The sequence below is a fragment of the Rhipicephalus microplus genome, chromosome X, assembly GCF_043290135.1.
Source record: "Rhipicephalus microplus isolate Deutch F79 chromosome X, USDA_Rmic, whole genome shotgun sequence".
Lineage (NCBI taxonomy): Eukaryota > Metazoa > Arthropoda > Arachnida > Ixodida > Ixodidae > Rhipicephalus > Rhipicephalus microplus.
In genome coordinates, this window is record NC_134710.1 from 337271079 (window position 1) to 337343167 (window position 72089).

Here is a 72089-nt window from a genome sequence, read left to right on the forward strand (position 1 = left end):
CAAGTTATTACTCTCTCAAAGACGTTTCGTTTGATATACATGAAGGCAGGTTACAGAGTGCTTGCGTGGGTGTCAGGCGTGATGGCGTCACGCGAGTCACTAGTGATCACGTAACTAGGCCAAGTGACAGCGTTCGAGTTATTACACTCTCAAAGACGTTTCGTTTGATATTTATGAAGACAGGTTAGGACACCGCGTGCGTGTGTGGTAGGCATGATGACGTCACTTGAGTCCCTAGTGATGACATCACAAGGCCAAGTGACGGCGTTTGAGTTATTACACTCTCAAAGACGTTTTGTTTGATATTTATGAAGACAGGTTAGGACACCGCGTGCGTGTGTGATAGGCATGATGACGTCATTTGAGTCACTAGTGATCACGTCACTAGGCCAAGTGACAGTGTTCGAGTTATTACACTCTCACAGACGTTTCGTTTGCTATTTATGAAGACAGGTTAGGACACCGCGTGCGTGTGTGATAGGCATGATGACGTCACTTGAGTCACTAGTGATGACGTCACCAGGCCTAGTGACAGCGTTCAAGTTATTACTCTCTCACAGACGTTTCGTTTTATATGCATGAAGACAAGTTTGGACACCGCGTGCGTGTGTGATAGGCATGATGACGTCATTTGAGTCACTAGTGATGACGTCACCAGGCCAAGTGACAGCGTTCAAGTTATTACTCTCTCAAAGACGTTACGTTTGATATGCACGAAGACAGGTTAGGACACCATTTGCGTGTGTGATAGGCGTGATGACGTCACGTGAGTCCCTGTTGATGACGTCACTAGGCCTAGTAACATCGATCAAGTTAGTACTCTTTCAAAGACGTTTTGTTTGATATGCATGAAGGCACATTAAAGAGTGCTTGCATGATTTTTAGGGAAGATGACGCCACGCTAGTCACTAGTGATGACGTCACTGGACCTAGTGACAGCGTTCAAGTTATTACCCTCTTAAGGACGTTTTGTTTGATATGCATGAAGGCACATTAGAGAGTGCTTGCATGATTTTTAGGTGAGATGACGCCACGCGAGTCACTAGTGATGACATCACTGGGCCTAGTGACAGCATTCAAGTTATTACTTTCTCAAAGACGTTTCGTTTGATATGTATGAAGACAGGTTTGGACATTGCGTGTGCGTGTGATAGGCGTGATGACGTCACGTGAGTCACTAGTGATGACGTCACTCGGCCGATTGCCAGCATTCAAGTTATTACCCTTTCAAAGACGTTTTGTTTGATGTGCGTGAAGGTACATTAGAGAGTGCTTGCGTGAGTCTTAGGCGAGATGACGTCACGCCAGTCACTAGTGATGACGTCACTGGGCCTTGTGACTGCGTTCAAGTTATTACTCTCTCAAAGATGTTTCGTTTGATATATATGAACTCAGGTTAGACACTGCGTGCGCGGGTGTCAGACGCGATGACGTCACACGAGTCACTAGTGATCACGTCACTAGGCCGATTGACAGCGTTCAATTTATGAGCCTCTCGAAGACGTTTCGTTTGGTATACATGATGGCAGGTTAGACATTGCGTGCGTGGGTGATAGGCGTGATGACGTCACCTAAATCACAAGTGTTCAAGTCAGTTGGCCGAGCCATAGGTACCACTTTATTGCTCTCTCAAAAACGTTTCGTTTGGCATGCATGCCGGCAAGCGAGTAAATAACGTGCGCGGGTGATATTTGTGATGACGTCCCCTGAGTCACTGGTGATATGGTGACTTAGCCGAGTTTTAGCTATCAAGATCCCGCCCTTTCAAAGACGTTTCATTTGATATGCATGACGAAAGGTTAAGACAGTGTGTGCGTGGGTGATATGCGCGAGGACGTCACCTAAGTCACTCGTGATGAGATCATTGGCCTAGTTAATAAGTATCAAGTTATTACTGTGTGGACGGCGTTTCCTTTGATATGCATATCGAAGGTGTGAATAGTGCTTACGCGGGTGATAGGCGTGATAAAATCGCGCGAGTCACATTGTGTCAATAGTGACTCATTCATGGTTCATGGTTTTTCCCTGTCAAATTAACTCCAAAGCTATTCACTCCACGCATTCTCGAAAATTCTGGGTCGTTTTGAAGTCACAATGTCATCGGGATTAAATTCACTGGCGTCCAGAATAAATCGGCTGGCGGTTGGATTAATTTCAGTGGCACTTGGATTAAAATGAATGGCACCTGGATTAATTTCAGTGGCGGCTGGATTAAATTGACTGGCGCCTAGAATAATTTGGCTGGCGCTTGGAATAAATTGAGCGGGAAAACCTGTATATCCTTTTAAATATACTGCCCATGTTTTCCTTTATTTCGTCTGACGTACATCAGTGGGTGCTCTAAATGTGTTGTTAAAGGAGCACGCTTCGCCACAACATTAACGTAAGGGCTGTAGATGTTTGCCGCTGTCTTGTCGTTCGCACGCCTTCTTCTCCGTTCGGTCATTGCTCGGGCGCCACACGCCACGTTTTCCTGGAATATGCATTCCGACGGTGATTCGAATTTTAGTCACTTCCGTGGCCTTGATAGTTATGGACTTAGGTCAATCCTGCGCGCTTTATCTATATGAACATAAAAATACGAGCCCCCACTTTTTGTTAATAAAAAATGTTTATACAATCGGCGGTGATAACCAACGTTTTTTTTTCTGTATAAACTGACCACTGAACAGGCACCTGACTGTCACATAGTATACTTTCATTAGGAAATATAAATTGTGGGGAACGTATGTCACGTATCTATTTTGATTACCAGTGCGGGCAATCATCTCGTATCTCAATGTCACGAGATGGCATAGTTTCAGCATTTCGAAACTATAGTGGGCCTTGACCAGTCCGAGTTGTCTTTCTCCTGCCAAGAACACAGCATATGGACTGCCATTCCACAGCTTCTTTTTCTTATCTATATTATTTGAAAGAACTGCAGAATATTCTGCGAGGATTCCATGACTCCGATCATTTTTTCTAAAGTCGCTGCAGTGCAATGAAGCCGCCATTTTGTTTGTCTTTTTCACTTACTGCTTCTAGATGGAAATTTTAGATTAGAATGGTGGACCTGTGAGTTTCTAACCCTGCGCCACTTCAATCTGATCCAAGATTTTCATATAAAAATTACAGTTCTTTGTTTTGCTGTAATATGGCTCGAGTCTACTCACGGGTGCTTCTCGGGGACCCTAGATCACTGGGATCAAGGAAGGTGCTGAACGTCTCCTAACTTCTTGTGCTCTTCACCGCGGTTGGTATGTTTTTTTCGGAATCCTAAAGTGTTTTTTTTTTCACTATTGAGGTCAGCATGTACAGAGAGTTTCACCAATTGTGCGAGACGTGAAATAAATTTGACATTCACCTTTGTATATAGGTTTTCTCTAGCGGCAGCACTTATGAATTAGTGAAAATCTCTAATGAGACATTAGGTAAAAAACAACTGTCTCAAGTCGCGCATGTAAGAGGTAGGCTCAATAGAGAGAATCGTAGCCATTTCTTCGAAGAACTGCCTTGATCATTTTCAAATTTGGCCTCTGAGAATTTTAGCAATCTGGCCAATATCACTGTCAAAACATAAAACAAAGAGCGCAGCCGCGAAAGGTCACCATCTTCCTCGCCATCAAAATAGCCATAAGTACTCTACTCTTGCAACGGTCAAGGGATTGAAGCATGAAAGTGACATCTTATGCTGCTACATCGAGGAAAGTACAAAGCACCACATGAACTTCTCATACGCCAAGTTAGGCGTTTGGCGGTGCACACTAAATTCATTGATAGCGGCGAGCCTGGAAGCTTTGGTGCAGTGCCCAGGATGAGGTAAGAGTACTGTTGAAGTAAAGTGCCCATCAACACTGGTCACTCAAGGGCTTCAGGTAGTATACACTAAAGCGTACTTTTGCCTTGAATATGCCAATGAGAATCTGCAGTTAAAACAGACTCACAGCTATTGTTACCAAATCCAAACGCAAATATCTGTAATTGGAGCTGAATACTGCAATTGTGTTGTTCGGTCGCCTCCATTTTCGCACATCGAGAGAATACCTCGAGACATCGGCCTTTTTGAAGGTGTGCTGCCACAGGCTAAGACGTTTTTAGCCATGTGATCTTTCCAGAGCTTTTCGTAGAGCGTTTTTTCAAGAAAGGAAACTGTGGACACTTCAAACAGAACTGATGCAGAAGCCTTCTGCTGCTGTGGAGACCCTGAAGCATGCATGATGCTAGGATGTGATGGGGGCAAATACAGATATAAAAGGTTTCACTACAGCTCCCTAGGAATCAAGCGTGCTCCAAAGCTGAACACCTGGTTGTGTTCTGATTGTGCTACTCAGAAGAGTCGCAGAGAATGTTTCCAGCAGATGTCCAAAGTACCAGTTGTTTGAAAGAAATAACGTTATGCATTTCGCTTAACAAATAAATAACCTTTGAGAAGCCTACCAACATATTGATGGTGACTTGTACCCACAGATGTCTTCCTCTTTATTTATGCATCAGTATAGCACGAGGCAGAGCCTTCCTGCGTATCACTCAGATATGGTAATTGTAATACATTCCGCAACATTTCGGTGCGAACAAGTACAAAATTAGTCGCACAGGAAGGAAAATGCATAGCCTCAACAACATGCAATGTATCTGCCATAGGTTTCTGCTGAGAAGCAATCACCTACGTTTACTTGACAGGCTTACATTTACTTGGCACCAACAAAAACATGATATAATAGAATGTCTAATGAAAACTTTTGCATGCAGCAAGTATTTTTAAAAGAACATTGGGGTGAGTTAGTGATTGCATTTGCAGCTACTAAAGATCATCGCTTTGGTTCATTGGCACTACAGATAGGCAGAAATTTGCAAGCGCGCAGCACACATTAAAAATCTTGTCCAATGCAGTATATTTGTCACCTGAATTGCTTGTGACAAAATCTATTGGCTGAACAGCTTTCACGATATTGAACTTGTTTCGAACTACACCGAAGACCCTATCCACGTGTATACGCACGGTGACAAGCTTGTGGGTGCTGGCAAATTCAAGTGCCGAGAGTTCAATTTTGCCTTTTGTGAAAGCCGGGATGCGAGAGTGGAACCATACAGGCCCACAGTGTCTGTGATCTCAAAGCCCCTGTCTGGGAGCACGACGTCCCCATGTGCAAGTTTTCAAGTAGGCCACATTGCTGCGGGATGTTTTTGTCACTCGATTTTCCACCCACCCTTCTGGAAGGAATGTTATTGCGTTTTGGGCACTAATAAAAATTAGAAATTTATTAATGTTACTGGCTTCATATTGGGACGACGTCTCGCTCCTTGTCAGCAAAGATGATGGCCGTTCAGTCGTAATATCAAAACAGTCTATCACGACAGCCAGCTTAGTTCCAAAAGAGTCTACAAATGCCTGTGGCATTGTCCTCTGAAGTTTGCTTCTCTCTGGCCATACTATTATAAACTTAAGTCTCCAAACTTCCCCATGCAGCAATCTTTCCAGGATTCTGCTTGCTGTGGAGTGTGAGATCCCAAACAACAATGTCAGACAAAACTTGTTGCTGCCTTGGGGAAGCCAAAAAACTACAGGCCTGCGCGGAAGGCACAGCACAGTTACAGCGAAAGGTAGAAGAGCGGTCTTTCAGGGCCTTTTCAAAACACTCATTGGGTAACTGCTCCAAGAATGCACACTTGCTGGGTACCAACTACGGCATTAATGATAATTTCTGGGTAGTAGGCCGGCATTCGCTATGCTATTTTTCGTCATTCTTCTGAAAAGCGTGGTATCCGCTAAACACTTGCAAAGAATTTTGTGCCATTTGTTCATGCAGTGGCTGACGACGAGGAATAATGGTTGAAGTGGATATGTGCCACAGTTAATAGGGGAACGAAAACAAGCTTTTGTAATGGGTTGGAGCAGTGAACGACCCACTCCTTCAATATTGGCATTGTGTGACAAGTGGTTGTTCTTTTTCTCTTCTAAAACACTTTATTACTCATATCCATGCGATTCTTTTCCTGACATCAAAGCTGCCTAAGGCAAGTTTGCGAACAAGTCCCAAGCACTGGCATGGCTCAGTGGCAGAATACTGGGCTGGCGCGCAGTGGACCAAGGTTCGAGCCCTACTGTGTCCTTAAGAGCAGGTTTTTTTTACTTCATGCTATAGTGGTTACGGACACAGGCGACGGCAGTAGTGGACAACTATACGGCACCACACATGACCCCAGTTGTGATCTTATGAAAACAGCTTTCGCTGTAAAATGCAAGGCAGCAACTATTAGCTTCCTTACGGAAGGCAACGCTACTAGGTGAAACATTGGCTCCAACAACATTCGCTCCCTGTTCAAGGATTGTACATTTCCGTGTGCTCAGATTTGTGTGCTTGTTAAGAAGCCCAGGTGGTCGAAATTTTCGAAGTTCTCCACTACGATGTCTCTCATAATCATAAGGGGGTTTTCGGACGTGGAACGCCATATATCAATCAATCGAGGATTGTACATCTCTTCAAGCCTCAATTTTCCACTGAACTTGTGCGTTTTCGAGGGGGGTTAGCAAATATAGTAACGTTCATTCAAGTATGCGAAGGGATAGAATATTTGTAGGGCCTAATTTGCACCAGTCTCACATAGGCTATGGAGTGTAAAATGACACGCATGCAATGGCACAGCCAGAAATATTTTTTTTGCAAGGGAAACCACTTGACTCCTATGATAACGACGTGGGCTAAGTGAGCGCATTCACCCATCGCATTGCATCAAGCATCCCTGTTATAGACAAATTCCATAACACTGATCTCAACACATCTCAACACTGATCCCAGGTTCAAATGCGTGGTCGCTCTCTACTGGCACTCAGTCAGCCTCACTGGTAGCCCGAAACGGTTTCAACTGGACCTTGTTGGTGAATCATCTGATGGGTTGTGATGCGCACAAAAGACGGGACACAGAAGAAACACAGGTAGACAGACAAAGCGCCACTAACAACAGTTTATTGAGGCGAAATGTGACCTTTTTTATAGCAACCGCTAACACTCATTTCACATTAAGAAGCCAAGCAAATATGAAACTAACATATATGTGTCTTATTAGTGAGATATGCAATTTATTGGGCTGATAAAGAGACGGATGGCACAGTTAGGCATTTATCTTTGAGAGATGAGACATTGCGAGCTTCAATATTTAGGCGTCTAATTTCACTTTTGTTCTTTGCAATTACAGTAAAAAGTGTGGTTGCAAACTTGAATTTCAACGTTCCACTCTATGTTAAAAATCCCCCCCCCCCGCTCTTAGCGCCGCCGTGAGAACGGATTCGTAACTAGTTACTTAGCTCATAGTGGAGCAAGCTATCGACATGCTTCGAGTAATCTTGTATATCTATAATACATGCATCAGTGGCGGGCCTGCGTGACATTTCGATAAAAGCGATAATTCAAATAAAGCGACTTCGTTGTAACGAGGATTTACTGTGTCATACAACTCGCATGGTACTCCGAAACATTAAAAACAACAGACATGAAACACAACACGAGCTTTAATGCAATCTCATGCATTAACTATCCAAGCACACTTATGGACTAGAATGTTCGTCAAATGAATTCAGTCCAGAATTCTTGGAACAAAGCTTGAATGCTTCTCTTCCAGGAAACACTTGCTCAAAGTCGAGCACCGGTAGTGCTCCTGCTGTGTCCAAGGTATCTCTTCCTGAAAACTCTCGCGTCGTCAACTGACCGCACTTCAATAACAAAACTTGCTCACCGGCATCCCATCGGCCACTCACGTGTTTCCACTGCAGGACAGGCTTCGACCACTGTCGGAATCATACACTTCATCTCCTTTTGCAACTCCCTCCGCTGCTTGCTTATATTCACGAGCCGTTGGGTTCCTGAAACTTCTAGGCACACTGCACAGCCAAGGCTGTGGAAAGAGTGGGACCTTACTCGTAATTTCTCCGCCCCGTGACGCAACTTGAGAGTGACTCACTCACTCCTTCTTTTTCGATATTTGAGTTTGCTCGGCATTCCATCCGTGACTTGGTCGGCGTGGCAGCGGCTCTTTCAATGAAGGGAGGGAGGTGCTCGCAAGGTGTCTTTTTACGCTTGTTTGTTCATTGCGCCGGCTTCTGTCGTGTCTGACTAGCGCCTGCTTATTCCCGTAGGCGATGAAAATCAGAGGCGGGGGCTTTCTTGAACACTGATTTGTGGCAATCACATGATTAAAATACTAAATCATTTGATAGCGATGCTTCGACCTAAGCTAAAATTATTTGCAGCCACCAGTCTAAGCAAACCACAAATAAAAATATTTGATATGTGGGTTTAACGTCCCAAAACTGATTGTGAGAGACGCCGTAGTGGAGGGCTCTGAAGATTTCGGCCACCTTGGGTTGTTCAACGTGCACCCAAATCTGAGCACATGGGCCTACAGCATTTTCACCTCCATCGAAAACGCAGCCGCCGCAGCCGGGATTCGATCTCGCGACCTGCAGGTCAGCACCATAGCCACTAGACCACCGTGGCGAGGTACAAATGAAAAAAATATAAGTGCCCTAAATGTTTTCGAGAGCCCGTTAACTTTTTTCACGAAATGCGACCCCCTGGATCAATTTTTTGTGTGTGCGCTAATTTAAATTTTTCAGGCAAATATACTGCAGAACGAAATTGTGTAAATTTTGGGGGGGTGACCACAAAGAGACAAAAAATTATTTCTGTTGTTATATACTCAGTGGCCCAGCCAGTTTGTCATTTGGAGCACATTTTGGAGCAGGAAAAAGTGCTTTGCAGCGGAATAAGATTGAAGCATGAGGAGCTGTTTTTTGGAGCATACTTGGAGCAGACAACACAATCATTTGGAGCAGAATATGTCTAAATTTCCAATTAACACCCTTCATGCACATGCTGGAAATGCTGCTGCAATGTAAACAAGGAGACAAAGCCGACGTCCACATCTTAATCAAGGTCTTAGCACAAAAGAGTTTCGCACTCTGGCTCCACTGCACTGCACGAGATGTGAACTGAAGTGAAGCATTCGTAACAAAGCAAACATGCAACAATGGTTTCTGTGAATGACAGGAGTCATAATGTCCTTTTAAAAAAAGTCCTGACTGAAAAACAAGCTGTCAGCAATTAAAGCAGACTAAGAAAGCTCGTTGCAACCTAAAATACACTGTCTGAAGTTACCTGCAAACATAGTGCATCAGTAATCGTCACAACTCACTATGAATGATGCTCCATCATGTTAAATAATTTTTTGAGGCATCAGCACCAAGAAACATGTTCCTTTAACTTTTAAGGAATTCGAATGGAGCACTTACTATTCTTGGTCTTCCAAATAATTAGCAATAGTCCTAAAGAAATAAGACTGGTACAAAGTAAACCACCATGAAAATGACGGGGTCAGTGGTAAATCTAAGAATGAAGAAGAGAAAGCCTCTTCTTCAAGGCAGCCTTGAAGAAGAAAAGTCTGCTGGTCAAAACGTTGGCTTCTGCGGTGACACCCTGTTTTCACGATTTTTTCCCTCCCAATATGCCATCGAGGTGCATACGAGTCCCCATGCTACTCACTCGGTTAGGAAATAACCATGGCTTTGCAAGAACAGGCCAGATGACAGAGGACAACCGACTGGTTCGGTGGGTGAACCGGGTTTTTTTTGGGGGGGGGTGGGAATGAGAGTTTTTCTTTCATTTCTTTTCGCTTACTCGGTAATGAATCTGCCTGACCGCGCTCTTTCTGGGCCCAAAGGACGACAACGAAATAAATTATTTCAAAATCACTAGCACACACAAGACACTCATTCTTTTAGCATTTGTCTTGAGCGTTTAAATAAGCAGTCACAAGTGAATGAAACCACGGCATTGTTTCAGAACCTTATTATATGATTTGACTGGATTGGCCAGTGAGCGACTCTTCTGACAATCTCGCCGCGCGTATGTTGACCTTGATGACCGCCGCAACAGCGCGCCCATTTGTTCTGTTAATTGTCATCTGCTCTCGTTTCGTCCGAGGCATCACCTGTTTTATCCGCTGCCATGCGGAGAAGGGATCCCTTCCGCCGCTCTTCCTGAACGACGGTTTGAAAGTAAACAAGTCGCTTGGTGACATTTGAACGGAACGGAACGAGTCTGTACCGCACCGTTTTACCATAATACTAGGAAGTTTTAGTGCTGGGTGCGCATTCTCTTGGGGCGTTGCGGGCTTGGGAGCGCGCGGCGTTGCGTGCCAGTGTGTGCATTCATATATAGATGTATTTCTATATATTGCTTATTGTGACATTGCTGGTATATGCCACAAAATTTGTGATGCCTTAAGTAGTGTATTTGGTTATACACTTGCAAAAACTTGTCTACCTCTCGTTGTAACCTGCAAGGAAATGCTATGCTATGCATGTTCTTAAGCCAGAGAGGATGCTTTAGGAACATTCTTATACTGCTTGAACCTAATCTTTAGACAAACGTATGTTATTCTCGGCTAGTAGATTGTTTAGGGAACTCTTTTGTTTTCTTTTGACTGAATAGAAATTGGATGTTCTTGCAGGCATTGCGTACATTAAAAATTGAAAAATTTGTCATCTTACTTGAAACCGACGGTTTATAATGACATTGTATTTAGTGGGAACGTTTCTTGCTGCACCAGCTTTTACTGAGAATTTCTTATTGGAATAGCCACATCTTTACACGTAGTGGTTATGCAAAAGCCAGTTTGTTTACCGAAACTGGCCTTCAGAAATATTAAACAAGCTTTGAAAAAATCTTCCGTGTTAGTGAATCTACCATAAATATGGTGTTTCCAATTGTGATGCAGTGATGCACTGCTTTCTGGTAATATGTGCATGCATAATATAAATATATTGTGCAATGTACTGATTTATGCAAATGTACTTTTCAACTTGCTATCTTGTAGGAGTGGTCAAGAGTGCCTAGTAAACAAAGCCTTTTAACCTATAATGCTTTGAATGAAGAATACCCTTTACAGTACCATGCATTTTTCATGCGCTTTATTCGCGTTTATTGGAATGGGTTGCGAAGATGCATGCAGTCAAGCAAGTTCACGCCGATTTGTATCAAAGGGATGAATTGTTTTTATACTCCCGACACTTTCAGCCTGAAATGCTTTTTTACCCTACTACTGGTGGTGCTAATTTTAGGCAGTTTTCATAGAAAACAAAACTCTTTATTTTTTAGCCTTATGTTCCATTGCTGTCTGTGCTTTTGTACAATCGCAGTTGTTGCTAATATTTACTTTCATGGGCTTTGCTGCTTTTATTTCAGACAGTTCTAAATTGAAAACATGGCTGATGACACTGAATATTTGAAGCTGTCTGTGGAGGACCGTTGTCAACATAAGGTATTACTGCTGTTCACTTCATTCACTACTCTTGGCTGACAAAACAAGACTCTACTAATAAGAAATATAGAAAGGCAGGGCATTGTGCTTTTATACCAATTCTGTTTTGTTAGTATTCCTGGCACTGTGATCAAACTGTGAAAACTGTTTTCTGTGATGACATCGATCTCAGCATTGGTAACTGTGATGCTAGTTTATAAGATAGGCATGCATAGTACTTCTAATAACTTGGGCATTGCACCGAAATAACAATGTGTGAACAAAGCTTTTTTGAATTCAATGTAAAATCAAGCATTAGTCGCATATTGACAGCTTTTTTTCAAGTTGCATTGCTGACAGCATTGCACAAGACTGGAACACTGTACACTAACTACTGCCCACCAGTGGCATAGTATTCAACGTGATGTCACTACCTCCAAGTAAATTTGACATTAAAATTTTCGATGCTTAGAAGCCACCAATGTCTATCAGATTGTTGGCTCCGTATCATGGGACATCCTCGTACTACATCCACAGGGTTATAAAAGCTTTACCTGTGGGTTATATTTTGATAGAAAACGGATGTAAATTGAAAAAAAAATGAATCTTGCTTCACATGAAATAGACATACGATTTTGTATTTGAAAATTTCTGACATCTATACACACGTACAACACATCCTTGATATAAGTAGTAAGTACAGATTGTCTTTTACATACTTATAGAGAATATGAAGCCTAACTTCTTTGAGCAAAGTAACATACTCACCAATAACGTGTTTGCTTGCTTCTTCCTGTGTTTGTTTTTAAATGTGGTGGCACTTTTCACTATCAATGTCTGTGTTATTGCTGAAAATGTGCAATGCTGTATCTGCCTCTTGCATTGTTGGGTTTAATTTTGCTTAATTTGAAGCCACTGTTCGAAAAGCCTGTTATTAACATTGAAGTGTATAGTCTGCCAAGCCATCGCTAAAACAAAGATTTCACATATTGTACAACCCCCAATGTTTCAAAAATATTTCCTTACATGTATTGCTGTTTAGTTCACTTACTACGATTTTTCTTTGTTCTTTCTTTCAGCTGTGGAAAGCTCGTCTTAGTGGGTATGAAGATGCCACCAAGCTTTTTGGTTCCGTCACAGACCCCAAGAGTCCAGAGTTTCAGAAGTTTTTGCCTCTCATAAAGAACTTCGTCACAGATAGCAATGCTGTGTCTCAGGAAAAGGGACTCGCAGCTGTCCTGTCGTTTGTTGAAAATGCCCACCTGGCCAATCGCATATGTGGCGACGTCCTCACCGGGCTCGTCACCAAGTGCATCGCCGCTCCGAAGCAGAAGACACGGGAACTGGCGCAGGAGATCATCTACATGTACGTCGAAAGTGAGAAGCAAGATGTGGTTGTGGAGGAACTTGTCAAGGCACTAGATAACAAGAACCCGAAAATAGTGGCGGCATGCGTGGCAACACTGCGAGAGTGCTTGCGTCTGTACGGTGCCCGCGTTGTAGCCGTAAAGCCTCTCTTCAAAGCACTTCCGAAACTCCTCGAGGACAGGGACAAGACAGTGCGTGAAAAAAGCAAGCTGCTGACTGTCGAGCTCTATCGATGGATTGGAGATGCCCTGAAACCAATGCTGCAATCTCTGAAGCCCATTCAGGTGTCCGAGCTTGAAGCAGAGTTTGCCAACGTGGAGAAAGGCACTGCTACTGCCGAGCGTTACATCCGTTCGGAGCAGGCACGAAGAGCACAGGCAGCTGAGACTGGCACCAATGGCGTGGATTGTGTCGAAGAGGTAGAGGAGTGCGATGGTGATGGGGGTGCCACTGTTGACGCGTACGAACTGCTAGAAGCTGTCGACATTCTCTCCAAGCTGCCCAAGGACTTCTACGAGCAGTGCGAGGCGAAGAAGTGGCAAGAGCGAAAAGAGGCGCTAGAGAAGCTCCTTGAGCTCGTGAGCAATCCTAAGCTCGAACCTGGGGACTATGACGATCTCGTCAAGGCACTGAAGAAGATTGTGGCCAAGGACAGTAACGTAATTGTAGTGGCGCTCGCAGCCAAATGCTTGGCCGGGCTGGCAGCTGGTCTGAGGCAGAAGTTTCACCCATATGCGAATTTGTGCATTTCGGCGTACTTAGAAAAGTTCAAGGAGAAGAAGCAGAACGTGGTGACTGCTCTGAGGGAGGCTCTGGACAATGCATTCCAGGCCACAAACTTGGAAGCAATCCTGGAGGGTGTGACGGGGGCCCTGAGCAACAAGAATCCACAGATAAAGGCGGAGACGAACCTGTTCTTAGCACGTGCCTTCTCGAAATCTACACCGGCCTTGTTGAACAAGAAACTGCTGAAAGCATTAGTGACGTCGTTGCTCAAGACTCTGACTGACTCTGACCCAGCTGTGAGGGAAGGTGCAAGCATGGCTTTGGGGACAGCGATGAAAGTGGTCGGCGAAAGGGTGATAGCACCTTTTCTTGGTGACCTGGACAATCTCAAGATGGAAAAGGTAAGCTTAATCTATTCGATAACTTTCTGTTCATTTCACAGGCACAAGGGGGGCATCCAACTGTACATACGAGGCCTGCTTTGTGCACGGCTGATGCAGGGTAGGGTTGTGTAGCGGAAGTTAGGGATGCATGCAGCCACTAGCTCTAGGAGGAGGGTGCCTGAAGTAACATTAAAAAAGGGAGAGGGGGGCGTGGTCATGACTTTGTTAGCAGAAAAACCATTTCAGCAGAAAAACCATTTCATAGCTTGAATACTGTTTATGTGTGCTCACAGTGGCTTCACTCATTTCTCCTAATTGCTGATAGGAGGTGGAGTACAAGCGCTGAAGTGGGGGGGGGGCTGACACAAGCTTTGGGGGGGATCGCTCCTACTGCCCCCCCCCTTTGGATCCGCCACTGGCTGAAGTGCTACAGTTGTTCCTGACTAGCCAGCCTTTCTCCCTCTCTCCATTTGTACTGTTTTCTGATAACTAATATTATTCATGCCATGAGAACAAATCAGTGTTAACAAACATAACCTGGATGACAAGGAACTTTATTACTTGGGAGGTATAGTCTGTATTTGAAGTCTGGATTGGTGTGGTAGAAGGCTTTTCAGGGCTTATTGCTTTATTAGATGTCGCCTAACTTAACTGATAGTGACATCAACGGAGCCATGGAGAAAATTATTCATATAGTTTTTCAGCAGTGGTGTGGTCATTTATAGAAAAGGAAGTAAAGTGGAAGAAAAACACCTCGCTGCTGGTTAACCTGGGCTTTAATTAGCAAAGCACACTTTTCCCCCTTTGTTTTTAATGCATGTTTGCTATGTTTACCTCATTTCGTCCTTAGTTTTATTTGTTTCCTATTTATTTTATTACCTTGTTCTGGGTCAGATATAAGATTCAGATATACGTCGGCTCTCATCGGGTGTGCTCAATGTTTCTTTTACTTAATCTCCGCTATCTTGTATCGTTTTTCCTAATTCATAATCCATCCAGCTTTCCACCGTATTGCTTAAGGAACAACATGGATACCTCGGTAAGCCATCGCAAGATTTTCATGTCAAGCAATTTGCTTGGGAGTTGGCTAAGTAATTTGTCATATAGCAAACAATTCATGCAGTTCCTGGTCTCTTTAGTTACAACTATATGTGTAGGCCCCACCACAGTACAGCAAAACTGTAAACGGGTGTTAAGCATAAGTACAGTAAAACCTCCATAATTCAAACTCGGTTATTTTAAAGTCGTGCCTAATTTGAAGCATTTCCGCGGGCCCGTATTTTACAGTGGAAGTTTAAGCAGATAGTTTGAAGCGGCGGTCAGCATAAGTTGGGTTAATTCAAAAACTTCGGCTGCAGTGTGCCAATTCTTTCTGATCCTGATTCCAGCGCAAGTCCGCAGAAACGACAGCCCTTAAGAGCCACTAGGAAATTTAGTTTAGCAATGCTAATGAGTGACAGCTGAACCACCTCAGCTTTGCTACTTCCAGCACGAAAAATATAATTAAAAATAAAATACGGTCTTGTAATCGACTTAAATGTGTGCCCACGGATAAAAAAAGATTGGCTTCACTGCAATGCAGTAAAGATGCGCGGGCAGCAAGTTTTATGCTTTTTGCAACGTCGGCACGTCATGATTTACCTATTCTTTCTGGGAATTTAAAGAAATTAATAAAAGTCAGTCTGGTGGCATTCGCGATATATGCGACTCTCCGATTGGTGGTTGCTGGAGCGATTTGTGCACTTGATCTGCTAGTGGTGTTCTCGCCTACAATGCCTACTTTGATAACTCTGTTTGCAAGCTTCAAAGATGACGTTTCTGAGCCAGAACACTTAGCGAATTTTGTCACTGTTTATTATTAAGTTCTTTATTTTACGTGCTAACGCAGGGAGGAGCAGGCGACATGCTGTCCGCATGTCACTGTTCTGTTGTAGTGAAGAAGTCTTTTTTTTTCAGTTGATCACCCCCCTTTTTATTATTATTTTTTTGTGATGGCAGCAGCGAGGCCTGGAATTGCCCTTTGTTTTCGGCAATATTGTGGCCAGGTATTGCTGGAAAACATAACCCTTGGAACCGCAAACTCGCCGACACAGCAAACGACCAGCCCTGATTACTTTGAATAATTTCAAGTCCCTTTCATCGCACTTTTTGTATGTTTCGTTAATTCAAAAATGGGCTTAATTCAAAGAATTCTCACAGTCCCAGTGACTTTGAATTAACGAGGTTTTACACATGTAGAAGCGAGGAACTGTGATTATCAACATTATTGTGCTAGCTCTTTTTCATGTCCTCGGTCACGTGCCCTAACTCGGCATATCGGCAGCCTGCGAGGTTTGATGTTGAGATCTGTAACTGGAACATTTCCCTGTCAAAACAGGTAAAAGAGTGCTGTGAGAAAGCAGAAGTGGTTGCTGCACCACCTCAAAAGGCCCGTCGCAAGCCTGCTGCTGCTGCTGGGTCCTCGGGCACGAGTAGCACAGAGTCAAAGCCGGAAGCACAAGCCGCCCCAGAGAGGAAGGCTGCAACTGCAGTGGCCAAACCTCGTGGTGGTGCCCGGGTCGTGAGACCGGGGGCTGCTTCTTCTGCTGCGCCATCGTCTGCCCCTGCAAGAGCCACGCAAAAGGCTAAAGCGCCTGGACCTGCGAAAGCACAGTCGGGCAGCAGTGCTTCTTCCAATGTTTGTGCCACTCCGGCCTCGGTTATCAACTGGAATGGCAGCTTTGCCATTGAGCTGGAGGTTGCATGTGCGGCACCAGTCGCAACAACCACATCTTCAATGCATTGTGATGCAAGACGACTTGTGTTTATAAACGTTAAAAATCTTGGGCGAGGAAAAAATTAATTCAGAGGTCCTGATTCATGCCTTGTAATAAAGTCTTTGTAATTGCCACACACAAAAAAACCCCGATTAGTTATGGTTTCCAGGTATGTTTTCTTCTCTGCTTTTCCTGTGATGGGGGCTCAGTAGCTACACCATTCTTATTGCTTAGCACAAGAATGCTTTTTATTTATTGCTTTTCTAAAACATGACTGCTATGGGCACATTGGCCCACCGCCGCCGTGGTCTAGTGGCTAAGATACTCGGCTGCTGACCCGCAGGTCGCGGGTTCGAATCCCGGCTGCGGCGGCTGCATCTGCGAGGTAGGCGGAAATGTTGTAGGCCCGTGTGCTATGATTTGGGTGCACGTTAAAGAACTCCAGGCGGTCGAAATTTCCGGATCCCTCCACTACGACGTCTCTCATAATCATATAGTGGTTTGGGGACATTAAACCCCACATATCAATCAATACGGGCACATTGGCATCCCATCATGTGCTGAGTGTATTTTATTTTTCTAAGAGTGTTGCGTGAAAGTGCTCATTATGCAGAAATATCAGTGTCTGCATCTTTGGTATTGAGCAAATAATCAGTATTGTCTTTTGAGAAAACTCGAGATAGATGAAAACAAGTATAATAAAACTGTTTTGTTCAGGTGGTGAATCGAACACAGGTTTTCTGTGTGGCTAGAAGGTGCTCTACCATGGAACCATTGAAGTTTTTGAAATTGCTTCGAAAAAAATTTTCAAAAAATGTCGTGTAGTGGGTGGAGTCCCTCACACACGTAATATACTGTACCTTGTGTACTTTTAGTCTGTCCTCGATTGCAACTGCATTTTCTCCCTTTTTTATTGCATATTTTGTAACGCAACCACCCTGTAACGGCCTTCAGCCAACTTTATTGATAAATAAATAAATAAATAAACAAATAAAAATTTCGCATGGCAGAATCGTACTCGAATCACACCAGGTGTCAAGAAAAAAGAGAATTGTAGAACGAGTTGGCGGTTCAAAGCTGCCAATTCCTTACAAAGTGTGCACGGCACCTTTCGGGCGATTAGCTTATTTCGCCTATTTGTAAAAGGAAGAATTGTGGCCTAATGGACACTTGGCAACTGTTCATCCAGCAAACATTCTAGAATGGTTTGAAACAGCCAGTGTTACTGTTGAAGATGAAGCTCAGGCGTCCTCCTAGATTTTTTTCTTTTTCCTTTTTTAAGGCAGGTAGTTCGCCTCGTTAATGGTGGTGTGATAGTGATGACGATTGAATGGATACTTAGATTAACAGGCTAGTTCGCATCACTTGTTGGCATTCTAAGAACACAGTATTAACTGGAAAGGCCTTCACAAGCTTTTTCATGTGCTGAACACCCCATCTGTGCACAAAGTGAGGGTAAATTTTGTATGCACACGCACACACACATGCACCCTATATCTGCACATCCATCTATTTCAGTGGTGTTGCACTCCTTGACTACTTTTCTTTCGTACCCCTTTTATTCTTACGAAGGTCTCCTTGTTTCACATTCTCTGCTGTTTTTGTCTTTGCAGCCTGTATTCTCCGAAATGGCTCTGGCAGACGAAGAGGTTCAAAGCCGAGCAGCAGCCTTGTTCCCAGAGGAAACGCTTGCGGCTTTGGGGAGCGCAAACTGGAAGGATCGTTTGTCTGCCATTGAGAAGATGAAGGAAGTTGTCGAGGCTATGGAAGGAAGCCTGCCTGTTCAAGTCATTGCGAAGACGCTGTGCCGTAAACCTGGACTTCGAGACACAAACTTCCAGGTTTTCTATTTTCTTTAATATTCGTATGAAAGCTTTCTCATCTATATACACACGAAGCGCATTCTAACAACATTGCATCTTGCACGAATGTTCGTAATGTTCGAAAATTTGTTATAAAGGTTTATTTCCAACACTATGTATCTATTGCAAGACAATTTTCCTTTATTTTGTTGTAACGGGTATTTATTTTTATCTGCGTTCATTATATTTTAGTTTCGAGTGTGTATAAAGCATCGGTTATAATACCAGGTGTGTTTATGTGTGTGCAGATGTACAACTGTGTACATTTTTAAGCTTCAGAATTTTAAGACTAGAGCTGTATAACTTCTTGCAATTATACTGGAACTTCGATTTCCAGATTTTCAGACTCTCGGTATAGAGTCTAGGGTTTCGTTGCTGTTTCTGCTTCAATCTCTCTGCATGCCAACCTATGCATGTCTGCGCAGGTGCTGAAGCTGAAGCTGGAAACCTTATTGGTGGTACTGGGTGGTGGGCCTGTGTCCCTGTGCGTGGCCGATTGCATGTTGGCAGACTTGGTGGACAAGGTCGGGGACATCAAGAATGGCCAGGGCGCCACATCTGCCCTGACGGCCTTGGCTGAGGCCACCTCCCTAGACCATGTTGGCCAGGAGGTACTGGAGCATGTCTCCTACTCGCATTCATTTGATTCTTGCGCTTTAGAAATTCACAATTCATGTGGACGTCGGAGTTTACATCCATTTGTGGCATTTGGCACCTTCTGGGCCAAATTGCTATTCAACAAAATTGCTATTCACCGAATTCACCTTTAGTCAAAAATTTATGCACAAGCCTACTTTATTCACTAAATAAGGTGCTTCGACTTTTCTTTTTTTTCTAGTATTAACTTTCTCGGTCAGTGTTTGCAGTTCAAACTTGGCAATGTGATGTTCACTTTTTCCACATTTTAAACTTTAAAGAAAAGATTGTGAACTTCACTGGCTCTTCACTGGTTCTTAGTGCGACAGGTTAACCTAAAACAATAGCTGCGCATTCTGGTATTCATCGACGCATGCTCAAGGCAAGCATTGCAATGCACTTGTCAAATTCATATACATATGCTCATTGTAATGAAACATGTAAGCTAGGCAATGTACCTTGGTGTGATATATATATAGATTTCATTTAATTTTTGCCTTTCATAAAAACCGTGATTGCCAACAGTGTTTTTTAAGAGTAAAATGCCACAAAATTTTTCAAATAATAGGGCAGTATGAAGAGATCTAGTGTTGGTCATGAAAAAAAAAAGCTTTGTAGTTTTTAACATGAGAGCCCTTGACAAAAGTTTAATCCTTCATGCTACCCCCACAAAGTCTTCCTTACAGCTGGCCTATACCTCTTGAAGAGCCGAAACTGGGTCAACCTACACAGCTATACGTAGCCTAAGCACCTGAGTTTTCAGGTGCTATTACTCGTAGTTTGCTTTACTGTCATGACTAGCATAGTCTCTTGTGCATTTGCTGGGCATAGTAACTGTGTTAGCACAGGAAGTAGATTACAAACTCTGCTTTGCTGCAGCATCTTAGGCAAACTGGGTTTTAGCTTGAAGCCCTTTTAGAGCATGTGTTTACTTTAAACTTTTAGTTAAAATATGCTAGATACTGAAGCTTTCAGGTTGCTTTGTGAGTTTCTCTTGTATATTAGTACCACTTTATTTTTTTCCTTCTCCAGGTTCTCCAGCTTTGTTTTGCCCAGAAGAATCCAAAAAACCAAAGTGAGAGCCTGATGTGGCTGGCCAATGCTATCAAAGAGTTCGGGCTCAAGTAAGTTTTTTCAAAAACTGGGCAACTGTACATTTCATACACACCAGGTTTTAAGTGCGGAGCACTTTAGATGCTCGAGCTGTCGTATACTGCCACTGCATTGTGTAAAGCAGGCAAAACCACGTATAGCATAGCCATCTGTAACACCAAGAAGTCTTCCTTTTCTTGTTCTTTGGGTGCCGCGATGATGATAATAAGTGTGGAGGAAATCAGGAACCCGGGACGTCGTATGCTGTCACAAGCTGTCACCACTTAGCATAATGCACGCAAACCCGCATTTAAAAAATAAAAGAAAAAGGGGGAAAGCAAGGGATACATGGAAGAAAAGGGGGAAAAGGGAATAGAAAAAAAAAGTAAATGCAGAAAACTTCAAAGAAGACAGGAAAAAAAGAGGGAAGAAATAAAACCGAAGAAAAGCAAAAATTGCCGCCCAGCTCTGCAAATCCTTCGGGCTTTGCACAACTAGTGTGAAATCGCCTTAATTTTTTGCCAGAGCAGTCAACGATCCAGTGTTGTTTGAAGCATTGCAATGTACTTCACTTGTCTGATGTTCACATACTTGTTCTTTTGCAGGGTTCCAGTGAAACCAGTCATAGAAAGCATAAAAAAAGGTCTGGCTGCTTCGAACCCTGTGAGTATGAGCCAGAGCTTTTTTTTTGTGCTGCACAGTGCGACTGTTCACCACTGTTGTTGCGTAAATGTTGCATTTTGTGTGTGAGGACTTGTCTGAGGAAAGTGCAAAGAGGGCGCAAACGACGGATGGTAAGACAGCAAAGCCAGGTGTTTCCGCAGTGCAGGGCTTGCGATTACCACCATGGCTGTGGAAGCTTCCTATTGCTTTTGTGTGAAGGTTTCTCTGCGCATTCACTAGTGACTGTTGGGTATTGTGAACACAAGTGGCTCCATCCTTGTAAACTGTTTGTTAATGGAGACCTTTTAATTTTACATTTTCTTTTCAGTGTTGATGCAGACGTCCTAGCTGCATTTTGCGATGTCAGACGATCACTTCAGTAATATTGAATGAGTGAATTTGACTCTTGTATGAACAGGCAGTCAGAACAGCGTCCATAACTCTGGCTGGTGTTCTGTACCTCTACATGGGCAAGACGCTGAGGACCTTGTTTAAAGGGGAGAAGGCCGTCCTTGTGCAGCAGCTTGATGCGGAACTTGCAAAGGTTGGTGGCGTCATTACACACCTCATGCAGGTTGATGGCGTTTAGCCAGTGTTGTTTTAAGCTCTTATGAAAAGAAAGCGCCATTGCGGAGATTCGCCGATTACCTTTCAAGTATGGATGTGCGAATATTTGAAAGTTTTGAATATTCATCAAATAATGCATTTGTGATGTTAGTATTCAATTCGATAATGCATATTTGATAATTTAAAATATTTGAACAATTCAGAATATTCTTCAAATATTCTATCTTCACGAATATTCTGTCACATGTTTCTGCTGTGAAGAACATCAGATTTGGCACATTTCCAATAACAGCAGTGTTTACTTCATGCAGTGATTACTAAGTTCATGCAGTTCATGCAGTGATTACTAAGACTTCGGCCCGAGTATTATATCGCCTGCACAGCAATTCATGGAAGCTTGGTGACAGCTATCGATGAATGCGGTGACAGGTCATCGTGACAAACCTACCTGTGATAAATATCTCAATTTAAATCGTGTACTGGTTGCTCGGCAGTATGTGGGGCTTGGTTGTTTAGCGCTGTTACTGTTCGTGTAAGCGTACCAACCACTCCATCTGTTGCTGCATTGCTCATCGAAACGAAAGCAACTCGTCATTGCTGCATTGGGTCGACAAAATAGCTGTTGTAGCGTATTTCGGTTCCGTGGTGAGCGAGTACGAAGAAAAAACGTCTCTGCACAAGGGCAAGTGCACGCGTATATTACAGAGAGCGGCACGGACTAAGTGAGCTTGGTAGGTGACGCACTGCACGCAAGTATAGCACTCGGCGTGACGTGATGATAACGCGTTTCGTGTGTAGCTGGGCCATTTTTCACTAATGAATGGCCTTGCAAACATGCGCAACAATGCCTTACAAGTCGTCAATCGGCTGTGCCGCTACTTCAGCATGTATTCTCTTCATAGTTCCCAAATTATTTCATGGTCGCACATATGGTCATGTGAATAAGTTGGTGTTTCTCCGTGCAGTGGCAAACAAAAGGCCACGCACTTTTTTGTGAAGCAGCTTACAATGGCGTCCTAACATATAGTTCTGTAATGTAAAGTGGCAGGCGGAAATTTGAGGCACTTAATGCGTAGTTTCACTGTGTTCCCGACAGCACCTTCGGGAATGCGTCGTTTACACATCGCACTCGCGCGGCAGCGTCTCCTGCAATCAATCCTCTATAGCTTCGTCTGTGTGATCTCGCTCTTTTGCCAATATCAGTTAACTGCCATTAGCAGCCAGTGCGCCGAAAGGGGTCGCGATGCAGCTTAACAGTGCCCTCGTCGCTGGGAGTTGTGGCTGCGTTAACAAAAAGGTGTGATTGGGGTGTCTTTCTACCGCACATCAATAATCGCCTATCTCACATGTGCGTCTTGTGCTATCACAGCGCCTGGTACACCTTGGCAACGATCGTGTAGCTATTAGCGTGACAGAGTACTCTTGATCGGAAAATGGGGAGTGGGCAGTCCTCGAGAAAGGGAACAAAAACAAGTCAAATAACGAGTATTGCTGTGTAGTTGAAAGACTCCCCAAGTTCTCCTATTTGCCTCAGTGGCTTGACCGGAGAGAACAGGAGCACAAATTAAAAAGAAAATGATAAAATCTGGGGTTTTACGAGTCAAAACTGATAGTGTGAGAATCTGGCTGAATTGTGACCACCTAGGCTGCTTTATAAATCGCTTAGTCTTAGGTACGCGTGTGAACTGTTACATTTCACCTCATCTGGATATGTCTGCCATGGAGGAATTAAACCAGGGGCCTCATGCTCACTACCACTAGTCATCATGGCAGGTAGAAAAGCTTTCTTATTTTGTAAGAGCAACCACAAAAAATAATTAAAAAGCAGTACGAAAATTTTGTTCAACATGAGAGTTGAACACAAGACATCAGAGTCGCAAGCTCAATTATTAGTCATATTCTTCCTGGCAAGTACTGGTGGTGGGCATTTTCGTTTTTTGTGCAATAACAGACTACCGTATTTACTCGCGTTATGATCGCACCCCTAATTTTTGTCACCTAAATTCGACTTTTTTTCCCCGCGTAATGATCGCACCCTGAACTTGCCGTATCGACATGTCATGTGCCAAGTCTAGCTGAACACGTCTATCATTAATTCTGTGATCTGAAAGTGGGCATCACTATGCTAATGTCGTAACTTTACTGAATTAAATGAAAGCATTCCTTATTTAGATGGAAGAAGCTGTTTTGACGCACGTGACGCACTCAAAACCTCCATAGCTGACGCAAATAAGAAAAAGAATGGGTAGCTTTGCTCCACGGAGTGCTTCGCTCCGTCAGCCATGTTTGTTTTGACATCCCGCACTGTTACAGCGGCGGCCACATGTTGGTCGACCTTTGTTCATCCCGCAGCAATGTTTTTTTTTTCTCTGAGGCCACATTTTTTTTGTGTGTGTGCCTTGTAATCGTCTGTTGAAGCACCAGTTCACCATGGGGCGGTATGCGAGCTTTACTGCCGCGTTCAAGCTGAGGGCGCTTGACTACCCGCTAGAGCACGGCAACCGCGCTGCCGGCAGACATTTCGGCGTCGACGTAATCTGGATTCGATATTGGAAAAAACAGCGTTACATGCTCATGGCTACAAACAGCACGCGATGGGCTTTCCGTAGACCCAAATCTGGCAAGTTCCCCGATATTGAAAAGGCAGTCCTCGGATACGTGAAGGACATGAGCAAGGACGGTTATGCAGTGTCATTAGACATGATACGGACGCAGGCGTGCACAGTTTCCCGGAGGTTGGGAATAGCCACAAAGGACTTCCGCGCCAGTTCAGGCTGGACGACACGCTTCATGCGGCGGAATGGACTATCGCTGGCATTTCCAACGCGCTCGACGGAACGGAAGATGACCTTCTGTGGGACAGTGAAGACACTGCCGGCTCCGACAGGGAATCGTGTGGCGACGGCCCTGCCGCCAGTGATGCTTTGGAGTCTGAATGTACGTTAGGGGGTCAGAGAGGTAAAAAAATATAAGGGCAGTGTGCCATGCATGTAGCTCCTGCGTAATGTGTGCATTTTATTACAAAGGTAAGCCTTAATTTACTTTTATTTTTAATTAAGTTCATGATAGCTACCGTAAGAATTCTGATTAGCGACTTTTTTTACGTTTTCTGTGCTCAGAATGTTTTTTCACGGAAAATTTACCCCACGTAATGATCGCATCCCGAAGTTGGAGTAAATTTTTTTGCAAAAACAAAGTGCGATCATTGTGTGAATATATACGGTAGAGTAGCTACCATTGGTACTGTTTCCAGCAGAAATATATGATTGAGTGAAAGAATACTGGCGAATAAAATTGCATCTTTTTATTATTCGATTCTTATTTGGAACTATGTATTCATATTCAAAAATTTTGATATTCGCGCACTTCTAGTTTCAAACTACCACTGAAATTTTGTGCGCTGAATGGTACTGGCCGTTCGATCTCACTAGCTCTCACCGTATATCTAAAGACATTGCAATCGCATCATGAACCACCATTCGAGTGCTACAAGCACCACCCACACCCCATTTTCTTAAAGTAAAGCCACCTCAAGCACTTGCGTTGATTTCGTACGAAACCGCAACTTTGATTGCTCGCGGCCACCTACGGTTCAGCATGTTGCGGGAACTTTGTACAAGACGTTAAGATTGGGCGCCGAAAAGATCGCACTCGAGCATGGATCCAGGGGTAGCTCGCGTGATACAATGTTTAGGTTTGCGGCCTGTCTACGGCGACAAAAGTCCACAGCGATAGTGCAAGTCTGCGTAGTGATAGCGCAGGCTAAAGCTCGCATCGGAAAGCCGAAAAGTTTCTAAATTTGTGAAGGAGGTAGCAAACACAATAACGACCACATTTTTCCTAACAGGAAACTGAAAACGCACTTGATGGGGACGCAATCACATGATCTATGAGGAGGACGCACAGCCGAAGCCACGCCAGCACTAAGGTTACCCCGATATCCAGGCAACCGCCCTTCATCCTCACTTGGCGAGCGCGGCAGCTCTGCCGTGGTCTTTCTTCTTTTATTTTTCCTCGCTCCAGTTAACATAATAGGGCATCGAATCGCAACCGTGCAAGTGCGATACCAAGCTACTGATTATGTCCAACTATTATGGGGTGCACCTATTATGTGCGGGAGGAAGAAAATCTTATTTCTCATGACCAAACTGGGTGTACGTCTATTATGCGAGTAAATACGATACTCCAAAAGCGGCCCTGGCCTACTTCACCCTTTCCTTCGCTACGCTTCGTTCATAGGCTCGTCTATCCTCCTCATTATGCGAGGGCAAGAGGGAGGGGTGCACGTACCTGCAAGCAGACAAATTTTTGTGTGTGTGTGTGTTGGGGAAGGGGATACTCAAGTGGTGACATTGTTCAGTGCTGAGGATAATTAGATTGGGGGGGGGGGCAAAAAATTGTTTCTTGAAATAATTGGTTCGCCCACGGCTCGGGGCACTGCCAGATGTGGCACTGTTGATCTTAATGGCATTCTGAACTCAATGCGCGAATTTACTTTAGATCTTGAAAAAAAAATATTGGAGATGTTTTAAAGGCCCTTTAAGTAGCGAATTTGGATATGAATGCTCTTTTGGACCTGCCAGGTTAACCCAATCTTTTCATGAATTATAAATTCGCCTTTCAAGAAGGTCCTGCTCTTCACTGTTTCACTGTACCTTAGGGAGTTCTCGGCTTGTGAAAAAACACTTGGTGCCTCTGTGGAGTCATCGTAGATTTACGGCGTTTGAGTAAAGGAAACTGCAATGGATTACTGTGCGTTGAAGGAGATTGAAATCAGTTCAGGGTGTGCCTTTTATGTGTAACAATTCAAAAATGTTTCAATAAAAAAGGAAAAAGCTGTTCTGGAAACAACTGTTCTGGAAACAACAGTTGGAAACAACTGTGGAAACAGCTGTTCTGGTGCAAGATGCATTGTTTCGTCCAAGTGTTCATAGCTTTGCACTTTCGATCCTCCAATTGCAATGTTATCTTTCACACGTCCAGCTGGAAGGTCAAAAACCTCCCGCGCCCACTCGAGGTGTGCCAACTTCCTCGGTCAACGAAGGTGGAGGTGATGCCCCGGAGGCTGCACAGGAGGAGCAAGAGGCTGCCCTCGATATGGAGGACTTGGTTCCTCGAACTGACATCAGGCAAGTTGTTAGAAGGCATGCTGGACTGATGCTTTGCTGCTGTTTACCTTGGGAACATTGTGAGCAATTAAAGTATTTGGAAACGTTCAATTTTTTAAAATTCGCATTTATTGAAGGGAAGAACTGGTAAACAGAGAGAAACCATACTTAAAGTTGTTCAATTGAATTACAGAAGGTAACTTTAAATTTGTAGACAAGACAGCTCTGCAAGTGGAAGCTAAACCCACATCTGCTGCATTTTACTAGCAGCGTCTTTTCCATTCAGCTACTCACCATTAGCATTTTCATAGGTGTTGGTGTACAATATGGGAGTGCCTTGCCAGGGCTGTTCATGGCCATGAGGGCCGATAAGGTGCTTTCTCCACGCATCAGGTGAATGCTTGTTAAAATGCAAAGGCTGGTATGTATAGTATGATTTGAACGGCAGCATGCAGTCATTCGAAAACTGGCCGCATCGACTGCTGCCACATGTGTGTACGTGTGCATGTGTGAGAGAAAGTGCATACTCGCTCTGTTACACGTACATTATTATTCCGTGTCTATTGAGAAGCCCAAATTGCGAGCTTCATTTCAGCTAGTGTGCCGCTGCTGTAGCAAAGTTTTTAAATAAAGGTGGTACGGTTTAAAAACAAACTAAATAAAGCTGTTAGTTACAGTGAGGAACAATATTCGTTGCTTGGCAGCCCAAGATGCATGTCGAATGTTTGCAGTGCGGAGATAATCGCACTTGGTCTGAACGCTCTGTAAACTGGTTGCCTCTGTCATTTGAGGTTCTCCATTCATGCCAAAATATCTACGTTCTATTTATTTATCCCAGCTTGTACGCACCTTAAAGGGACTTTAAAGAGATCTAAAAAGATCAATGACTAGTTAAATGTTGAAACTACGCTACATCACCACTCTACTACCCTACGCTCACCAAAAAATTCCTAAAATACCCTAAAAGTAGGGAAATTACCCTATGGTTGGCTACCCTGGTCCACTTGTCGAAACTCATGCTCGAGCTCACAACCCCTGTTTACGGATTTTATCCTCCCAAGCCTCCATCATCCCCTTCCTGCCGTCTCTTACTCGTTAAAAAGCTCGTTTCGCAGAAATTATGGCGTCAGCATGGCCTTCATGGTTTACAGACATCCTGTATATTGTAATGTCACCGTAATCTTGTGTGTTAGAAGTGTACACTGCCACCGGGTGTCGGAACACGCGATTATCATAACGACTATGTGGTTTAAAGGTGGCACCCCATTATGAAAGGCGCACATGTTGCTATGCATATTTCCTTAACACCACGTAGTGCGTCCGCAGCAAGTTAAAAAACATTACACGCGCGTTTGCTCGTGGTTCAAAGCGTGCCACTGATCACACAGAATGTGGCCATATGCGATAGCTTCACTCGTACAAGCCACTTTCAACTTTATCGATTGCATTATATAATCCTCATTTTAAACTTTTCGAGCAAGATGAAACAATAAAGGTAGCTAGCATTAAGTTGTTGAAGTACGCACTAGAGATAGGATATCTCTATGCACTCAAACATTGTTATAACGAAGTTGAAGGGGAGCCACAATTATTTCATTATATTCATTATTGCGTTATATCGATCATAACAGTTTCTGGCAGTTATGCTCAGATGGGCGCACACCTATAAGCATGCAAAGAAGGAAACCGCCTTGCGGTCCGATTTACCGCAGCGCGACTACGCGTGCCACGGAAAATAAACTTAGTCAAATCTCATTAACTCGAACTTTCGGGTAATTCCAACTCACACTGAGGTCCCGTAAAAGCTATGTGTATTCCCATGGGCGAAAACGCCCTGTAATTTGAACGGGCAAGCCCTTCCGACGGTTAATAAGAACATTCCGCGCTCCGAAAATGCTCTCGGCACCATGTCCAATGTCGCGGCGGCACCTCTAAACGCTGCGCGCGAAGAAGGAAAAGAAGAAAAGGAAAGAAAAGACTATGGCGGATTGTTTGCTCTTCTCAAATGCCGCTCTGCTACACGCCTGTTCCACGCTTCTCCCTTTTCAGTCTCTGCACGTAGAGACCCTTCTCCTTCCAAGGCCAGGCGCGCAGAGAGAGGGAAAAAAAAAGAAAGCTGTCGCGGAGAGTCCACCTTTCTCGGTGCAGATAAGCAGCCATTGTAGCAGCAGAGACTCAGTCGTTGCCGTTGTGAAAGGGAAATCGCTTTACACCGCAGCGCCGCTTCTCTGTCATGTGGCCCGCTGAGCGCTTCCTCAATCGTCTCCGCTGGCTGTGTGAGGAGGTCGGCTCTCTTGGCCACGCGGGGCGTGGCTGTAGGTAGGCGCGGAAGTTTTGAAAGAGCCGTGCCGAACGAGCGTCAAACTTCGCAGAAAACGCTATACAGTCGAGCCCACTTAAAACGGCCCCACCTAAAACGAACTTTCGCTTAAAAGAAACAATATCCGTGTGACCGTGAAAATATACATTGGTTCAATGGCACAAAACACACAACGATTGTCCCCGAGCGCCGCTGGTCGGGTACAGCAAACGGAGTCAGCGGTCTGCCGATTTCCCGGGAAACAAATTTCGACCACAGATCAGGCATGGCCGATGTGCCCATACCTTCTTATTGTCAAACGCCGACCCTGCCTCCGTGACCCTCTAGTTGCCGCTCTCCCCAACCCATGGAAGAAGGAAAGCTGTTTCCTTCCTCCATGCCCCGACTGCTTTTTGTTATGCACCCCTCCGTCCTTTGTCCCCCCGCTACTCTGAGCACCCCGCATCGCCAGACGAGGCCAGAGTTTTTTACACTGCCACCGATCTTTCGAAGACAGGTCGGCCATCTACCCTGTTTTTGATCGCTGGTTGGCGTCGCCGGCCTGGAGGGACCAGACCATTTGCCAACATTGTCGGCCACCGACTGTATACGATAGTCTGCGTCTAGTGCACGCGCGTACTCTACCCCACCGACTCTGCGATTTGTTTCATGTTTAGGACTTGTTCTCGCTCACTTCGCACTCTGCCCCGCATGCCTTCCGGGCGCGTGCGGAAGAGCGAAAATGGCTGTTAATTTGCGTGGAACAAATTGCGAAATATCGAAGTTCGTGAAGCCACGCAAGCCCGCCGGTGCAACAAAACGATTTTTTTACCACGGCCACGCGTACAGATCCCGTTGGCCATGCTTTGACTTTTGCGCATGCAGGCACTCTTTCCAAGTTTTTCTACGTGTGAGTTTCGCGGACCTTTCAAGCAAGCTACCCAATCTCCTTCCTTCCTGTGTGTTTCGGTTTTCAAGGTCACCCCTCCCGCCGCATCCTCCCCTCTTTTTATCGCAACTCCTTGCCCTTCTCTCGCAAGTCTGCTCTCCTTTCTTTATCACAGCCCCTTCGCCCATGAAGGAAGGTTCCTCCTTGCCTTCGCCTGTCTCCGCCGCTCCGCGACGCCCGCCACGCTGGCTTGAATTAGTTTCGTTTTCTGGCTGAAAACGGGCCAGAGCTGTTCCACGCGTTCTGACACGTGTGTCGCGTGTGCACCCCTTGATTGCTCTTGGTATGCGTATGTAGTCAAGATGGCAGACGGTAAGACTAGCACGCTTTTTCCTGCCGCTCAACAAAACCTCAAGCCAAGTGTGACCGCTTGGCTTGAGCGTAATCCGCGCGTTTGGTGCCGCGTTGCTGAGTGCTTGCTCATAGCTGTTGGCCATCTGGCAGCCAACTTGCCGCTTTGGGCGTCCCAGTATTCAGCTGTGGAGATGGTGAACATTTCGTGGGCGGCGGTGACGGCTACTTGCGCGCGAAACCGTTTTCGCGAGGCCGACTTCGTCGACGTCGGTGTTACGTCCTAACAGGACCACTGCGGCGGGGGTTTGTGGCAGTGCATCGTCGGCTCCGACCTGGTAAAGGTGGTGGACAATCTGTTGAGATTGTTTAATTACGGCGGATGATGATGCCGAAACTGCGGAACCATGCACTAGTTGGGACATTGTGAATGAAGTACGTGGCTAGAGCGATTTTGAGGAATCGGATTGCGAGAACGACGAAACTTTGGAGCCACTGCCTCATGCAGCTTATGCCACGGGCCTCGGCAAACGAGCACCCTGCCGTCTTAAATGAACTCCAGGCCGCCCTTATCGCTTCTGCTCTTCGAAACAAGTGCATCACGGACTTTTTTGGGGAGAAAATTGTTTTCACTCGCAACTTTTTTCAAGAGATGTGTTTAATTTACTACGAACTTCAGGATACAGCGAACGGATGCCGCGTCACACTCAGGTTTGTTATAAGCGAGCTTGACAGTACCTGACACACTAAGGTTGATTTTTTATAGACTATTTGATGGACTAATTTAGTTTGTTATATCTATTTACCAGTCAATTTTAGTTCGTTAAAATAAGGTTTAAAATGTATGGTTCTTAATGGAGATTTCAAAAGGAACTTCGTTTACTTCGTTATATCCATTATTTTCTTATATCCAGGTACGTTATAAGGAGGTTTGAGAGTAGTGCTCAGCTCTTAAAGGCGAAGCTTAGGGTTCCCCCAATTTTTTGTAAAAGCGCTTCAGTATTTCCGCAGGCGAACCTTCTGCAATGAAATTCATATTGCTTTGTCTTTTTCAAAATTAACTGTACCCTTCAAATTATAAATCAAACCGATTTTTAAGTTGAAAATTGTAGTTACCTCGCTTCTCACAGTAGCAAATGATCACCGCGGGTTCGCGCTTAGCGAGCCACAGGGCCTCGACTTCATCACCTACTCGCGTGTAGCGCACCACTCTGCGCGCGCTCAACTAACAAGGCGTTTAGCGCGGCGCGGCAAAACAGACAGTGTTCGAATAAAAAAAATACACAAACACTTTATTGCCTTTGGCAGCACCCCGAACAACAGTACAACGTCCGCTCCCGGGATGCGGGGAGTAAAGGCTCCGGCACGTGGACGTTCACGATAAGGGGAAACCGCGAGCACGTCACAGCTGGCAATGGCAAGCTTTGACACGGCGGTCGGGTAAAAGTTCCTTGCGGCTGTGCTGCGCACTCTCACGATGGCCACTGGGCCTGGTCGCGAGAGCTATGGCAAATTTTGTACGCGTAGGCCTATGGCAAGTGCTGCTTGATGTGGTGCGACCACACCAAGCCGCACTTGCCGTAGGCCTACGCGTACTCAGGCTAGCACTCAAGTAAAAACGCCTGCCTGGGATGCTAAGGCCCCCCAGGCAGGCTACAAAGGAGACGCCGTCGAAGGAAACACGTGCTTACCAGGCGCCGACGAACAGAGGAGAGAGACTTTCCGGCGCGCACATGACTTGGCCTCGCTGATTCTCGCAGCCCTCGAGAACACGCGCCCATGCGGGGCGCCATCTATCACCACACACCGTTACCAGAGCACGGGAAAGGGAAAAGGAGCGGCCGTACGGCGGGATGCCCTCGAAAAGGTCGCGGGCGTGCTTCAGATCCCCACACAATCAATCCCATAAAATCGTCAGACATAAGCCTCTTCCATTAACTTACATAATGTTCCAAGTTCGAGCATACTTGTGCCTGCAGATTTTGTTAAAACTAACTTTAACGTATTCTTAAGGGCTGTATCATTTCACTGGAGAGTGCAGTGCTGCTTGGGAGTGTGGCATCATTATGTCAACTTAATCTCCAGAGATTGCGGCTCTTTGAGCTCACGGACAGTCATGCCAGCAGGCAACAAACACGTGTACATTTATTATCCTGCTTTTAAATCGCAACGAGGTTACGAGCCGAAACTAAAACATCACTATCGACAGGCATAAATAACCTTACAAAATATGCCAAATAGCACAAGCAACATCATGCTTGCAAAGTAGGCTTGTGCGAATTGTAAATTTTTTGTTCAAAGTGAATACTGATCTGATTAGAATTATTTTGAATTGAATTTTAGTTGTATATAGCGCATATTATGAAGAAAAATTAGCATATTTTTCATGATCTGACCAACCTGCAAATTTTTTAATTGAAACGAAGCATGTCAAATGACAATCTTATTGGTTCACTGAGAAGTTGAACAAACTTTGAATGGCAGCAGGATTTGACCATCGATAGAATGCAAGTGACTTCCAAAATGTGTTATGCTTTAAAATTTCTAATACCGAAGGAATATGAGCCATTATAACAAGCTTTTAAACTTCAAAAACGAATGGATGCGAAGTTAATACATCTACAAGTGGGGCTTCGCGGCATTCCAGATTTTTTTTTCGAAAAGATGTTTTTTTGTTATAGCACTTCTTTACTGCAACGGAACCAGCTTTACAGGCAGGTTACACTTAAAATAATTTATTCGTTCATTTCGATCTTCAAAACTTTAAATAAGTTCAATTCGAATTGAAGGGCATCTGAACATGTTAATATTTGTTTGAATATATGCACAACCCTAATGTACAAAGTACCACAAATGCAGTGTCACCAACCTTCAACTCGTCGGGAGGAGTCCACGGGAAACGAGCTGTGGTACTGTCTCCATGGGCCCACTGCAGGAGAGGTCCGTTCCTACCAAACCGTAAAGACTCTTTACTGTTTCCTGTGTGCCGACCTAACCTCTCCTGCCAGGCGGTGCCACCGACATCACTGTGCTAATTCTATCTCGCGCGACCACACAGCCACCTCTCCTTGGCCGCTGTCAAACCTAGCTGCGGCTAATATGCTAGACACGCGTGCGTCATCAGGCGCAAAGACTTTAATATGGGTGATAGCACCTCCGCGTTATACATGTCCACATGCGCTGTTTTATTCCTAGAAAGGCCATTTTCACGAAAAGGAATATCGAGGGACAGCTACAGTGTCCATATAAAGGGAAATCCCAGCTTTTGAATATTATCGTGCATTTTTTACAAAAAAAGTTACCAAGTCTTTCAGTTTTAGCTGGATGCTGTCGCCACTATTTTCTTGGCAGAAGTGACCTGAAAGAGACCGCAAACATTCAAATCCTAGGTAATGAACCAGGAAAGTGGTCTTCATACTTTAACCTTATGCCTTCCAAATTATACATTTTTTAATTAGGGAAGCAATTCTGAATGACTTTTTTTATTTTCCTCTGTAAAACGGCATTAAGCAAAGTAGACGCATTAAAAAGTATTTTGTATTGCAGAACACGCTGACGAAAGTTGACTATAAGAGAGAGTTGGCTTTTCTGCCAACTGGACAGGGTTGCACTTTTCCTTGAAGTATTTTGTGGAAAATAATAAAATGGTAATGCAATCTGTGCATGAAGACGATAACTAAAATGCACTGACCTGATCAGTCTTTGGTAAGGGACGACCTCTGCTAGCTCGTGCTAGTTGGCATGTGAAATTTTTGGTTCAGCCAAGCTAGTCTAGGTAGGATGAAAGGTTAATGAAAGTGAACACATGCATTCATGTTGTAAATGGCGGCAAACATTCGAGAGGTTCAGTATCTCTTGACACACTGCTACGTGCCAAAATATAGCGGAGCTAGGCTTCTTTCGTAGTGAGCTTAGTGGCATTTCGCTTGAAAAATAATGACAAAGCCTCAAGGAGGTTGCTGCAATTGAATTGGAGAATCCGGTCAAAATGATCGATTTATGGATATTTTTTTCTGATCGTAGTAAAGTATTATAATGATTTACGCTGTTAAAATCAAGGAAAAATCACTTTATCAGTGTGTTATCGTCGAAAACCACAAAAAATGTCTTCAGGAAGTAGACTAAATTGTAAGTGAAGTAAATCCTGAATCAAAGAGGGGTCATCTGCAAGGCGTTCTGGTCCTCAGTGTTAGGTTATCGTGTTTGTGTAGAGGGGGGGGGGGGGGGGGCTGACGCAGACGCGCTTCGCTATCAGCGGTGACCCGGACTTGGACTGTTGGGCTTCGTGATGTCAATGCTCGGTGTGATAGTGGCTCGATCATGTATATAAGCAACCGCCCCTTTTCCTTCCGGGTGGTAAAACAGTTGGTTGTGTGACCGAATAAACATTTGTTGCACTTAGCCACCGTGTGCTACCTGCCGGTCTCGCCCCTGTTTAGACGAAGATATAATAGTGGCGACAATGATGGGATCCGAGTGAATCAGCACTGCCGACAGACGCCAGGCACTTTTGGGAGCGGAAGATTTCAACTTGGCAGCGGCTGGCAATTTGAACCCTTCCTCGAGGACGGAGACGAGGCTTTCGAATCGTACATCGAACGGTTCGAGCACTTCCTTCGGGTGACCCAGGTGAGCGACGACCTCAAAGTTTTCATGCTGGTTATCGCTATTGGGAAGAAAACCTATCGCACGCTTAAAAATCTACTAGCTCCCGCGAAGCCCGAGGAGATAGAATATGCGCAACTAATTCAAGCCCTCAAGAAGCATTATGCTCCGGAACCCATGGTCATAGCGAAACGTTTCCGCTTCAACCGCCAGATTCAGCAGGACACAGAACTGGTGGCTTTGCGTTAGAATTAAAGAGTCTGGCTGCCTCCTGCAATATCGGGGCATTTTTGAATGAATCTTGGCGGGACCGTTTCGTTGCCGGGCTGAAAGACGAGACAACGCAAGCAGAGCTTCCGAAGAGGGCCACAGTGACGTTTGCAGAGGCGTGCGAACTAGCCCGAAGTATTGAACTAGCCCGTTCCGAGACGAAAAAATTCCAGCCCGAGGGGCAAGAACTGGGTGTCCACGCCGTACAACGACAAGCTCCGAGTTCAATGTCGGGACAGCCGCGTGGAGATTACATGGAAACCAGAGCAACGAAAGAAACCACCGGTTGGGCTTGCTACCGCTGCGGAGCCACCTCCCACACCGACGAAAGGTGCCCGTTCAGGAAATACCGCTGCCGCGCCAGCAAAAGAGTGGGCCACTTGGCAAGAGCGTGCCGATCGTCCGCCAGCACAGCGCACTATGCGGAGGACAGTAGTGGTGAGGACTATATTTTGCTACAAAATAAATTTTCGTGTGACGAGAGTGTCCGAAACTATACTGTAAACGGACGGGTCGGGGGTCGTAATGTGCCGACGCAGATAGATACGGGCGCGTCTGTTTCTATCGTCCTCGAGACTCTCTATCAGCGACACTGGGCCGGGAGACCGTTGTTGCCGTGTAGCATAAAGCTAAAAGCCTATGGGGGAACGCCGTTAGCGGTTCTGGGCAAGCTGGTGATGCCGGTAGAGCACAACTACCAGACAGCGACGCTGCCTCTGATCGTGGTCCGTACGTTGCGAAAGAGTGAGACTGCGTTGCTAGGGCGAGACTGGTTGGAATCTCTTAAATTGGAATGGTTGAGTGTGAGTGGGGTGGGGATCGATCGAGTAGCTTGCTTGATTGAAAGGCTCTCGGAAGTGTTTGAACTAGAGCTCGGACAGATAATGGATTGTCAAGTAAGCTTGTTGCTCAAGGATGGCACAACACCGGTCTTTTGTAAACCTCGACCGGTGCCCTTCGCACTTCGAGGTCCCGTTTCCCAACAATTGAGGGCCTGGCAGAACGCAGGGGTGATAGTTCCCATTCTAAAAAGCGACTGGGCCACGCTACTAGTGGTGGTTCCAAAAGGAGACAAAACGGTCAGGATTTGCGGAGACTACAGAATGACGGTGAATCCCTGCTTGCGCACCGATCATTATTCGCTGCCAGTCATGGAAGATTTGTTTGTAGCCTTGCATGTGTGCAAATATTTCACTGTGCTTGACCTTTCAACCGCGTATCAGCAGCTGCAGTTGCACCCTGACTCGCAGTTTTTGCTCACAATAAATACGCCCATGGGGCTGTTGAAGTTTACGCGCCTACCGTATGGTATAACCAGTGTACCCTCGATATTCCAGGCAGTCATGGACCATGTTCCAGGAGGCCTAGATATAGTCGCCTGCTACCTGGGTGATGTGTTGATTGCCGGGGAAAGTTTTGAGGAATGTTGGGAAAAGGTGGAAAGCGTGCTGACAAGGTTCAAGAAACGAGGCGTTAAATTGCGCAAAGAAAAGTGCAAGTTTTTCGAAACATCGGTGGCGTATCTGGGTGACGTGCTGGACGAAAATGGCATTCGAGCATCCGAGGATAAGGTGCGCGCTATCAAAGACGCGCCAACACCCAAGAACAAACAGGAGCTTCGAGCATATTTGGGCATGTTCAATTTTTATGCCAAATTTGTTCCGAACATGTCAGCAGAGCTGGAACCATTGTACGTGTTGTTGGGCGAAAATGTTAAGTGGCAATAAACGGACCGGGTGGCGGATACTCTTAAGAGATCTAAGGATTGGCTTATGCATCCCAGAGTACTAACACACTGCAATCTGGATCAGGAACTGGGTATGGTATGCGACGCCTCGGCATATGGACTAGGGGCGATTTTATTCCATAAAATCGCAGGGGTCGAAAGACCGATAGCGTTCGCATCGAGGACACTAAGTCAGGCAGAGTAGGGCTACGCCCACCTGGAGAAAGAAGCTCTTGCAGTTATTTTCGGTCTAAAGAAGTTCCACAAATTTTTGTTTGGTTGAAAATTTTCCGTTTATTCAGATCACCAACCCCTGGTTGGAATTTGCGGGCATGGCTAGCCAATCTCTACAATGGCAGCAGCACGGATACAGCGGTGGGCCTTCATCCTTGCAGCGTATTACTACCGATGGGTCTACCGAAAGGCAAGCGAAATCCAAAATGCCGATGCCCTTTCACGGCTACCACTCCGAGGCAAAGCAGAGGAGTCAGAGGGCGTTTATTTAATTTCAGTGCTAGACGAGGCTCCATTGTCGGCAAAGGAAATCAGATCGGAAACGCGTAAAGATCGATTGCTGTCCAAAGTGCTGTTTTTTACGCAGAACGGGTGGCCTTCGCGTGTGTCGGACGACGATCTCTCATCATACTTCGTTCGCCGTAACGAACTGTCGGTAGACCAAGAGTGCGTAGCTAGGGGCAATCACGTGGTTATACCAGTTTCGTTGCGACAGAAAGATTTAGAAATGCTGCGCGAGGAAACGCAGAGATGACTCGAATGAAAATGCTGTCAAGGAGTCATGTCTGGTGGCCTCGCTTGATGCTAGACAAAGAGCAAGCGGTGAAAGAGTGCATCACTTGTCAGTGGTCACAGAATGCGGCAGCTAGAGTGCCACTAATGTCATGGGGCTGGCCAACGCGTAGATGGCAGCGAGTTCATCTGGATTTTGCGCAAAGGGACCAGCATTACTTTTTGGTCCTAATGGACGCTCATTCGAAGTGGGTTGAGGTGTTTGTCATGACAACAACAACAAGTAAAAAGACAGTAGAGAAATTGCGAGGTGTTTTTGCGGCCCACGGACTACCAGAGGAGATCGTGACCGACAACGGGCCCCAATTCACATCGCAGGACTTCGGAACATTCCTGAGCAGGAATGGAATTCGTCATTCCAAATCTCTTCTCTATCACCCAGCTTCGAATGGTAGCGCCGAACGGTGCGTTCAGACCATCAAGAAGAACTTGTTTAAACAGATACTAGACGAAGAAAGAAAAGGAGACAAGAAGTCCATACAACATCGCATAGACCAATTTCTCTTCAGTTATCGCAACACCCCGTCCAGCACCACTGGTGAGACCCCGGCCCAGATCTTCTTGTCGTGGCAGCCAAGAACCAGGCTGAGTCTGCTGCACCCTGAAATGAAACAACGCATGCGCGAAAGGGGGAGCAGGCGAAGCTCCGCGCAGACCAGAAACGAGGGCCATGGAGAGACTTTACGGAAGGTGACCAGGTTTTGGTAAAAGGGCTCCGCCCGGACGACGACAAATGGTTGTTGGGTACAATTGCTCAGCGGTGCAGCGCCTGACGCAACTTTTGCAACACTCGCTGCAGCCACAGATTCACGAGCAGCTGACGAAAGGAAGTCTGCTAGAGAAAATGAGGCAATAAAAAAAGAAATCGAGGCTGTCACATCATCATCATAACATCATGATAAAGTGAGGGAAGAAAGGTGAGTTGCCATGGGGTCACTTTTGAAGGTGTCAATAGCGCGTGCACGCAAATTTTACAATTTGTGTAAAATACCTTTCAAGGTGTTCTGGCTGCATGATATGCACATGTTCGCGGGAATGGATCCCACAGGCTATCTCGGCTGCTAAATTTTGTGTCTGTACCCTTTAACTTCTTGCCCGACCATTGACGAGTGTAGTCGAGATTTTCTAACAGTGACCGATGACCACTATAGTCATCGGTCATTTAATTTGTTTGAAAATTTCGTGACAACTCCCAAGAATTAGGCGTGACCGAAATAATGCTCACTATACTTGCCACATTTTTGTTTGTTGACGCTAGATTGCCGCACATCTAAGACATTTGTGTCCCAGCTTTAATTTATTGCTTTTTTTCATTCTATTGTCTCTCAGTGAAGCCACCTTTTATCATTTTCCACACAATTAGTGAATCAATGCTATTGAATTGAAAGACTGGTACCTTTATTTACAAATAAAAAATCTTTACAAATTGAGCAAAATTTTTTTTTCAATGATCCTTGCAAGTTTGTTTCTTCTGTTGTGAAAGGGTTAAATTGACGGCGATCCACTTAGTAATTACCGCCTCACCCTACTTCTTTGTACCACTTGCTCAAACAGTGAATGTCGGTACTGCTTCATGTCTTGATAATAGGCTACAAGCGACCACGCAGCCTCGTTATTAAGAGGGATGAGGGTCTTGAAAAGTTTATTTGTTCTATTGTCATGAAAATTGCCATGCATGTGTATCACTGAACGGAGATTTAAAATGTGGAAGCAGATTTCAAATATCTCGCTTAGAAAAGAAGTAATGACAAATTTTCACAATATAATTTGGTAATTTCTTATGGGTGATTATAGTAACTTGCAATAAAAAATTAGTTTTCGAAACTTCATAGTTCCTCTACAAGGTTCATTCCACAAACTAAAGCGAACTAGACTTTAAAACGACTATTCAGAAATCGGGAATTCAGGATCAGGAATAATATTTAAACATGGAAGGTAAAAATGACCTTCCAGTAATCGGCTGCTTTTTATCATATGGTTACATTTTCATCAAGGTTGAGAGAGAAAGAAAAGCTTTCACTTGCAGTTCAAGTGCTGTGGAAAAGAGTGGAGCCAAGTTTGTTTAGATATCTTCACAGAAACTTTCGCAAAACTTTCGTAAGGCAGATCCACTCCAAATAACAATGCCAAAAAAGTTAGGTTTCAAGTTTTAAAAACATTTGTAATTTCGTCTATCAAGGTTTTACCAAAAAGAAATGGTTTTCTGCCATAATAGAAAATTTTGCCAAAACAGAATTTGGACTATAAATACCACAAATCGCAATTTCCGAAAGTCCAAGTTTGTCATGGCCCCGCAACACTTTTTGAGCATGATCGGGAAACGCTGCTGATCGGTGGTAGAGACTCCCGAGAATACTCAAGCATAATATTATAGCGCAGCACACAGCACCTGGAATTCACATAAATTCTTAGTCAGCGAAAGATCCCTTTCTTCTCTCTAGAGTTGATAAAAGAAGCTAAAAATCTCTTGTCAAACCTGTTCTACCATCATTGGTCTAATTGAACCGGGCATGTTCTGTCGTTGCAGAGATCGTTGTCGTAGGCCAAAACTTGTCCACGCGTGCGCATGCGATTGCACTTAAAAAGCTGCGTATTCGGGAGAGAAAAAAGTGCTCTAGGTCAGGGCTTGTGTGACTTGGGTATTTTCTCTACTCGTGTCATGTCTCCCTGCTTAGCTTCCAGCGCTTTCGTCGGGAGGAGAGAAGAGAGCATGCAATTGCAACGTGCATCAAATCTTTGCAACTCCGCTCGTACTGGACGGATTGATTCTAAAAATCTTTGCGATGATGTTTTTGTGAGACAATAAGCTTTTTTAATAAACTCCTTAGATGGCTACTTGAAAAGTGTTGCAGGGACCCTTTATTAATCAATTCTCTGTTTAGTACGCTCCTGTTCTTTCAGAATTTTACACTTTATCGGTCACACCTATGCTTGTTTCCACTATTCTACCCTTTATTATCACCCCTTTATTAATCAATTCTCTGTTTAGCACGCTCCTGTTCTTTCAGAATTTTACACTTTATCGGTCACACCTATGCTTGTTTCCACTATTCTACATCTTTTTCACACAGGATTTCACGAAGACTTGACGTACAGAATGCGGAAATGCAAATATTTTACTGTACTCTTTAGAGGGTGCATTGTAACAGTGGTGCGCGCTGTGGACACTTGCGACTGCTAACTACTGCAGTGGCGTCTTGTCCACGTTTACGTTGGCGCAGGCGTCCCAAGAGTGGCACTCCTTCTGGAGCACGTCCGCGGTCACTGGGCGTCACTCTGAGCTCCGACTTGGAACGCATGCTGGAGGAAGCAGCGGTGGTGCCGTCCAAAGCTTCAGGCATTCAAGAGGTGGATGTTGACGCCATTCTGGCGGAACCGTCCGTTCAGCTGCCTCCCCGCAGGCAAGCCCACTTATCGAACCCCTTGCATTTTTTGTCGTTGCATCCTGGATCTTTCGCATTTGTCACCAGGCTGGCATTGCCATCTTGTTCTCTGTTACTGTAAAAGCTCAATAATTCGGGTTTCATGGAACTGGAATAAACTGTCCAAGTACATCATTGGTGAATTGTCTACGCGATAAGGAACCAAAAAAAGCATACTAAATCAATACACTTTCATTTTCTTGAGGATTACCTTCAACTCTTAAAGTTCATGATAACAAAGTTACATGTTTCATGAAAATAAATTCGTTATATCGGGAAATTCGTTCCTGAAAGTATATTCCTACTGCTGTATCTATTTTAATACTGTTCTTCATTTGCTTCGTTATAGTAACATTTACTTCATTTTAATGACCAATATTTCATTATGTTCTGGCTTGTTACCGAGGTTTGAGTGTATATCTAGCATCCATTTTGAAAATTAGTTATGTAGGCTGTAATTTTCTTCATTTGCAACATCACAATGATACCTTACTCTTGAGCCGAAATGTGCTCTGAATTCATGCCTTATCACGTATCAGTAATGGGATCATATACTCCTTTCAGAAAGCCTGCAGCTGTTTCAGTTGTCTGGAATGCTGTTTTTGTTCCTTTGCGTCTCACAATTGCAGTGCTTTGCAGGTGGAGAATGCACGTCGACACGTGTTTATGTGACGCATGTTTATCTCTGCTCTAGCTCGGCTGCGGTTTTTGTCAGGACAGGCGTGAGCGGGGACCACGGTGTGAAAGCCAGGCGATGGATGCGTGCCTCGCAGCGTTACTTTTAGTATGGATGAATGCTACAAGTGTGGCTGAGGCTTGGGTCAAGGTGCCAACATCTAGGCGTGTTGGAGCGTTGACAAAAATGCACTTCTTGCATTAGAAATGCGGCCGAATGGGATAGGTGCGCAGCAATGGTGCATTGCAAGAGTTAATGACTTAGGCCACGGTCATGATGCATTGCTTCACTTTGCCACTACCAGAGGCCACGACACCCCGTCAAAAAAGAGCACTGTCGGAGAAAAGTGGTGTATATAAAAGATGCGATTATAAAGCTTCTGCAGTGTGTGACCATGGCACCGTGAATAGCGTGCCTGGAATCTGTTGTGACTGAAGGAGAGATTGTGGGTACGACTCCGGCTGATAGAACTTTTTTTTTCATCATTTCCGGGACAGAAGTAAGTCGCTGCAGCCTTACGGGCATAAAACACTTTCGTGTTAAAAAAATATATAAAATTTCTTCACCTTTTCATAAATGCCTCCCTGGGCGCCGCCATATAGCCCTCCTTGGGCTGTGCAAATCGGCGCGTCCCCTCGAAAATGCACTGACAACGCTGCGTCCTTAGCCTTTGTACATCCGCGCACAGCCCATCATGGCAGTGGGACACTCTTTTTCACTTCTTATTGGAGATGGCTTTCTGGTTGTCGCAAGAATATGTTTCACATTGTTTCTATTTTGGAGAAATCCTTCAGGCTCCTGCAGTTTAGTCGAGAGTTGTGGAGATTTTAGTTCCATTTGGTGATAATTCTTTTTAATGACAATGTACCAAACCAACCAATTAAGAACTTTTAGTTCAATTTGTAAATTTTTAAGTTGGGGAGATTTTACTGTACAACGTTCTACTAAAAGATTTAAACACTGACCTATTTACACAGCAGGCTCAGTAGCTCATTAGCGCAGACTGTGCTGACAAGTTTTTCGTATTGTGTACTAGTATGAAAGAGTGGGCTGTAATATTGATGCAATATGTCCAGTCTTCACTGCGAGCTGATTCTTGTAGCTTTAGAGATCTAAGCCCACTCGCTCATTCAGTTACCCTGCTCTCTATGCATATGTAGATGTGCATTCTAAAGTTCAGCAAAAAGATTGTTTGATATAGTAAATGCACCTTGCTCTGAGCAGTAGCTTAATAGTGTTTCTTAATCCTATATGAAATATGGGTGCACTGTACGGTGTGTAGCTTGCTTGGTGGCTGTGTGGGGACCGGAAAGAATGCATGGACGACACGAGTGCAATATTCCCGATACTAAAGGAACCCACACAAAGGGGGGAGAGAATGCATGACAGCATGAAGAATTGTGCCTCTGTTCGACAGGATAAAGTGGTACCGGATGAGTATGTTTTGGGCTTTGTGCTTTCTCCTGAAGTTTTTTGTTCTTGCTAAATAAATTCTAATTCAAATTATTCATTTAATATGTTCGCGCTAGTATATATTGACTTTGCTCTTCTCAGCCTCTGCAGATGTTGCATTGCTGTGTTTGTTTCACTTCACAAGTGCCCTCAACTCTTCCTCAATTCGCTCGTTCTTTTACAGATGTCTCAAGAAAAGTGCCAGCCCCCCCAGCCATACCCGCAGGCTGCCCCTCGACACTGATTCCCTGGGCCTCATATCGCGGTTGTCGTCGCAGGAGATTCCCGTTGGGCTCGAAGGATTGGCAGAGGTACGCTGCATGTAACATTGCTCATCAAAGTGCTTTGTTCCCGCTATTGATAACAACAGTAGTTCTCAGATTAAAAAAAAACTACTCTGCCTGAAATAAGCCTGTTAACAGTTCCCCAGCTAACATTGATTGCCTTTCGATGAAGTGACCTCTACTGTACAGAGGGCATACATGTATCAAGTCTGAATGCATTGCACAAAGGTGAAATGCTCAATTCTCATCACGTGCAACATTATGGCTGGTAGTGCATCAAATCTTAATCTTTCAGCCTCGGCTTGTAAAAAGGGCCCTGTAATACATTTTCAGCATGATCAGATCACTAGTCGACACCAATGAAAACACAATAGCCAAACATTGCATTATAGCACACCAAGCAGCATTTCGCAATTAATTTTCAGTCAACTATAAATTGTTCTCTCTCCTTTCTGCAAACAATGCCATATGACTGCGCAGTGTCCCCAACTGCACGACCATCAGCCGATTTTAGCAGTGTGAACTTCATAGTCACTAAAGCGACCACATGCCTGCCCGTGCAATTCCACTGCAAGAATGCTGTGCATTCAGATCATGACAGGCCTGCAACATCATTTTGTTTTTTTTTCATACTATTCCTCCCACTTAGCAACAGGTAGTTGTCTTCAAAATGTGTTGTTATTTCAATAACAGCTCACACTTTCCCTTTGCCATTGTAACTTACAAGGTATTTCTTTTTGTTGCAGATATTCAGTGAACCGCTGCATGTAACTGAGGCAAGGTATCAGCAGATGATACAGCGATCCGAAGAGATGACGAAAACAGCGTTGCAGATAATCGCCGACTTTTGGAGTCGTGATAGAAGTCAGGAGGACTCTGAATGCTGAGGAGCACTGCAGTCGAGTTCTTCTTTTAGGGTTGACAGGCGGGCTAGTTGGTACAATTGTCCCCAGTTGTTTCCTTTTCTTATCTTTCTGGCATATAACTTCTTTTCTGAATAAACTGAGTTTCAGTCTGCGCTTGTTTGTCTCTTCTCCCGTGTCCCGTTGGTTTGCGCTTCTAATTATTCCATTATGAGTTCTTGTTTAGCAGACAGCGGACAGTTTCGTCTGCAGCACGCATTTGACGAATAAACTACGCATCATGTGTAAATACGTGTTGTACCGATTACGTTAGTTTTTTGTGAACGTGCTTTTAGTTTATCTGCTTTTAAATGTGCTTTTAATCGCGTGAATAAATTATTCCACCGATGGAGTGTTGGTGTTTATTTTCTGCTTTGAAGGCGTTAAGCATGGAAAGAATGTATTGGTGCTGAAAACTGTTAAGATATATTTATTAAATTATTTCAGAGGGTTTGAGAGTTATTTTTTTCGAATACGTGAAAACAAGGACTGTGTTGTTTTGAAAACCTTTGCTGTTGTGGTAGTTTTTTGTGCACTTTGACCTCTTGCCCTGTGTATTCTCAAGTCCCTTGGATTTAGCATTAATAGGTCAATTGACTCGAAGGTCATGCGATTGAATCCCGGATGCTATTTCTGCATTATATGTGAAAATACTTGTGGCCGATGTACTTAGATTTAGATGCATGTTGGAGAACTCCAGTTGGTTGAAATTCCCAGAGCCATCCTCTACGGCATTCCTCATTATCATGCTGTGGTTTTTAGATGTTAACATCAAGAGTTATTACTAATAAAGTAATTTTACTGCAACAATGAGGCCACCAATGCTATGCTTGCCTCTAGTAAAGCTTCAATAATCTTTCGAGTTGTAGTATATGACACGACCAGGTGTGTGTTTACAGGTGTTATGAGCAAAAATGTTTTGCCTAAACTTCTGCCCACTACTGGTCTGATCCATACTTCATTCTAACATGCCGAGCGAAAGTGCAATGGCTTATGTGAGCAGACTGCAAGATATTAAATGCGGAGCATTTCTTAGTCGCATGATGTTGCGCGTCGGCGTTGTCCACTCCCCCACTTCCCATACTCTCATCTTGTGCTGGCCCAGGAAGACACCTGCAAAACTGTCACTCCCTTCACCCTCTCTCGCCTTCCAAGGCTGACGCAGAGAGTGTCTGCTAGTAAAATGACTGCTCGTGCTGCACAACCATTCACTGGCCACCCCGTATCATTAGGCACTGGATCGCACGTTTGGAATTCAGTCAAGGGCATCTTTACTTGTCTTTCGCTCGACGTTGAAGGCAACGATTTTTCTTCTTCATTCAATAAACAAGAACAATAAAGGCAAAGTAACGATTAAGTATTCCCAAGCTATACCCAACTGCGCAACATTCACCTGATACCCCCCAACTCTGCGACCCATTTACTCGCGTTCCATCGTGGGAGGATGCAAGCGGCAATTTTTTTTCCAGTCATTCAACCGTACCTAGAAATGCGTGGTAATGCTAGGTTTGAGATTACGTCTTTCGGGACAGGTAGGTGCCCACTTTGGAAGCTGCCATTTGCCGTGTTTTATTCACGATTCTTGTCATCGGAGCACTCATCTGATCAGCTTTCTTTTTTGTCAGATGGGAGAACCTGACTGGGAGAACCTGAGCTCAACAAGCGATCTTAGTTCCTCAGTTGGAATAGTATCCTGACGCCAACTTCTAAGCAGCCTGTGCAAACCTATCTGACACAGCCCACCGGTCGGGCAACAATGACTTTCTTTGGCATTGATTTCGTCTACTAACATGTTATACTTGTGATATAATCCCTGTGATATATTTACTAACTGTTCCTGTTGCAGCTGTGTAAGTTATCCTGCTGCTGAAGACAATATTTACCTGTGACCTCAAAGTAGTTTATTATCTGTTCGTTACCACATTACCTGAGCTTATTAAACAGACTTGCTCATGTACATGTCAACTCTCTTTTGCATGATCAATGTTACCAAAGTTTAGTCGGACATCTGCTGTTACTGAAAGCACCAATTGCTATGTTATGTGTGAATGAATATCCGAAACTTCTAACTGAAATCAGATAGGCTTTGCCATTCAATATGTGAACTAAGTATTATAAATTGTTAAATGTCTAATTTAATTTTAGTACCACAGATAAGACTTGCGGTCGTCTTCAGGGGCCATGACTGATGCAAGGATTGTTTCTGAACAATTCTGCTGTATTGCACCAGCACAGTGAGCTTCAGCATGTGCAGTGAGCTTCAGTACATTAGCTTCAAGCCACTGAAATAGAAAATCATTTTGCAACCTGAAGAGTTAGTTTTAATTAAGCTAATGCATCTATGTAAGCCACACCATGTTTGTACTTGTTTGGGAAAAATATGCAGCAGTGTTGTATTGGACACAGGCTGCAACCAGATTGGAGGAATACTTCCACCTGTCGTGGGGATAATGCCCTAGACATGACCACCATGTCGGTTCCATACTTACAAGCTCCTAATCTGTATGACATAACAATACCGTTTGCTTTCTTTTTTTATCAAATACAATATGCACAGCCTCTATTTAATCACCTGTTTACAAACGACTTATTCAATCAACTACTGTAATGCATTTTACCTTATATTATTCTTGGAAAAAAATGTTAGACTAACACCCCTCATCACTGCACAGTGCGAACATAAACTCAATGCTGAAGCTTTGAGGAGGATTTTTAAAAAATGAGCAAATGTTAAGGCAGTGCAGCGTGCAATGAAATGAAAAATGACTGGCGTAAAGAAACTAGCAATCCTTCTGTTTACGAATACAACTGATGAGCGAAGCTCCTTGGAAGTGGCACGCAAACGACTATGCGGCTCATTTTACTGCTCACTTTCATGAAGGCGGTAGGGTGGGGAAACGTATTTAGAACCAGTATAGTTTCACATCTCCGCTCGCGAGCCAGCACACATGCCTGACGCGTGAACACAGAAGCGACGCGCATGCTGTGGCGAGCTGAGCCGCGCGAAGAGTAGCGTCCACACGAGCGATCGCACTTAAAATAAGTCGCATATACAAAAAAAAAAGGAAGAGGTGCTCAAGGTCACTGCCTGCGCATGACGTAATTTTTTTACCCGTGCTTCCCTCGCTGCTCAGCTTCCTGTGCTTTTGTCGAGACGAGAAAATAGAATGGGCATTTTTTTTCCAAGTGCTTTCTTGTGGACATCTTGAGCAACATGCGAGTCACAAAGGATGACTTTTTCGGCAAGAAACACCCCAAACTAAGAACGAAAAAATGAAGGAGCACGAGAAAAGTGGATAGAAAGAGAGAAAGGAAAGAAAGAAGAAAAAAAAACAAAAACTTATAGAAGAAAACAAAAAAGAGACAGAAAGAAGCAAAGAAATAAAAAGGCCACCCAGCTGAGTTTTTCCTTCGGGCCTGGTATTGCTAGTGCGAAGCTGCCATAATGCTTCTTTATTTTTTCGCTCTATGCTTCGTGCCATGCAATACCACCTACCAATTACAATACCAATTAAACCAAAAAATTTAAACAAAAAAAAATATCCACGACACCCCCTGAAAGCGTATACAAAATCAAGTGAAATGCCTATCTACTTTCTTGGATAAGCGCCATCCAAGATTTGGCGAGGTCACCAAATCTAATTGGAGGCTCTAGAGCGGTCAAGCGTTCTTAGGCGATTTGCGCCCTCATTTATATATGCGCGGCTTGATACCATGAATGAACGGCGCCATTTCTGCCCACAAACGCCATTGGTAAATGACCGCTCAGCTTAAAATAGTTATATTTGTGTAAATTTAAGGCATCTTTGTGCAATATGCCTGCCGTGATAGCTTATAGGGGCTCAAGTTTTCAACTGTTAAGCTCGAGAACACCGTTTCCTTCTTTTACAGTCCCGGCGGCCTCATTTAAATGGTTGCAACTGCAAGAACAGCCTTGTACTGGCACTCGGGTGGACGTTAGAGAGCTACAGGTGGGCCAATGTTCAATCCCAACTTCCTTTCTTTGTCATATCACGATTGAATGAATGCCTAGCAGGTAACACTTGCCAGAATGCAATTGACCTTTAAAAAAGGTGAACCGGTATTCTAATCAACTATTTTCCAAATAAATAAGCAATGTGACGTGTTATTTTTTGGTTCAAGCATTTTCGTGCCAGCTAGCTCGGATTGCGAATGACTACACTAAAGTAAATCAGAAATGAACATGCGACTACGACTTCACTTTTCCTTCCTTTTTTTGTTCTTTGCTTTTGCATTAGTGGTTTTTGTTAGCCATTGCGCTCGTCTTGAATATTTTGCTTTATCCTCATAGGGTAATTTGCACTGGTTTTCAAAGTGTGTGCGACACGATCACATCATACGTACTCCATACCTATGTGATAAAAAAAGAAAATGAAATGGCGTAAGATATTCACAAGACGCGCCGCGCCTCCTGGACACATCTCTTTGTAGTGACACTGTCTCGTGCACCCAGCAGTATTGCATGCAACATTAAAAATGCGGAGGTAAAGAAAATCAAGTCTACATAACAAAAGAATAATCGCAGGTTCCCGTGCAAGAGCAGATCCACCTCCAAAATTTCGATGTCGCGCGGCACCACGTTGCAGTTTGTTTAGCAGGAAAAGATTAAAGCATCAAAAAGTTCAAGCCTTTTCACAGACTTGTAAATACAGTAGATATTTTCGCATTTTTTTCTTTCTCTGATGAACTGCTCACTTTTATTTGGTTAAGCATTAAAAAAGAAGACAGCAATGGGAGATATAATATTCCTACGGAAATGATTCAGCCTTTTGTTTTTTGAGATACAGTAAGCATGCATATACGTGCATGCGCGAGTGAGCTGTGATTGACAGATTTCGTTCTAGAGAGAAATGCAACTGTGAGCTACAATGAGGCCATTCTACTACTGCTTTTTTTTTCTTAGTTTGGTTACAATGCGATGGTGTCTGACACGATAGGTCATGCATCACCACCATTACTTCTTCGTACCAAGCGACCCTGCAAATAATTCCTGTGCAACTTGCATACTAAATAAAATGAATTATATTATTTACAACATTTTTTTTACCCTAGGAAATCGTACCACGGCAATTCAGAAAAGCCATTGTGTTTGTTACGGTGGCAGCAGTCTTGAGTGTGGTTTCGAAAAAGAAAAATACAGCAAAGCTCGCACTGTGCAGTGGAAGCCTTGAAACAGCAAAACTGGACGATTATGCAGACTATTCTGGATTGTTTCTATGCCTTAGTTAGGTCATCAGTTTGTTTCTAAGTCGTCACCAGGTTGTAGTTAGGGGATTCCAAGTTGTGTGTATGTTGACTCTCAGCGACGATAGGTTCGAGTTAAAGCACAGACTCATAAAAGACACGATACGGACACATTGTCATTTAATGCCAAATGTTGCCAAGTTCTATTTGAGACCAGCACAGGCACCTTTAGTCATTTTGGCCGTCCACGGCATTGTATACGGCTGGAACAGCGAGCATAAATGGCTCGACTTTGCACATTCATCAGGAAAGGCCATGCGAAAAGTCAGCGGGATTGCCTGGGCCGTCTGAGATGGCCAGTTCGAACGTACAGGGCAGGAATCGTCCCATAGTCGCAACGTACCAGCGGCATTCCCAATGCACTGGAATCCCAGGCAGCTACCCAGGGACCAGCTGAAAACAATGTAACAGCCAGGAAAATGCTGCGCCCGGCAACGTAACAGCAGGATTCTAGTATAACACAAATAGGCAAATCATGCACCGAGTAGTAAATAGTGGGTGCAATGTTCGCTTTATTTTTGCCAGTGGTCCAGCCTTCTTCTTTTGCCAGTTTTTCACTCGTATAAATACTGCAGCCATTTGACAGACAGGCACAGGAGCCACTCAACAAATATGCAGACTGGGTCGCAAATACAATATTTTCTCTATTCTAAGCACCGTTCCACCCCCACCCACCTCTTTTTTTACACAAATGTGGGAAAATACACACAAACCTGAGCAGCCCTTTTCAGCAAGAAAGAGCACTCAAGCAAGTCCACCAAGCGCATTTTGTCATTCCGTCGTTGAGCCAGATATTTATTTTTATTATTTTTTCCCCAGGTTTTCGGGTGGTTCGACATCTCAGGCACCACGACATCATCTTGATTGATATGTGGGGTTTAACGTCCCAAAACCACCATATGATTATGAGAGACGCCGTAGTGGAGAACTCTGAAAACTTCGACCACCTGGGGTTCTTTAACATTCACCCAAATCTGAGCACACGGGCCTACAGCATTTTTGCCCGCATCAAAAATGCAGCCGCCGCAGCCGGGATTCGATCCCACGACCTGTGGGTCGCAGCCGTACCTTAGCCACTAGACCACCATGGCGGGGCACGACATCATTTTCAGAAAAAAAAGCCAGGAAATGATTTTTTTCCTAAATATGCTATAGTAGAGTCAAAGTTAAACGGTAATGACATTGGAGCTGATGCCAGCCTGAATTTTGAGTCGTGTGGCAGCACCACCTGGGAGCATTGCTCCATGAACCTGTTGGCACGCTGTCGAAGCTTTTGTTGAAAACATTTCAAGGCAATCTTATACCAGAGTTAACGTCAAGTTTCAAAGCAGCAAATGTGACTTGGTCGTGATTCAAGATGGCACAATGCCTGTGCTGCAACGGCTGAACGTTGCAGCCAACAAAACTTTTAAAAGTAACCTTCGACAGAAGTACATACAGTCGGTGCACATCCTTAACCAAAAGGAGATGCCGATGCGCAAGCTGCAGAAAGCGTCCCTGCCAACCATCGCAGGGTGGATTTCAGATGCATGAAAGCAGGTCAAAGGTGATGATGTGGCCAAGTAATTTAAAATGAATGTAATTACAAAAGGTTTTGACAGAATGGAAGGCAACCTACTATGGCATAGCGAGATTGTTGCTTCAAGCGGTGCATCAGACTACAGTCAGTGAGCGACGGAGTGCCAGACACAAGCAGTCGGCTCTCTGTCTGCACCAATTTTTTCTTTTTAATATAAGCCAAATAAAATGATTTATGTTTTATCTTGTTCCCACCGTAATGTTGCTGTCGTGAAAGTAAAAAGGGGTGAAGTCAATTTACACTTTTTAAATCTGAGAATCAACCCCCTCCATTCGGGCATCACAATCATAAAAAAGTTTGATTTAAATAACATAAATGTGGTACGTGCCCAGTGAAACAAACCGCATGAAATGCCAGCCTAAGCACACAAGGTATGTTAGCACATGCAATGAGCAGATTGACGAATTTCGTCTACACCAAACTGATGTTTGCTTGGCAGCTGCAGGAATCATACCATAAATTACTCTTATTTTAACCAAGGGGTTGAAAATAAGTAAAATTACACCGATGTAAAAGTCAGTGTTAGGTTTACGAAATATCTTGCATTGCATTGTTACATTCAAAGCAGGATCACATACTCAACAAGCATATGTAAGTATCATCGGCCGAACAGACACAAGTGCACAGAAGAGCTAGTTTGAAACATGTACCAAAATGTTTCAAACTAGCAGAAATACAAACAGTAGGCAATCAAAAATTGACAGACTTCAGGTAAAGATGAAATCTTGAAGTGAAAAGAAATTGTCGAACTGGAAACGTTGCAGCACTAAAACATGGCTTTTCCAACAAAATCACATTCAAGACAGCCCAGCCTATAAACAAAAAAAACTGAAGACAACTTTGTGTTTGTTAAATAATAATTGCTGAGATTTCACTAACCAAAGCCTTGATGTGACTATGCGGCATGCGGCACGCTGTAATGAGGGGCCCCGTGTAGTGTCTGCCACAAGTTTTTTTTAACAAGCATTGATATCACACGGTGCCTCTAGCATCTAAGTGATTGTGAAACTCAAGTGTCACACATACAAATGACTCATTAAACCACTCCTTGCAGCTGCTGCATAATGACATACAGCACACTCTTAATGACATTGTAAACCCATTCACTGGGTTCATGGCAGGAAAAAGGCCTCCCTGTCGACGATTTCCAGTCGGCCCGGACTGCCTCTATGGTCGACTCACTCCACCTGCCCATCTCGCCATTTGATATTCGGTCACACTAGGCTTCACTTTCCTTCCCCTGGTGTCCATATGATGGTGTTCACAATAGAAAACAGTTCATCGATCATGGTAGTCCTTCAGCTCGTTGTTAGGCTCCTTCGGATTCCACAGTCCCTGATAAGAGAGTTGGCGTTAACCACGGTGACCGGCGAATGAAATGTCCTGCAAGAACAGAAAGAAAAGGCCAATTGAAGTTTCCTTTAGTCTACCACTTCCCAAGGCAGCTGCAACGCCAGCCTCTGCTACAGGTTACGTGCAGCCATTGCTGCACACCTGGGTACTCAACTAGAGATGCACACAAACACCGCGAAAAATGAAGACATGTTTGGTACAAGCGATGACCCGAGTGATCTTACATGGTAGCACCCAACTGTTCACCTGCAAGCAGTCTCAAATGGAGGACATGCTTTCACAGTGTACGGGCACCAAGCGGCACGAAATGCATGAGCAAAATTGAGTGACATGTTGAATTCTTGGACCAGACTCTAAACGGTGTAACTATCCTATCTGAAGTGCAGCCAGTTGTGGAATAAATGGTGTCTTCAATAGTATAGCAGAGTAGAAAAAGGTTTTCATACATCACAGACACCAACCCATCTGTGACCCACATGTCTTACAAGCTGCACACTTCGTCTCATGCCAACAGTTGTTTCTTCCGCTTCTCTTTCAACAACATATTTTCCATACAAACATCCTTCATGCGGCAAGAAAGCCACAACTGCACCAAATTTGGAAAATTCATACAAAAAATGTGTAAAAAGGAATAATGAGCACAAACATGCCACTTTGTTTTCTCACTGCTAGCAGATTGCAATGAGCCAACCCAAATTCATTGTGGCACATTGTCAGGATACAATAACAAGCAGATGTACTGAATGCCATTCCCACTGAAGGCTTTATAGAAATGCCTCAACAAATAGCGCTATCCTTGGAAATTGACTTATGTTCCCCAAAGCAAGTAGAGCACTGGGCCGCATGCCAGAATTTCATCTACTGCGTGATTATTCTGCATGATTGTTGAAGAAGCATTGTGCTTAAATGAGGCAATTTTTAACATGCTGCCTATATGTTTTGTAATTTTTCTGACCGTGCACTCACTCAGTGCAACTCATCACGGTTAAGTCTAATTCACTTTCCTTTCCAAACATCTTTCTGCAATATTTCTATGAACACTTGCAGATTCCTATTTGGCACAAACCAATCACGTTTCACAGAGTCTGCAAGTAATCAAGCTCAGCTTTGCGAGAGCATAGCAGAGCGGCTTTTGAAGTGACGAACCTTTCAGTCGAGTTGGACACCCACCAAGCCGCACCGATCACATTTCCTGGTGAATGCGCTCACTGGCACTCATGCCCCCGTCCCCAGCCAGTGGCTGGAAGGCCCAGAAGGAAGAAAGGAAGACGGTGGGCCATTGACATCACGGTGGCGCTTGACAAAGGCACTGAACGATGACACACAGTTGCCCACAAAGTGGTAGGCCAGACCTAGAATGGCCAAGTCCACATGTGGCTCACTGGGCTCACGCTGCACAGCTAATGCCTGCACACATCTGGGTATCTATTAATCTTACAAGCCAAAAAAGAGAGTTTTTTGCATGCCACCCTTGCCCTACCGAGGTTTTTGGCCAAACATGATGCAAAAGCACATTTTTTTTATTTCCCATTTTGTTCTTCATCTCTTGAAACAACTAAAAACTTTTGAAAGCCACTTTATTCACAAACTCTAATAACTAAGAGAGCGCTGGGCACTCTCTTTGAGAGAGTACTTTCTTGTCCCATGTTTCACTCTCTTTTTCAAAGTAAATCACCTCCTTGTAAGCCAGAGCAGAGTGACTCCCCCAGAATGGGCGAAACCCCCCCCCCCTCTCAATAGAGTAATGTAACGCTGCCCAAAGCAGAATACCATAACGCCACCAAAAAGAGTTGCAGTCGACCTCACAGAAAAAAAAGCTGAAGTTGGGCCTTTTTATTGTTTTTGATGGATTTCATAGCACGCACAATGCCATCATCATCATCATCATCATCATTATCAGCCTGACTACGTCCACTGCAGGACAAAGGCCTCTCCCATGTTCCGCCAGTCAACTTGGTCCTGTGCTTGCTGCTGTCATTTTACACCCGCAAACTTCCTATTCTCATCTGCCCACCTAACCTTCTGTCTCCCCCTAACCTGCTTGCCTTCTCTGGGAATCCATTTAATTACCCTAATGACCAGCAGTTATCCTGTCTACGCACTACATGCCTGGCCCATGTCCATTTCCTTTTCTTGATTCCAACTATGATATCCTATACCCCAGTTTGTACCCTGATCCACTCTGCTCTCTTCTTGTTTCTTAAGGTTACGCCTATCATTTTTTTTCCCTTGCTCGCTGCGTCATGCTCAACTTGAGCTGAACCCTCTTTGTAAGTCTCCAGGTTTCTGCTCCGTAGCTAAGTACCGGCAAGATGCAGCTGTTATACACCTTCCTCTTGAAGAATAGTGGCAATCTATCTGTCATGATTTGAGAGTACTTGCCACATGTGCTCCATCACATTCTTATTCTTCTAGTTACTTCAATTTCGTGGTTCGACTCCACGGTTATTACCTACCCTAAGTAGAAATAGTCTTTTACAACTTGAAGTGTACTATTACGTATCTCGAAGCGCTGCTCTCTTCCGAGGTTGTATATTACTTTCGTTTTCTGCTGATAAATTTGAAAACCTACCTTTCTGCTCTCCTTGTCTAACTTCGTAATCATTAATTGCGATTCGTCTCCTGAGTTACTCAGCAGTGCATTGTCATCCACAAAGCACCCAATATAAGGTACTCTCCATCAACTCTTAACCCTAACTTTTCCCATTCTAGGCCTCGGAAAACCTCCTGTAAGCATGTGGTAAATAGCATTGGGGAGATTCTATCCCCCTGCCTTACACTCTTCTTGATTGGTATTCTATTGCTTTTTTTTATAAAGCACAAAGGTAGCAGTTGATCCTCTGCAGATTTCTTTCAAGATGTTTATATATGCTTCGTCGACGCCCTGATTCTGGAGTGTGTGCATGACTTCTGATAATTCTACAGAAGCAAACGCCTTCTCGTAATCTATGAAGGCTATGTACAGTGGCTGGCTATATTCTGAGCTCTTCTCTATTACCTGACTGAGTAGCCTGTTCGAAATCCTGCTTGTTCCTTTGGTTCGTTGTATTTCAATGTTGTCTAGTTCTATTAGCAAATACCTTTGTAAGTAGCTTGTATACGACAAAGAGCGAGCTGATCAGCCTTTAATTCTTCAAGTCCTTGTCATCTCTTTTCTTGTGTATTAAGATGGTGTTAGCATTCTTCCAAGATTCTGGTGGTGTTCCCGTGAGGAGACACCTCCTAAACAGGGTGGCTTGTTTTTCCAACTCAATCTGTCCCCCATCTTTCAGCAGATCTGATGTTACCTGATCCTAACCAGAAGCTTTGCCTTTTTGCATTCCCTCCAAGGCTTTTCTGACTTTTTCTATCATTACTGGTGGGATGCCATCTGGGGTACTGCTAGTTCTTATAATAAGGCCATGGGTGTTCCGGCTACTGTACAGATTTCTGTAAAACTCCTCTGCTGTTTGAACTATCCTATGCATATTGGTAGTTATTCTGCCTTCCTTGTCTATTAGTGCATACATTCGATTTTTGCCTATGCCAAGTTCCCTCTTTACTGCTCCGATGCTTCCTCCCTTTTTTAGAGCGTGTTCAATTCTCTCCATGTTATACCGTCTTACATCGGATACCTTACGCTTATTAATCAACTTCAAAAGCTCTACCAACTCTATTTTGTCTGTTATAGTTGAGGCTTGCATGCTTTGACATTTCTAGATGAAATTGTTCATCTACTGGGACAGCTTGTCAGTGTCCAGTCTAACTACTGTAACTAACGTAGATACGTACGTTACCCGTACCGCTTACCATACGCACGCTATTTTTCAGATTTAAGGTTACCGTAGTAGCGTAAGGGTACGTAGTGTACGTAAACATGGTGGCGCTCTCGGACGCCTGCTTCGAAGTGATTTTGGCGTAGTTGTTGAAAGATTTACCTTGTTCGCAGCAAAAGACTGTTTAAATTGGCTTCGCTTGCCTTCAGTTAGCTTTGTTGACCGAGTATAACAGATAAGATGGCGTAATTTTTGAGATAGCTTCCCTTTTCGAACTCATCTAGGTCTAACTACAAGATTGATGTAAACAAATCAGCAACATAATTTTTTTCGCGTTTTGTGCGTGGTTCATATTTATTTGCTTTTATTATAAGAAAAATAAACTTGTAACAATGCTTCACGCGGTGGCATAGGCAAACATTCTCGTTTTCTTTTACTTTTCACTGTCTTTACCTTATTAACCATCTGATAGGTGGCGCCACCATCCGAGCTGGGGCACGTTAACGCTATCCCGCCAAACTATACGACACTGTCCCCAACTTACATTTGCTGCACGGTAACGTCGTTCCCTTAACCTCCGCTATCACGCTAACGGTAGACTATAACTGTCTAATACTCGTCAATCTATCATTCATTGCGACAGCGCTAAGGCTGGTTTCCTCAATAAGAGCTGAGTACCTGTTCTGAAGCGAGACTCTGAATTCCTGTACTTTCCCTCTCAGTACTACTGGCTCATTGATTAGCTTCTTGCATATCAGTTTCTGTCGTTCTTTCTTCAAGTCTAGGCGAATTCGAGACCGTACCATTCTATGGTCACTGCATCATACCTTGCCAAGCACTTCCATTGATGATTGATTAATTTCTTGGGCTTAACGTGCCAAAACCACTACATGATTATGAGAGACGCCGCAGTGGAGGGCTCCGAAAATTTCGACCACCTGGGGTTCTTTAACGTGCACCCAAATCTGATTAACTGGGCCTATGACATTATTGCCTCCATCGGAAATGCAGCCGCTGCAGCTGGGATTTGATCCCGCGACCTGCGAATCAGCAGCCGTGTACATTAGCCACTAGACCACCGCGGCGGGGCGCCAAGCACTTCCACATCCTGCCTAATGCCTGGGTGTGCACTCAGTGTAAAGTTTATTTCGTTCTTATCTTCGCCATGAGAGTTCCTCCATGTCTACTTTCGGTTCCCTTGTTTTCAGTAGAAGATATTCAAAATCTGCAAATTGTCGCGTTTTGCGAATTCTACTAGTAGACCCCCTGTGGCATTTCTAGTACCGATGCCATAATCTTCTTCTACCTGGTCTTCAGCCTGCTTCTTCCGTACCTTTGCATTGAAGTCTCCCATCAGTATAGTATACTGTGTTTTTTTACATTACTCATTGTCAATTCACATTTTCATAGAAGCTTTCAACCGACGCGTCATCATGGCTGGATGTATCCACGTAAGCCTGTATCATCTTATATCTTGAATCTCTAATTGAGTTTAATTATAATACCTACCACCCTTTCAATAATGCTATTTTATTCCTTTGTGTTGCCAGCCACATTTCTGTGGATAAGGAACCCCACACCAAGTTTCCTTCTGCCAGCCAAGCCCAGATAGCAAAGGACGTGCCCATTATGTAGCACCGTATAGGCCTCATCTGTCCTGCTGACCTCACTGAGCCCTATTACATCCCATTTAACACCCTCTAGCTCTACGAATAGTACAGCTAGACTTGCCTCACTAGATAAAGTTCTTGCGTTAAACGTTGCCAAGTTCTGGTTCCAATGGTGGCCTGTCTGGACCCAGAGATTCTTAGCACCCTCTGCTGCATTGCAGATCTGACTGCCGCGGTGCTCGGTTGCTTCGTAGCTGCTGGGGACTGAGGGCTGTGAGTTAATTGACGTATGCCTGTAGGAGGTAGTGGCCACGTAATGCACCAGGGTGGCCAATTCTTCTCTGTTGAGGGAATGCGTTACCGGCAGTGGTCACCGGTGAGGTCGCAGCCCAGGCCTCTTAATGCAGTTCCATCACCACGCAGAATTTTTGAAAAATCTGGTTGGGAACTGCGCGGCACCGGGATTCGAGCCATGGATATCTTGCATGAGAGGCTGATGCACTAACCACTACGCCATCACAACACTGTAAAGATGGCTAAATACGAGCACTGCGACAAAAAAAAAAGAAGCAATAAAAAATTTTTTAAAAGTGTGCGAGTGAGACTTGAACCTGCGACTTCTAGACGCATTGTACATGACAAGCCCGACACGGTAACTACTGCACCACACTGAAAGACGGCATGTTAGTGTATAAATCTTCATGTCAAAAGCAATATTTGTCTGCATTTTCTTACAGATTACGTGCAGATTTAAGTGCCTCAGTGCTTTACAAAAACAGCCAGACTGTAGCTAACGTGTTTATTGTGTTTGTTTCGTGCTTCGTAAAATCAGAACGTCTATTCGAAACGTTTTTTAGCGTAGAAAAAACAGGATTAGTACGACCAATTATATTTACGGCATTTGCACTAACTCGCTAAGTGGTTAACCACTTATGCGTACAAAATATCGCGCTTCTGAAGAGTACTCTAAACAATTTAGTTGCTTTTTGTTGTCCCCCTTGGACATATTTTCAGTTTTTTTTGTTCGCGTTCTTCTTCACATTCTATGACTAGCCGTACAGTACGTTAGGCTTCAACAGCATCCCCATGCGTAATGGTCGTAGCGAAAACCACGAATATTATTATAAGGAGAACGTCACAGTCCTTTGCATTGAGTTTCGATCGTGTCTGATCGAATAAAGTAGTATTCACTTATTTCACTGTACACATACGAAACTAAAAACGCGGATATTAAGAGTTCCAAGTGCCCTCCAGTGCACTGACATTCACTGGCGCAGACTGGAAAGGCTGTTCTTATTGTTCATTGACTCTAACGCCTCAAGAAACAAATGCAGTACATTTTACTGCAGATATGTGTGGTTACTAGGTAGTGCTAATCACTCGCATTGTGCCAGCGCATCTAAATATAATCAAGGCCAGGAGTATAACCACGTTTTACGCGTTCAAAGCGAGGTAGAGTATAAAGCTGTTTCACTGACTCATCTCATATAGAGTGAAACTGTGTTTCACTCTATCTGATCTTTTGCAAGAGTTGAAGAACACTCTGAAGAGTAACTTGGCATGTTTACTCTTGCGATACCCTCCACAGTTTTTAGAGTGCATGATACAAGCATTACATTATTGCCAAATATGCAAGGGATTTCCTTTACTGCACTGCAACATGAAAAATGCCTTAATGTCTGCAGTCTTCAGTGTAGTAATTATGTCTATGAAATTTTAAAAATAAAGTGCAAAGACAAGCAAGTCCGTAAAAAAAGACACCTTGGATGTGTTGCTGTGTGGTTTTGTCTACATCTGTAGGATTCTACCGTCCATGCGTCAGGAGGTTAAGAATTAATAGATTGAGCGTGAGCTGGGCTTCGGCCTTGTGCTGCGGTCTAACCAGAACAACTGTACCAATGTTTTTTTGAACAGCTTGTAAATGACACATTTACACAGGGGCAGAAAAAATCAGCAAAACAGAAAAACACTGCTGATCAGCAATCCATGCCTACTGAGCTGATTACATGCAGACATAAGTATAGGTTGCCAAACACCAGAACCTCTCCTGTTGCTTGTGTTTCGACAGTAAGAGAGAAATTACGACATTATCAACAAAAACAGCTAGAACAACGTCACAACTTTTTTTCAGTGAGCACCAGAGTGAATAAAATATTCAGCATCATAAATGTGGGAGCCACTGCAATGACATTGTGGTAAATGTACTCTGCTTACCAATACCTTGCCTACGCATTCCTTATGTTCACTCACAAAATGGCGACCGAAAGATCTGTTTCGAAGCAGACTGCATTACATTTAAAGCTAGAACAGAGATTTCTGTTTAATAACATTATGTAACTACGTTTTTGGCTAACAGGTGAATTTATATGTGAACGGTGAATTTTATATTCAAAGCAAACAGTGATTTTGGTGGAATAATTTCGAATAGATTTGAATAGTGTACATATATCACATATTATAAAGAAAAATGGGCATATTTGTCATGTCGAGAAAAGCTTCATTGTCGAGAAAAGCAGCTATGTCAGCATTGTCGAGAAAAGCAGCATTCTCAGCATAGTCGAGAAAATGTCAGCATTGTCAGCATTGTCGAGAAAAGCTTCAACAAAATGGGGCATTCAAACACGCTCGCCAAAACATCTGGACGACGCGCATTGGGAGGGCGCTGACAGTGGCCAGGACCATGATGCCCAATCAGACATCTTGACTAGTGATTTCTACCTCACCGCGCATGACCGGATCTGGCTGGTTAAAGCACGTGCTGATTCTGTTAAACAAACAAGTGAGCTTTGTTTGTGCTCCATTTTTTTCATGTATAATCGGGCCCGTTAGGACCATATACTATTACAAATTAGGGAGTTTTAAAATAGCATACCCGAAGCTTTGCATTAGTGTTTGTTGCCACTGTGCATGCGCCGTATGCTATCCTCCTGCGGGCTCCCGTTAAGTGACGAAAATAGTGGGCGACCACAACAAACGCAAGCTTAGTGTACACTAATATAAAACTGCCTGTTATTTCAGATGAGTTTGCAAAATCTCCATGTAATTTGCGCATGCCTTTGTGAAGCCCCAAAACTGATAAAAAAGTGCGCAAGTTATGCGAGCAAATAAAGTACGTTAGGCACCTGTCGGCAACCTCCACTTAACTTCATACTAACTGACAACTGCCAATTTTCATCTCAATAAATGCCATCAATACCAACAAAGCACAGAATTATGGCCATGGCACGGAACACAAAGGCTTAAGGTGACTTGTCCAGCTTTCCTCAGTGCGTGTGCGTGCATATTAAAGACGAAACATTGTGCAAAATCTGTGCCACTTCTTTGAAACACAGCCTTTCCTGCCATATATAGCCAATCATTTATTCTGTACAGCACATCGCTTTAAGCTCATGCCATCACTGCTAGCATGCTTGCTTCAATATACAGTCGATTCCTGATAATTCAGACAATTAATTGAAATTTCCAGTTAATTAGAAGTCAACAAGTGGTCTCATCAATTTTGCATGCACGCCTATAAAAATGCGCAGTAATTCGAAGTTCAAAGTCAGTAAGTTTGGTTGATTAGAAGTTAATTTTCAGTTGAGAGCCTCTAGGTGACCGTAATGTTTCAATAAAATGAAAAACTTCTCACTGCAAAGACAGCTGTCAGACAGGCTGTTGTCGCCATTACCACTGCCCGCAGCACCACGGTTCATTAAGGGGTCACCTTGTTTAGTCAATACAAGGGCATCCCATTGATCACATCGGCTAACTAGGTCTTTTATTGTGAGGTGTCGAGTGCTTCATCCGCACGCTGGGTTGATGTCTGGTTGAATTTGGTTGAAGCCTGGGTGATGTCTAGTTGAACAGCGACACTCGATGCTGGCGGAAAAGAACGCTTAAAACACACGGGGCTGTGTGTGTGTTTATGTGTTCTGTTCCATCCGCGTCCTGTTGAGCTGTTCTAATATAACGTGATAAACCAACTAGCCGAACACTTGACCTGGCGACGAAAGTCGAAAAATCTTGAAAGAACTTGACCAGGGAGACACCCCCATGCAGGAAATCGCACGAAAGTATGGTATTAGGCCTATCAAGTGCAAACAGGAGAACTCCACGATGATAGTTTTGGGGCCCTTCTTAGTGACGTCCATTTAGAAAAATTCGTTGCCGTGGACAGCAACATCGATACATGCAGTCCACTAATGAACTGAAAAATTGTGCAATTGGTCCGGCTAGTGAACAACGACGTAAAAACGAATGGCCACCGAGGACTATATTGATGTTGCTGCCGGTCTTGCACAATGGTTTTCGAGTTCTGTTGAAGAAGACAATGTTGTAGAAGCACACTAGCAGATGTAGTGCTTAGAAAACTTGCTAGCAGCAGCCACGTTTGGCAAGAGAAGATGACAGACATTTTTCATAAAGAACTGTCAGGTTTGAAGCAATAAAAGTGCAGAATTCTGTGCATTTTGCCTAATTGGAAGCTAGTTTAATTTGATGTTTCTTGCTTTTTTCGTGAACCTATTAACGGAAGTCGACCGTGCACCCAAGTTTGCCATGGTAGTATTCGTCGTGCCCACTCCATTACCAAACGCACATTGACACAGGGATGGTGAGCAGCTTTAATTCCAGAAAAAACAAATCTGTAGGGCACACGTAGCAGTTTCATACAAAGAGGTAACAGTGAATGGCGGTGCAGTGAGTTTGGGTTTTTGCCTATTCAAAGCGAAACGTACGCTTACAACCACACAAGGCCGCAAGTACTACCAAGCAGTTAGCTCAAGACGCTTATCGTTACAGGGTTGTTGGTGCTAAAATCATGCTGACCCATTGCCACCAGCCACCATTCCAGTGCTTATCTAAAAGCATCACAACACTCGCACTGTGAAAATAGCCCTTTAAAATTCTCAATAGCTTTATCGCATGACACTTTGGCATTACGGCAACGTGATTTTGGAGTCTGCTACACCCGTTAACGGATTGACTCACAAAAACATTGCTTCAGGCATGCGATAGTGACACGCAACAGTGATGGCTTCAATTATTACTGTTTTGGAACTGAAACAAGATCAATATGTTTGAAAAATTGAACCCCAGACGATTTCAGCACCAAAAATGTCAGACTAAGAATAATTCAGACTAAGAAAAATGTCAGAATAAGAATAATTGTTAGGGTTTTACTTTCCAAAAGCTAAGATATGATTATGAGACATACAGTACTGGAGGGCTCTGAAAGTTTCGACCAGCTGGAGTTCTTTAACGTGTACCTAAATCAAAGCACATGGTCCTTAGCATTTTCAGCTCCATCACAAATGGGGCTACCACGACCAAGATTCGATTCAGCGATGTGCGGGTCAACATAAACACTAGATTACCCATGACTGACACACAATATCAGATATTCTTATGCACAGATTCTATGGGGCTCTTGCCGTGCTGTGAAAGCGTCTGAATTTTCAAGCATGCCTGACAAATTGGCTGTTCACTGCATAACTAAATTTCATTGAGGCATGAGTGTACAGTGCAAACTTAGCAATAATTAATTCAAAAATAAACAAGACAAAAAATTTTCCTCACACAAGAACCTTGCTGTCTAAAAGAGATAGTACAGACAGGTAGTACGCTGTAAAATGAAATTTACTATTGAAATTCTTCTAGCCTGCATAAACAAGCATTGCTCAAAGCTATCCAGAGCGGCATTGCTGACGACAGCACAAAGAGTGCCATTCTGAATCCATTCTGAATAACACTCGTGAGCCTTGCCTCTGTAAGCCCCATCTTAGGATTTTTGACTGACTCACCTGCAGAAGCTCAAGAACACGGTTTCGCCGGTCAAGCATAGCGTCACGGTCTGTGGCCACAAAAACGGAGCATGCTCGCAGGGCTCGGACAACACGCACCACCTGTCACAAGATAAACGAGTGTTTTGTCCAGCGAGTGACACTGCGCTCATTCGAAACACGGCATCTAAAATCATGAGGACACATGTGTATGCACCAAGCCCTCTTCCGACCCATTTCCTAACCCTTGGTATCCATTTTACTGCTCTAATTGATCAGCAAGATACTCCCTCACCTAAATTAGTCTATAATGACCACATGCCTGCTGAAACAAATAAAACTAGTTACAAGCTCAAGGGATCACGTGCCTTACATAAACAAGAATACTCCTCCTTTTTCAATTTACTTTACACAAAGTGCTTTATTGTTTAAGTTAGGATAAAAAATGATGATTGAGTACTATCATGTTTTCATATCACCTCAGAGCTCAGTTTTTTTAAACATCATACCATCAATTTTTTTTTTATTTTCCACAAGTGCTTTGTTAAATCACAGTCAAGATAAATACAATGTCTGGATTATGCAGATTTCACAGATGTCAAAGAGTGCAACAAAAATAAGTTTATTTAATAATATCTGGGGCTTCACATCCCAAAGCCAAGAGATGATTATGAGAGACGCCGTAGTTGAGGGCTCCGGAAACCTCAACCATCTGGTTTTCTTTAACCTGCACTGACCGCATAGTATACACGAGCCTCTACCAATTCGCCTCCATTGAAATGTCACCGCCACGGCCGGCATCGAACCCGCCATCTTTAGGTCAGCAGCCGAACACCGTAGCTACTCTTCACAGTAAAAAGTTTTACACCAAGAAGGGTGTAAATGAGCTTGTTCCATGAACGGCACCTTAAGGGTGTTAATTCAGCACCTTCCAAAAAGGGTGCTTTTCCACGCACCCTTAGAATAAGATGTACATGTAAAAAACTGTAGGGTGTTAGAAAAACACTCTTAAAGAAGGGTGCCTTCAATGTCCATCACTTTTTAACACCCATTGAGGAGGGTGCGAGAAGGGTGCACAAGGGTGTTGAGTGCCCATGGCAGGGGTGCCACTATTCTTTTAGACTGCGCTAATAGATATCAGCATGCACTGAATACGCACTACTTGAAGAAAGTGGCCCTGATTATCAATGGTGCACCACCTGTCGAGCTCCATTCATTGCGTGTGGGCAAAAATATAAACACGTACAATCGTGTATGAACTTCCGCCTGATCTATATATACTTCACAGTATATGCATAATGCGCGTTACAGAAAACTAAGCCTTACTCTCTTGCATGTTGCATTTATTTAATAGGCAAATAAGACTTATAATCTTTTCTTCTGCCACACAACTTTGTCACCAGATGTGTGACATGTTCACGTATACGTACACTACAGACGCAACACCTCAAACGTTTATTATATTTTTCAGTTTCACTTTATGGACAATTTTTTGAAACATACAAATGCACTGGTTTCAGTGTAGTATACTGCTTCTAGTACATAGAGACTACAAATGAAATACACGCTAATATATCCCTATAATTCTTTCAAGTGTCCACAATCTCAGTGGTTTCCAGTTTAATACTCCTTCATGTACACAATTGGTTAATAGGAATGAAATACAGGCACATATATACTTATAATTCTTTCAAATATATACAATCACCATGATTTCACTATATACGCCTTCATGTACACAATCGTTCCCAAGAAGTGATGCACGCAAAAATATATACCAATAGTGTTTTCAAATGTATACAATCACAGTGGTTTAAGCTTTGTATTCCTGGATGTATAACAATTAATTATGTGAAATGATGTACATGCAAACATATATGGGTTTTCGCACATATAACTTTAGCGAATACCTAAAAACCAATACAATGATCAGAAAGAAAATAAGCTAAAAACGAACACAAAACTGAGTCCGGACACACAAAAAACAAAAGAGATAATGCATAATTATGGCTAATGACACAGCTGGGTCATTTTATGCCAAACTTCCCAGCCATGTTAGCGACCATCTCAAGTGTATTCGAAAAACTCGTGCTGCACTGAAAAGAGGGAACTTCTGGAATATTTAGGAGAGGAAAAATATTTGGTCACGTGGCTGCCTTCTGAACTTCTTGGAATGCCATCTAGGTGTTGTATGGGGAAAATTTTATTTCAAAAGCACCGCTCCTTATTTATATACGAAACTCGGTCTACGTGTTAAGTAACAATAGTTTAATTTGGGCGAGTTGGTTCATCGTGTCGTGTTCTAGTCACAGAGCGACACCTTCAGGAAGAGACAAAAAGGACAGGAAAGAGCGCCGACTGTCAACTGAATTTAATGAATGTGCTACGAGCGCTTTTTAACGGAGTACAAGAACAGTGCTCATGCGCGACGACACGTGTGACCACTACAAAATAATCTTAACTGAGAAAAGAATACTCCCTCTCGGAAAGGATAAGTGAACGTGTAGTGATGCACTGATCATTGGTCTTCCTGATAAAAAATACTTCTACAAACTTTAAATTGGCATTAAGTAAACCTATTCTCATGACGAATGATGCAAGATTGACTATTCCTGTTGCTGTTTAGTACACACACTTTCAAAAGCCTGCGAGGGGTGGAAAACAACATTTTTATATCATATCTGCAGGCTATTTTTTTAATTATGAGACACGTTATGTGGTATAACATGCAAAGGTTTTGGTCATTCTGTTTTTTTGTTGGTCCTGTCTTTAACTTTACTTTCAGCAGGAGGGTTTCGCAAACGGGTGTGATGATTCTGTTGGAATATCCAACATCTTTTAGTCTTTTAGTCTGGTTTTTAAGCCTGACCTCACCCTTGCACTAACATGACTTCTGGAGGGTGGCTTGAATACATGTGGTGTCAATTTCTCTTTTTACTAATTTTGAATGCCCACTAACAAAAGGCAGAACATTCTTAGCACTCCTGGGCTGATAGCACCAGCCAATACCCCAACAGCATCATCACACTCGTTTCCGAAACCCTCCTGCAGAAAGTATAGTTAAAGGAAACAGGACCAAAAGAAAACCAGAATGACGAATGACCTTTGCTTGTCACACGGTATAGGTACATAAGGTGTCTCACAACTTTAGGAAAAGAGCCAGCAGATATGATATTGTTGTTTTCCACCCCTTGCAAGCTTTCAAAAGTGCATGTACTTACAGCAACAGGAATAGTCAATCTTGCACCATTCGTCACTAGAATAGGTTTACTGAATTCCAATCTAATGTGTATGATATACCGCTCACATGTGGAAAAGAAAACTTATGACAAACTGGGCAATGTTTCAATGATCGAGCAAGACAGCATTCCTTAAATGTTAAGAAGGGCTATAGTAGTCTTATGGCCGACACTGTAAAGAATGTAAGTGCAGTCCTATGTTTCATAAAACACGGTTTTTGAAAAAAACAAGCAAAAAATAAGAAAATTTAGAACTTTTTGTCAGGATGGCCAAGAATCAATGCATCAGTACACCTTCACTTATCTTTTCCAAAAGAGAGTATTCTTTTCTCGGTTAAGATTATTTTGTCATGGTCACACATATGTTGTTGCAGATGAGCCCTGTTCTGGTGCTCAGTATAAAAACGCTCGTAGCGCCTTCAATAAAATTCAGTTGACAGCGCTCTTTCCTGTCCTTTTTGTGATAAGATTTTTATTATAAAGAGAATTTTATTTTCTTACAATTTAGGTATAATGATGTCTTTTCATTGTATCACAACATGCAGCAAATTGCCTCTCAATATGGACAAAAATCACGATTTTGTAAAATTTGTGATATTTTCTAGTATATTTCAGCAGCTTGAGAGGTATAAAGATATTTTTTCCTCAAAATATACTTTCTGGGGAGTAAGTAATCACTGCTCAGATATTCATACAAAGTGCAATATTGCAATAAAAAATGCAAACATAACACACTTTGCCTTGATTTTTGGAAGCGAATGTGCAAAAAATTTCACTAATATTATTGAGCTTCAAATATCTTACACAAGCACATTTACTTACCATGTAGACTGATTTTGCTTTAGAAAAAATAAGCGGTAGTTTTAAAATGAAATTTTCCACAAACAGCACCCAGACGGCACTATGCCAGGAAGATCAGAAGTCAGCCACATGAACAAAACTTTTTTTTCTCGCTGAAATATTCTAGCAGTTCACTGTTTTCAACGCAGTAAGTCAGCACATTTTTTTTCAAATCCAAGTCAGATGGTCGCCAAAGTGGCTGAGACGTTTGGCATGGAATGGTCCAGCTATATTTAAGCAAAATAACTTACACAAATAAGAATATTTGTTCATCTACCATGACCACACTAGAAAAAGTTGTTCAGGCATTGTGACACAAAAATTTTCAGCGTCGTACTGCCTGAACAACTTCTTTTATTAACTCCAAGCTCACGCCGAGAAAAAGCCGCTCTATCACGGTGGTTCTTAAAGGCCTTGCGGCTGTAGACAATGTCAAAAATGAAAAAAAATGAACTTGTCTGTGCTGTCATTCCTTCTTCGTCATTACTGACACGGAAGATTTTTCGGTAATCCACGTGAAGGTTCAGTAAGTAGGCTTGCTCTAGGCTGGGGCCGGGGTAGACTACGCAGGGCGTCAGCGGGACCATCTCGCCCTGTAATAAGAGCAAATATGATTTCTCATAAAATGATGTTCGTGCTGTTTCGACAGTACCATATATGAAGAATGTGTAGTGTGTATCCTTTGAAATTGACATTACACTGAACTCGAAGCATACAACCCATACATAGCAATAATTTCGTATGATAAAGATAAGATAGTTTTCCAGCATACAGCGAATTCCCGAATTGAAGTGAAGTGTAAGACTACAGCTCGAAAGTGGCACTTACCAAAGCCTGAACTCACCTAAGAATCAAATTCCTTATAGGGTAATGAGCCAGTGTGAAAAAGAATTCTTAAAGTACAACGTTCAGAACATGTAGCATTCATCAAAACGCACAAGAAACTTACCTCTTCATGTACAAACAGTGAAGGCATCTCTGCTTTCTCTTTAACATGAGAACAAATGATCTTGGGCGTGGCACAAGCGAAAAGGTCTGAGAAAAAAGTAAAAGATTTACTGACTTTAATCACGCCTCTAACAATTGGAGGAATTGTGGCAATTCAGCAATCAGTGTAATTCTGACTGCCTCTATAAGGACATCAAAAATGAACAATTTTCTCGTTCTCTTTACCCTCACAAGAAGCTCCGTCCATGGCATCTTATCCAACTTTGACGCTGTGCTTCCTATTTGCCTGCTTTCTAGACGTACGACTGCGACCATGTATTTTATGCACCTAATCTAGCACAGAAATTCGTCATCTATAACTGAATCATCTCCATTCATTGTAATTTAATAAAAGATGTGATAGCTAGCCCAGTTTTCAAAGAGTTGCGGGCCTGTAATAGGCACTGCCTAGCACGTATGAAAGTATTTCTTTTTAAAAAAATTTCTTCAAAGCTTGCTTTCAGAAAAGCGTCTGGCATATTTCAACAGCCAAGCCCATCCTCTGATAGCAATCAGGGGCACGCTATTAGTGATTATTGACCACGGGATTTAAAAACGTAACCCGTGCCTAAATACTCAGTTAAACACAATCAAGCAAGAAGGAGCGCTCGAACGACACCTACGCGCGCGGACGCCGCCTACGTTCTATCAGCCATGGATTATGCCGGAGCTACCGCACATAGCTCCCACAGTCACGTATACTCTCTTGATTCTGTTATAACGCCGAACGTTATCGCAGATGAAAGCAAAGCACGAAAACAGCAAACGGAAACGAGGGAAAACAACGCACGGCGATGGACACAACAACGCGCCTTTGGAAGTCTACTAGATCTTTCCCTGTCGCTGGCGATACGTGTCCTAAATATTGTAAAAGACCGACCCGCACGTGCTGGGAGCATCGCAGCATATCAGCACCTTAAACTATACAGCCTTTAAGGGGAAAAAAAGGTGATTTCGCACAGTGCGCCTCTATATATAAACTTTTCTTTTTCTTTCTTTTTTGTACGCTTACACCTGCAGAATCACGTTGCACATTTGAGTAATAATAGAAATGTTATTACGATGTAGCTTAAAGCGCATCTTGAAACAATATCAATCACTTTGAGCTGTGTAGAGACAATTTGCGATCAGCAACTTATCGCGCCCTTGTTAAGTGATCACATCACTCACTGTATGAGTGATGCAGGCACTTACTCAACATTGCGCACAGCAGTGTGAACTCGTTAAGTGACACGTTTCATTGGACATCTGCAACAGGACCGCGAACGCAAGCTGTTGTAAAAGGTAGGCAGCCTACTTCGGCAGAGTTGCTGCAGGCGCCCAGCTAGCGCTGTATGATTACTACCTACGAAAACGGTACACTCACCGTTAACAGGCCCATGTTGTCCGTGTCCGCCACCCCATGAATATTCCTTACTCCGAGCGTTACTTCGAACACGGTGTCATGCGTGACAACCATTGAAGATGTGCCTGTTCGCTAGAACTCACACAGCGACCAAGACCCCAGACCAACGCAACGCATTTGAAAGACGGATGAGACAGAGAGAGCAACGTTGAGAGAGAGAAGGAGGAGGCACTGCCGGTGGCGCCGCAGCTGTCGACGCAGGTGTTCGGTGACGCAACTATTCGCTTATCTACACCACCGTTGGTAGGGCAAGGCTGGCCCGGGTGAGCGGGGTGAGCGGGAAACCCGCCGAGTAAGCGCCGAAAGGCAAACGCTATGGCGCATAGGGCGGGCGGCGGTTCGACACGGAAGGCAATTGAATTGCGCTTCAAGAATGACTCCTTGTAAATGGCAACTCTCCTTCCAACCAGCCGCACAGGGGCGCAGGTTATTTACCAGCCTCGGGTTCTTTGAGTATTTCCACGGAATGCGACTGCAGTGGGCGAAAAATTGTGAAGCAAAACTTGCGGAAAACAAAGTGCACCCTGTAATGGCAAGAAACAATAATTATTTCGTCCTCGGTGGCATTAGCGGGAGAGAATCCCTGCCCCTTTTTTTAGGGAAATTTCTTTTCGCATTGTCCGTGTCTGGCAATTCCGCATATGATTCCGCAAACACTGAATGCGTAGTCGAAGCTGGAACAAATTAATCCACAGTCGCGGATGTTTAGAAGGCTTGTCACGCACCACGAAACGTGTCGAGGTTGTTATAACAAACTTCTTGCTGACCACATGACCAGCACATAAATACATATGGTTGCCCAATGAGCTAGCTAAGCACCTGTAGCAAAGGCAGAGCACGTTCTTGTTAAGTGTTGTTAATATAAACGATGGTTGTGCATAAGTGCAGTGACAGCTTTCCGCGTGAATTGTTCATAACCGACGTTTTCAAGCGTAGAAGCAACTCAGCGTACCTAATCAGCTACCACAGCAAGTTCGTAAGCAATGATGAGGTACGAGATTGTGCAGCTGTTTTCAGTGTACTGAATAGTCCGTGTACAATGCGTTGACCACCGCCATTCCTTAAGCTACCTCCCATGTAGACTCCCAGTCTGAACAGGTGTGGGACCTTAAACACTAAGAAGCAGTGCCCCCCCCCCCCCCCCCGCACACTCACACACACACGAAGTTCGAGGGCGCACGGGCTGATACACACGCATACTTATTCACAGGCGCACACACATACACGTATACACAAATACGGCTGCACACACACGCGACCATAAACGCACGCATGCATGTGCGTGCACATGTGCCCAGGCACGCTTAACACAAACATGGACTCGCACATACACGCGCACGCACACATGCACGGGTGTACACACAATCGCGCTTACACACGAACACATGCGCAGGCTCACGCACACACACCCACACTCGGGCGAACATTATGTTCCTGTATATAATCCATAGCAAACATGTAGCTTATAACCAACGCTAAGGAAAGCTTTCGTAACATGAATTGCAGTTATATGCCATTATAGATGAAACGCGATTTGCTTCTGCTGGCATTCTGCTGTATTTGGAGAGCACCTTCACACATTCTAAGTCAATTAGGCCGTCATTTAACGCGAGGTGCACATATTCGTGCAGTAGCTACGCTGCTCGGCCGCCAATCCGAAGGTCGCGGGTTCGATGCCGGCCGTGGCAGTCGAATAACGCCGGAGGCGAAAAGGTAGAAGCCTGTGCACAGTGCGATATCAGCGCTCAATAAAGAACACCAAACGATCAAAGTCTCTGGAGCTTTCCACTATGACGACCCTCATAATCATATCGAGGTTTTTGAGACGTAAAATCCCAAATATTATAATTATGTGTTCTTCTTTTGCTGCATAATCCATTTGATGAATCGTCAACTACACCCTTCTCAGGCACAAATCACCCTTAGAGTCTATTTTAGGGTGCTATCGAGGCAAGCACCCAAACAAAGGGATGATTTTTTTTATTCGACCATTTATGAGTGTTAAAGATGTTGCAAAGGGTGCTTTACCGTAAAAGCACTTTTTACACCCTTTTAGGTGTAAAAGTTTTTATTGTGTTTTGTCGAGGTGGACAAGACAAATTTCATGGTTCTAGCTTTCCTATAACAACAGTATGAAGTTTGAGAACTCTCATCTGAAGTCTGAGGAACAGCA

General features: G+C 43.8%; 2 protein-coding genes across 2 annotated transcripts; both read left to right on the forward strand.

Moving 5' to 3' along the window:
- Nucleotides 1-11220: 11220 nt before the first annotated feature.
- LOC142775338 (cytoskeleton-associated protein 5-A-like) lies at nucleotides 11221-27206 on the forward strand. The gene is made up of 10 exons (XM_075876696.1): nucleotides 11221-11298; nucleotides 12357-13772; nucleotides 16132-16491; nucleotides 18124-18351; nucleotides 18798-18983; nucleotides 20041-20132; nucleotides 20706-20763; nucleotides 21182-21307; nucleotides 26314-26459; nucleotides 27170-27206. The coding sequence occupies exons 1-10, from the start codon at nucleotides 11242-11244 to the stop codon at nucleotides 27204-27206; spliced, it is 2706 nt and encodes a 901-aa protein (XP_075732811.1). The 5' UTR covers nucleotides 11221-11241.
- A 5669-nt stretch (nucleotides 27207-32875) lies between these two features.
- LOC119161525 (uncharacterized) lies at nucleotides 32876-44106 on the forward strand. Its single transcript, XM_075876699.1, has 4 exons — nucleotides 32876-32935; nucleotides 40607-40786; nucleotides 43120-43246; nucleotides 43966-44106. The coding sequence occupies exons 1-4, from the start codon at nucleotides 32898-32900 to the stop codon at nucleotides 44104-44106; spliced, it is 486 nt and encodes a 161-aa protein (XP_075732814.1). The 5' UTR covers nucleotides 32876-32897.
- The last annotated feature ends 27983 nt before the right edge of the window (nucleotides 44107-72089 follow it).

Bases quoted from the DNA above. Each gene is read 5' to 3' on its own strand.
- LOC119161525 (XM_075876699.1), top strand. From the start codon at position 32,898: ATGGGCCCACTGCAGGAGAGGTCCGTTCCTACCAAACC. The intron at 32,936-40,606 runs GTAAAGACTCTT...ACGTTGGCGCAG, and splicing joins AGGTCCGTTCCTACCAAACC to GCGTCCCAAGAGTGGCACTC. The intron at 40,787-43,119 runs GCAAGCCCACTT...GTTCTTTTACAG, and splicing joins GTTCAGCTGCCTCCCCGCAG to ATGTCTCAAGAAAAGTGCCA.
- LOC142775338 (XM_075876696.1), top strand. From the start codon at position 11,242: ATGGCTGATGACACTGAATATTTGAAGCTGTCTGTGGAGGACCGTTGT. The intron at 20,133-20,705 runs GTAAGTTTTTTC...GTTCTTTTGCAG, and splicing joins ATCAAAGAGTTCGGGCTCAA to GGTTCCAGTGAAACCAGTCA. The intron at 21,308-26,313 runs GTTGGTGGCGTC...TCACACGTCCAG, and splicing joins TTGATGCGGAACTTGCAAAG to CTGGAAGGTCAAAAACCTCC.